We start from the raw sequence: 72089 nt of genomic DNA, 5'->3' as shown, positions 1-72089 counted from the left end.
CATAAAATGGTAACAACACAGAAGGAGGCTATTCGGTCCATTGAGCCCGTGCCGGCTCATTGTAAGAGCGATCCAGTTCGTTCCACTCACCCGCTCCTTCACGTGTGTTGCGCCTTGGAAACTTCCACACCCTGTCCTCTTTGGAAAAAAATCAATTCTCCCAACAGTAACACCGAAATGATGTCGGAAGCTAATTGCTGACTTTTCACGAAAAGCACTGAGATAGGAAAGATCGTGCGGAATTTGAAACTGAGGTCTCACGTATATCATTTAACGCAAAAGCTCTAAGCGAGAATCATACCCCGAGACCCACGAACCTCTGACATTGAAATCGTACACCAGTTAAAATGTGCGCTGCCTCCCACTGCCGATCGGCCATCCTTTCAGACCTCTTCTGTCCATCCAATCTCGTTTTCTATTCTGGTGCACAGCAATATCAAGTTGTACATTAACGACTTCCAGTGACCAATATTAGTCTCCCTTTACCAAATTGGTTTCGACTGTACGATTAGAATTATGAAGTAAGACGTTTCAGAATTAGGTGCTCTGAAACCACATTGCTTGGGAGGATACTGAGAGATGCAGATGAACAGCGGAACGTTGGAGTGTATGTCCACAGATCACAGAAGGTAGTAGAACAGGTAGATAAGGTGGTTGTGAAGTCACAAAGGATACTCTCCTTTATTTGCGAGGCATAGAATAAAAGAGCAGGGAGGTTATGGAAGAAATGTATGAAACAATAGTTCGGCCACAGCCAGAATACTGCGTACAGTTGTGGTCACGCATTACAGGATAGGTGTGATTGCACTAGAGAGGGTACAGAGGACATTCACGACAACGTTGCCAGAACTGGAGAATTTTAACGATGAGGATAGATTGGATAGGCTGGGGTTGTTTGCTTTGGAACTGATGAGGCTTTTGTGAGATTTAATTAAGGTGTATAAAATTATGACGGGCCGAGATAGAGTGGATAGCAAGAACCTATTTCCCTTAGCAGGGAGGTCAATAATCAGGGTACATAGATCTAAGATAATTGGTCGAAGGATTAGAGGGGAGCGGAAGATTTAATTCCCAGCCAGTGAGCGGTGGGGGTCGGGAATTCACTGCCTGAATGGGTGGGAGAGGAGGAAACCCTCATCGCATTGAAAAATAAAAACTTCAACATGCACGTGAAGATCCGTAACCTACAAGATTAGTGACCAAACGCTGGAAAGTGAGATGAGGCTCGGTACCGATTTTTCGGTAAGCACAGGCAAGATGTGCAGAATGGCTTCCTTCAGTGGCCTAACTTTCTATAATTCGATGATATGATTGCCGTCTGTCTCGGCATCGCGATAATATACACTCTACCATAAGTATACTTTAATCAAATTGGTGCTTTGTTTCACTGTGAGAGCGAAGAGACATAAGTGTGTAGACATTGGCTGCTGCAACTCGGTTGCACCTTTACTTTTCCTACCGTCTCAGTCCTCTTCTCCAGCCTTCTCTGCTGGTGTTGCAGGTTAGATCAGCCTTCGCCGTTCAAGGAAGCCTGAGAAGTCCATCAAGGGACACACAGAGAGACATGAGACAGAGACAGGGAAAGATAGAGATATGCATGCAAATCAAATAAAGAGTATAAATGTCAGGTTTTGCAAACTAGAAGAATTTAAGTTACAAATTGGGAGAGATTCCTTCTCGGGTCTTGAAATCTTAGAAGAGAAGATTGGACGCCCGATTAAAAGCACCGGCCACGTTGAAGCATCTGGGAGAGAGGTAAATGTGGTCAATTAATTCCATTTAATGTATTTGAGCATTGAAGAGATCTTTGAAGAGTAGCGCTTCGAGCAGAATTCAAACCGAGGCAGGAAAACCACATCGGAGTTTTGAGACCACCGCTTCAACCTCTCGGCCATCCCAGCTGTAAACGGCATGTTCGTTCAAACAGGATTCCATTCAGAAACATGCAATTTCTGTATAAGTCAGCATTGGTGGTTCAGGGGTAGAATTCTCGCCTGCCACGCGGGAGACCCGGGTTCGATTCCCGGCCAATGCACGATTATTTTGCATTCTGCACCAAGGAGGAACTTCGGAACAGGATTGTGGTTTTTGGTCCTTCCAGCCTGTTCCGCAACTCAATGAGATCATGGCTGAGTTGTGACCTAAGTCCCTGTCCCCGCCTTCGTCCCATAGTTCTCAATACGTTTGGTTAACAAAAATCTATAAATCACGGGTTTGAAATTAACAATTGAGCTTACATCAACTGCCGTTTGTGGAAGAGACTTCCACACTTCTACCTCCCTTTGCTTGTGGAAGTGTGTCCTAACTTCACTCCCGAAAGTCCTGACTCTAATGTTTAGGCGATGCCCCCAAGTCCAAGACACCCCAACGATCGGAAATAGTTTCTTTGTAACTACCCCATCAGTTCCTCTTAATATCTTGATAATTTCGATCATATCAGCCTTTAATCTACTAAATTGCAAGGAATACAACCATAGTTTGTGTAATCTCTCCTCGTAATTTAACGCTTAGAGTCCAGGTATCATTCTAGTAAATCTACACTGCACTCCCTCCAAGGACGGTATATCCTTCCTAAGGTGCGGTGCCCAGAACTGAACACAGCACTCCAGGTGTGGTCGAACCAGAGCTTTGAGTTGATGTAGCATAATGTCTATTCCCTTGTATTCTTATCCTCTAAATTTACAGGCCACCATTCCATTAGCCTTTTTGATTATTTCCTGTACCTGCCCATGACATGTTATTGATCTATGTACACGGACACCTAAGTTCCTGTGGAACTTCACAGTTTCGAATTATTCACCTTTTGTAAAGTATTCTGATCTATCATTGTGAAGTCCAAAGTGGATGACCTCACACTTGCCAAAATTGAAATCCATTTCCCACGATTTTGGCCATTCATTTATTATATTAATGTCTCTCTGGAATGTTATGCTTTCATCTGCACTGCTCACAACGCTGCCCATTTTGGAGCCATCCACAAACTTCGATATGTCGTTCTCGAACCCGTCATCTAATATTGATGAGACCGCCTGAACTGGGGGAATTCACATTCAGCATCAATCTCTTCATCATCCAGAGACATTTTATTTACTTTACATGTGTTGCGCCTTGGGAAACTCAGCACTCTGTCTTCTGGAGCTTAAACATGCTCTGCATGTCATTCAATCCTACCAACAGCAATTCTGAGAAGATGTCAGAAGCCAATTGGTGTATTTTCACTCAAAGTTTTGGAATAGCAAGGCTCATCCGGGATTTCAACGCGGAATTTCTCGGACTTTAATTAACTAAAGCCCCAAAGCGAGAATCATGCATTTGGATCAACCAGGCGCTGTTACTTGCTTTGTGCAGCCAGTGACAAGTTTCGTTGTCTTCCAAAGCCGATCGGCCATCCTTTCAGAACTCTTCTGTGCATCCAATCTCGTTTTCCATTCCGGTGTGCACTAATATCAAGCTGTACACTAACTATTTCCTGTCGCCAATATTAGTTTCCCTTTACTAAATTGGTTTCGTCTGTGCGACTTTTATTATCAAGCAAGACGTTTCAGAATTAGTTGCTCTGAAACTACATTGCTTTGGAGGACACTGAGAGGTATCGATGAAAAGAGGGATCTTGGAGTGCATGTCCACAGATTCCTGAAGGTAAGAGGACACGTAGTTAAAGTGGTTAAAAAGGCATACAGGATACTCTCCTTTATTAGCTGACGCATAGAATGTAAGAGCATGGAGGTTATGGTAGAAATTTATAAAACAATGGTTCAGCCTCAGCAAGAAAGCAACATATAGTTGTGGTCACCACATTACAGGAAAGATGTGATTGCACTAAAGATGGTACAGAGGTGATTTACGACACTGTTGCCAGAACATGATAATTTTAGCTATGAGATTAGATTGGATAGGATGAGGTTGTTTGCTTTGGAGATGAGGAGGCTGTTGGCAGATTTTATTGAGGTGTATAAAATTATGACGGGCCGAGATTGAGTGGATAGCAAGGACCTATTTCCCTTAGCAGGGAGGTCAATAATCAGGGTACATCGATCTAAGGTAATTGGTAGAAGGATGAGAGGGGAGAGGAAGATTTATTTCCCACCCAGTGGACGGTGGGGGTCGGGAAATTACTGCCCGAAAGGGTGGGAGATGCAGAAACCTTCATCGCATTGAAAAAATAAAAACTTCAATATGCATGTTAAGATCCGTTACTAAAAGTATTAGGTATCAAACGCTGGATAGTGTGATAAGGCTTGGTATCGATTTTTTCGGCCGGCACAAGCACGATGTGCAGAATGGTTTCCTTCTGTGGCCTAACTTTCTAGGATTCGATGATATGATTGCCGTCTGTCTCGGCATCGTGATAACATGCACTCTCCCATAAGTATACTTTAATCAAGTTGGTGCTTTGTTTCACCGTGAGAGCAGAGACATAAGTGTGTAATCATTTGCTACAGCAGCTGGGTTGCACCTTTATTTTCCTACCGTCTCAGTCCATTTTTTTTACCCTCCTCTGCTGATGTTGCAGGTTCGGTCAGCCTTCGCCGTTCAAGGAAGCCTGAGAAGTCCATCCGGGGTCACACAGAGAGACAAGAGACAGAGACAGGGAAAGATAGAGAGATGCATGCAAAGAAAATAAAGAGTATAAATGTCAGGTTTTGAAAACTAGCGGAATTTAAGTTACAGATTGGGAAATATTGCTTCTCGGTCTTGAAATCTTGGAAGAGAAGATTGGACGCCCAATCAAAAGTACCGGCCACGTTGAAGTATCTCTCATGCTGGGACAGAGGTAAATGCGGTCAATTAATTCCAATTTATGTATTTGAGCATTGAAGAGATCTTTGAACCGGAGCACTGCGAGCCGAATTCAAACCAAGGCAGGAAAACTCCATTGGGGTTTTGAGACAACAGCTTGAACCACTCGTCCATCGCAGCTGGAAACGGCATGTTCGTTCAGACAGGATTCCATTTAGAAACATGCAAATTCTATACAACCCAGCATTGGTGGTTCAGGGGTAGAATTCTCGCCTGCCACGCGGGAGACCCGGGTTCGATTCCCGGCCAATGCATGATCGTTTTGCATTCTGCACCAAGGAGGAACTTCGGAACAGGAGTTTGGTCTTTGATCCTTCCAGCCTGTTCCGTAACTCAATGAGTTGTGACCGAACTCCCTGCACCCGCTTTCCTCCCATATCTCGAAATACCTTTGGTTAACAAAAATCTATAAATCACGGGTTTGAAATTAACAATTGAGCTCGCATCAACTGCCGTTTGTGGAAGAGATTTCCACACTTCTACCTCCCTTTGCTTGTAGAAGTGTGTCCTAACTTCACTCCTGAAAGTCCTGACACCAATGTTCAGGCGATGCCCCCAAGTCCTCGAAACCCCAACGAGCGGAAATAGATTCTTTGTAACTACCCCATCAGTTCCTAATAATATCGTGATAATTTCGATCACATCAGCCTTTAATCTACTAAATTGCAGTGAATACAACCATAGTTTGTGTAATCTCTCCTCGTAATTTAACGCTTCGGGCCCAGGCATCATTCTAGTAAATCTACACTGCACTCCCTCCAAGGACAGAATATCCTTCCTAAGGTGCCGTGCCCAGAACTGAACACAGTACTCCAGGTGTGGTCCAACCAGAGCTTCTTGTAGCTGTAGAATAATGTCTATTCCCTTGTATTCTCGTCCTCTAAACATATAGGCCACCATTCCATTATCCTTTTTGATTATTTCCTGTACCGGTCCATGACATGTTATTGATCTATGTACAGGGAAAACCTAAGTTCCTATGGAACGCCACAGTTTCGAATTTTTCACCTTTTGTAAAGTATTCTGATCTATCTTTGTGAAGTCCAAAGTGGATGACCTCACACTTGCCAAAATTGAAATCCATTTGCCACGGTTTTGTCCATTCATTTATTATATTAATGTCTCTCTGGAATGTTATGCTTTCATCTACACTGCTTACATCGCTTCCCATTTTGGGTCCATCGGCAAACTTCGATATGTCGTTCTCTATCCCGTCATCCAATATCAATTAGACCGCCTGACCTTGGGGAAATTCACATTCAGCATCAATCTCTTCATCATCTTGAGAAATTTTATTTACTTTACATGTGTTGCCCAGGCATAGAATGTAAGAGCAGTGAGGTCGTTCTTGAAATGAATATAACACTAGTTAGGCCACAGCTGGAGTATTGCATACAGTTGTGGTCACCACATTACAGGAAAGATGCGACTGCACGAGAAATGGTACAGATGTGATTTACGACGATGTTTAGAGGACTGGAGAATTTTAGCTATGAGAATAGATTGGATAGGCTGAGGGTGTTTTCTCTGGAACCGAGGAGGCTGAGGGGAGATTTAATTGAGGTGTACAAAATTATGACGGGCCTGGATAGAGTGGAAAGGAAAGACCTGTTTCACTTAGCAGGGAGGTCAATAAAAAGGGCGCATAGATTTAGGGTAATTGGTCGAGGATTAGAGTGGAGCAGAGGGGATTTTTTTCCACCCAGCGTGTGGTGGGGGTCTGAAACTCACTGCCTGAGAGGGTGGGAGAAGCAGAAACCCTCATCGGATTTAAAAAGCACTTCAATATGCACTTCAAGAGCCATAACCGACAAGACTACGGACCAAACGCTGGTAAGTCGGGCGATGCTGGATACCTCTTTTCCGGCCGGTACAAACACGATCGGCGGAATGGCCTCCACTGGCGTAAATTTTTCAGAATGTCTGATTCTCTGATATGATTGCCGTCTGTCTCGGCATGGTGATAACATACACTCTACCATAAGAATACTTTAATCAAATTGGTGATTTGATTCACTGTGAGAGCGACGATACATAAATGTGTCGACATTGGCTGCAGCAGCTGGGTTACACCTTCACTTTTCCTACCGTCTCAGTCTTTCTTTAATCTTCTCTGCTGGTGTTGCAGGTTCGATCAGCCGTCGCCGTTCCATTTCACGCTCAGGCCTACCCGCACTCGGTACTGTCATGGCCTGAACACGTCTTTCGTGTTCTCACAGAAAATGCCACTTTTGCGAGTAGATTGTCTGGACTGGACTGCACTGAGCTGGGACACTGGGAGTATTCAATTAATGAAATCAGTACTTCAAACAGAAAAAAATCTTCACTCACTCATCCTGATACATTAGGGTCTCATTAGAAGCCTAAAAAGCCCATCAGGCAACAACACAAGAGACAGAGATAGGGAGAGAAAGAGAAATGCATGCAAAGAAAATAAAGGTTTTCAATAGAATCATACAATCATAAAATGGTTACAGAACAGAAGGAGGCTATTCGGCCCATCGAGCCCGTGCCGAGTCATTTCAAGAGCAATCCAGTTAGTCCCATTCCCCCGCTCCTTCCGGTCGCTCGATATTTTTATGCCTTCAAGTATTTATCGAATTCCTTTTTAAAAGCCACCATCCTTTCAGGCAGCGCATTCCAGATTATAACTACTCGCTGGGTAAAAAAGTGTTTCCTCATGTCGCCTTTGGTTCTTTTGCCAATCACCGTAAATCTGTGTCCTCTGGTTCTCGATCCTTCCGCCAATGGGAACAGGTTCTCTTTATTTACTTTATCTAAACCCTTCATGACTTTGAACACTTCTATCAAATCTCCTCTTAACGTTCTCTGCTCCAAGGAGAACAACCCCAGCACGGGGTAAATGCGATCAATCAGCTTCAATTCATTAATTTGAGCATTAAACAGCTCTTTCAACGTTACTGTGACATTATGGTAGCGTGGCCTCGCGGTCTAAAGTGTTCCATCAAATTTCTATGGAGGCGTGGGTTTGAATCCCACTGATGCTAGAATTTCTGGCAATGTTTATTTTGATCTGTTCACAGAAAACCCGATTGTCGTGCGATGGAGCAGAGGATGTGAAAGAAGCTAAAAGTGAAATGCAGATATTATTTTCATCAAGGGGACAGGACACGTTTCCACAGGTAAGCGTCTCTCACCTTAAGATTCTTTCCAGCAGAGTGGGACAGTTGATCAGAGTGACCGGGCTCCAGCGGCGCAATCAGTCAGTGCGTCGTCCTTGTATGACTGTACAGGGTCGGGAAATGGCGAGGTTGTTAGTTGAGCCTCACCTCAATAAACGAATCTTTTTCCTTTTGAACATTTCGAACGGAGCAAAAGGAATAATTGAGGTGTTCCAAAATGCATCAATTATTTGTATCGCCACGTGGTTCCTCTTGTTGCAATAGCAGATGTGATATTTAGTGTTATCAGTTTACAGGCGGTAGACTGCGGAATTGGAGCCACGCACTATGATTTTGATCCATCTGTAAATTATGGGATTTAGCTTGAGCTTTAAACCAGCGCGTTAGACCGCTCAGCCACGATAATTTCCATCTTGCGATCTTCAGGAGCTACTTCTACAGCATAGAATTACTGCAAGCAAGAATTCTACCCCTGAAGCACCAATGCTTGCACGGCAGCCGGATGCATTTGTCCAGTTGGAAACCTGTCTGATGGAACATGCAGTCTGATAGAACCGGAAGTCCAGCAGATTGACTTTTGCGGTGAGCAGATGATGAGCCTCCTTCTTGAGAGTGTTTCGCCAATCCAACTCAGAGTGGATTAAGCATTATAAATTCGGGTGGGACTGGAGCCACTTGTATAAGAGGAAGAGTAGGGGGCTGTTTCCCTTCCTTGAAGGGCATTAATGATCCTGTTGAGGTTTTGATGCAAAATTTCACTTCCCAGCGCCGAAATCACGGAACCCTGAGCTAAAATTCAACGATGGTGAGATTTGGACACACAACTTTTGCAGTGATTAGAAGAAGTCCCACGTGGTACCCATGGCGCCACAACTCGGCTATCGATTAGGTTATTTCACGTTACCCATATGCTGCTTTGGAACTTTTGCTGCGGTGCAGTAAGTGGTTCAAAAGCTCAGTGGAGATTCAAAGCAGCTCCTGAGAAAGCGACACAGCGACGGTTTGTGCAATGCATCGTCCTCTCTCTCTCTCCCATTTGCTCACTCTCGCTTTCTATCTTGAGCTCTCACTCTCCCCGTTTATCTCATGAGGGCTGGAATACCAAGGGGTAGAAGTTATGTTAAAGCTGCACAGAGCTCTGGCAAGACCCCATCTGGAGGACAGCATTCAATTCTGGGCACCCCACCTCAGGAAGGATGTATGAACCTGGATGTTCGAGGGGCTGAATGGCCTACTCATGTTCCTATGTTCCAATAAATGAAAGAATAATTCAAGTATGGAGACCCGAATGTATCAGGATGAGTGAGTGAAGAATGTTTTCTGTTTGAAGTACTGATTTCATTCATTGAATACTCCCAGTGTCCCAGCTCAGTGCAGTCCAGTCCAGACGAGCTGCTCGCAAAAGTGGCATTTTCTGTGAGAACACGAAAGACGTGTTCAGGCCATGACAGTACCGAGTGCGGATAGGCCTGCGCGTGAAATGGAATATTGAGGTGAAATACTCCCACAAGCAGCGGGTGTCTCTGTTTCCATTTCCAAAATACACGCACGCACGGGCCGAATCGATGCAGCTCCTGGGAAATCTGTGAGGCGAGGCAGGGCTGCCGTGGATCATTTGAAGCAACTGGTACACACAAGATTCAGCCCGTTTCACGTGGAATCTCCTGTTTCTGAATCTTCTTTCCTTCCTGCTTCCTCTGCACCTCCAGCTGCCAGTTGAATTAGATGCTTGATGCAAACACAGCGAATACATTAAACCCATCTTGACCTGGTCAGCAGGGAGAGGGAAAGGATGGTGCTGGCCATTGAGAAGGGATGGATTTTGCACATACCGGGAAAAATAGACGCAAAGGTCTCATCTCCCTGCTTCTTTGCTTTGCGGAATATCTTAGCATTCAGAGATGATCTCACTGCCCCCCAGGCCCATGATCCCCACTCGCACTCTCCTTCCAATCTCAAACACTTTGCATAGGTTTGAAATCGTATATGTTTTCACACTGGGATTTAATTTGCAGAAAGCGATGCTGTGATAACCCGGGGCTATTGAGGAGATGCAGTGCAAGAAGATACATAAAAGGCTAATGATAATAATGACTGTTCTCACACTGTGAGCTACAGTTAAAGGCTGACAACATTTAAAGTCTCATGCAGCAGGTCTGGGCCCAAATCTTTCACGTGGCATCTCCTTCTGCTTCTGTCACGCCGTTTCCTCCACGGAGAGTTCATTTGGAATTCCTGTGCGGCTGCATTGCGCATTTTCCAGAACTGCTTCGAGCGCAATTCGCTCCAGTCCATCAATTGCAGATATTTGTTTGATTAAGGGGAGAGGACACCTTTTCACAGGCAAGGGCTGTTCATCCTATTGTTTTTCTGCCAGATTAGGGCAGATGATCAAAGTAACCGGATTGGGTGAACTATCCGTACAGGTGCCTGGTGGGCTCGTGGTTATGATTCGGCGCTTACACTAATATAATCAATTACATGAAACCAAATAAACTCTACGAACAGAGGAATATTTCTGTAAACACCATTAACCAACCTATAACATTTTGTTGCAGACTGAAAGAAACCCTAACATGGTTACCGAATGACACTCACTAGTTTAATAATGATTTGTTTTGTATTTGAAACGCTTTTCCGACTGCATTTTACGAGACTGTTTGGAAATGTTCAGTGTGTATGAGACCAGGAGTTTGGTGCAGCCGTTGTTAAATTGAACAGGAACAGCGAATTGTCGACCTATCAACACAGGAGAAGAAACTCGCCCCTGGAGGTACATCTGGAGCAAGTTCCAATATAATGAAAAAATTCTGCCCGGGATCGAATCGGGGGCTTTTTGCGTGTGAGGAAAACTTAATAATCGCGATAATACAGAAGCCGCAACACGGTAAGTATTTTTAAAAATGCTCAGTGTTTATCACACCAGTAACCTGGTGCAACCGCTGATCAATTTCACAGGACCGGTGCTTTGTATCAAACAGAAGTTAGCAGCAAAAAGTGTTATTAATGGTAATAGTGGGACTGAGAAATGCTTAAACAACCGGCACTCTGTAAAACAGAACTCCAATTATCGGTTGAAATAAAATCCTGAACTGACAGAGCGGAGGGCAATTAAAGATTGAATTATATCGCAATTCACTGAATCCAAACAACGTTTAAAGAAGTGAATCTCTCAGGAGTAGGATTCCTGCGCTTTTGGTGAGGAAGTGTGGTTGGCTGCTGCTTTCGTCCCCTGCACTCCCAGAAGCGCGGTGGTGGTCAGTACCGATCGCCATCCATATGGATTTCGGATCCACAAGTTTCCTGTGGAGCTGGTGGCAGAACTGCAGCATCTGACTTCAGATCCGAAGACTAAGTGTTTGAATTACGTTGGGTCGCAGCATTTCACTGCGGCTCAGGGCTCTGCGACTGATTTTATGTCGGGACAGTGTTTGAGGGATTGGCTGTTCAGCATTTGCGCAGTAAAGCAAAATTACATTTCATACATCAATGTTTTTTTTCTGTTACTTTCTGTTTAGACCCTTTCCAGTTTTATATGGAAACAGATATCAGTATTTAAGGGATGTGCTGAGCAATGTTTGTGGAATCAGTGTAATTAAATTTGATACCTCAATGTTGTTTTTTCTGTAACTTTCTATTTACACCTTCTCCAGTTTTACATAGAAACAGGTATCAATGTTTGGAGGGTGTGGTGTGCAAAGTTTGTGTTATCAGCATAATTCAGTGTAATACAATGAATGGCTTTTTCTGTTACTTTCTATTTAGACCCTCTCCAGTTTTATATAGAAACAGGTCTCAATTTTTAAGGGCTGTGGTGTGCAATGTTTATGGAATCAGCGTAATTAAATTTGCTTATTTAGTCTATTCCGTCTCCAGCCCAAACTCTTGTCGTTAGATTTGTAACTTCACCGAGTTCAAACTGGGATAAATCTACCGTCCAGCCACTCGGCAATCATAAATTTTAATTGAACTTTACTCTGGCCCAGAGTCACCCGCTGTAATCCAGTCTTTCTCGGGCACATTAACATCATAACCACTGGTTTAAAAGAGAAAACTGCCGTCCGTTTCACTGGAAGTGCAAGAGACAACTTTGTAGACACCGGCTCGTTGGACCTTCTCATTTCAACTCATCTCATTTTCAGCAAACCAGAACGTTACTGAAATAGAGCATGGTGAATAACAGCTCGAAAAATCAATGTTGTCTATCATTGGGTGACTGAGTCTTCCAACATACAGACATACAGACATTTCGGGGCAAGGGGAGTTTGAAGTTCAGAAATAACACAGCACAGATTTTCACTCGTGCAAGCTGCACACCCTTTATTTTGGAAAAGTAAACTGATGGTAAGACCGCTGTTACATTGATCACTACAAGCTGAAGCTTTCGCTCGGTGAATTAATGGTTCAGTGCGCAAGACGTCGTGTTTCTATAGCGCAATTGGTTCCTGTTAATTAATAATGGTTGGTGGTTCAATTCCACTCACAGAGGGTGACTGTTACCTTAACATTCATTGTCTCGCATTGCCGGGTTTCTAAAGTGCTGCTGTCAGCTGAGCACGGCTGATATTCCAACATTTCGCCTGCGGTGGGAGAGCAAGCACACGAACAATAAATAAACAACCGAGATTGGCTTCAAGGTAATCAGAATTCTTCGTGACAGACCAGATCCGAAGAGAATGCTCACGGTTTGCCGGAAAGCTGTCTCGCTGTGACGTGGATATTTCTGCAGTGAGCGAGAGGCAAACTGTTTCCCATTTTTCCGTGATGAATGTCACTCCCCTTACTTTGGAAAAGTAAAATGGTATTCACATTCCGACAGGTTTCAGTTGATTTGTGAGGGATCATTAAAGGATCCTGCAGCGCTGCCTCCGTTAACAACAGCAGTTCTGAGCCGCATCTCAGAAGCAGCAACAATCCCATCAGTTTTTTGCTGTTCCCCAGCTCCCGGAGTGAGCGAGACCGTGACAGCAGCACCATTCAGGCCGCCAGTCCGGCTCTGCCCTCTCCAATCACCGGCTGCCGATGGAAAGCAGCGAATGCAGTCTCAGACCGAGCATTATTGCCCTTCCCTGGGAAACTGGATACCACGGCCCGACCAAACTTCCCCATACACCGAGCACAGGCAGAGGAAACTCCGGGGAGTTATACACTGATCACTCGGCCTTCCAGCAGGATTTAGCGAGAATCAGAGAGAGTGAAACTGCCATTGGGCCTCACTGAGAAAATCGGGGTCAGTAAATTAGAGATTCTGGAGTCAGGATGAGCCAGCGGTTGAGGTCGCTGTATTCAGATCGCAGTTTCCCTGGTGTTGTGGTTTTGAATCCTCAATCTTCACAATCAGTCCTTTGCTTGTCCGAAATTCTTTCTTGTGCCTTAGGCTGGAGGTGTTTTTTTTTTTTGCACAGTTGATTTGCTACTTCCAGAAAACCAACCCGACATCCGTCCCCGGCAGGTTTGTTTTTACTTGTTGTAAGAATGTGTAGTGTTTGGGGTCAGTAGAACACGGCCCGTGGAATCAGTCCATTGTGGCATTGACCAGTTGTTCCAATTCCTTTGCCACGAGACTCATCTGGCGAAATGGAAATCCAGATGTGGCTCATTGCAATTGCGATTATTAAATAAAAATGAGTCATGGACACGGCCTTTAGGCCTATGGTCTCAATACTCATATTCGCATGTGGACTTTCAACTTTTTGTGTGTTGTTGATAAAATGGTGAAAAGCAGAGTGCGAATGTTTTTGATCGTTGTGAGTCCTTTACTTCCTCGGTGACTGAATGGTGGGAGATGTTTGTTATGAAACAGACACATATGAAGTACATCTCACTGTATATTGTGCGCGTGCAAGATGTTTTCTGCTAAAATTCGTTCATGTGACTTAAACAATGCCACCATAGCCACACCTGCGGCAAGTCAGCAATTTCTCTTGGACAACACTGACATAGAGCATGGCCGAGTGCACTGAGTCCGGACATTGATGCTTCAGGACTGTCAGGGTGGGATTCGATTTTCGTCTCTAACAAAATTTCCATAGCAACGGAAAGAATGGCGGCTGCTGTTGCATAAACATCACAGTCAAACAAACACACACTCTTTGTATCTACTCACTTGAGGTTGTACAAGAGTGGGGGGCACTAGTTAATGTACTTTAGCTGAGGCGGCACTAGTTGGGGTTGTATGATAGAGTGGAGCAGCCGTTGCCCTTCTGTATTACTAAGGTGGGAATCCAGACTACTTGTATCACAAGCACGGAACATTTTTTACCAAGTCCTAAAATACCGCCTGTAAGGAAAACACAGCAAACTCATTTAAGTTTAGACTGTCACTTGTTAACCAAGGTGGAAAGCCAACAAAGTGGAGCATTGTTCAGGGATGTTCTGCTCATAATAGGCTGGAAAAAGCCAATCCGGCAAATTATTACCCCATCAGTCTGCACTCAATCATCAGCAAAGTGATGGAAGGTGTCGTCGACAGTGCTATCAAGCGGCACTTACTCACCAATAACCTGCTCACCGGTGCTCAGTTTGGGTTTCGCCAGGACCACTCGGCGACAGACCTCATTGCAGCCTTGGTCCAAACCTGGACAAAAGAGCTAAATTCCGGAGGTGAGGTGAGAGTAACTGCCCTTGACATCAAGGCACCCTTTGACCGATGTGTCTTCAAGGAGCCCGAGGAAATTTGAAGTCAACGGGAATCAGGGGGAAAACTCTCCAGTGGCTGGAATCTTACCTGGCGCCAAGTAAGATGGGAGTGGTTGTTGGAGGCAAATCATCTCCGCCCCAGGACATCACTGCAGGAGTTCCTCAGGGCGGTGTCCGACGCCCAACCATCGTCAGCTGCTTTATCAATAGCCTTTCCTCCATCATAAGGTCAGAAATGGGGATGTTCGCTGATGATTGCACAGTGTACATTTCCATTCGCAATCCCTCTACCAATGAAGCAGTACGTGCCCGCGTGCAGCAAAACCAGGACAACATTCAGCCTTGGGCTGATGAGTGGCAAGTAACATTCAAGTGCCAGGCAATGACCAACTCTAACAAGAGAAAACCTAACCAACTCCCCTTGACATTCAACGGCATTACCATCGCCGAATTCCCCGCCATCAACAGCCTGGGGGTCACCATTGACCAGAAACTTAACTGGACCAGCTACATAAATACTGTGGCGACAAGAGCAGGTCAGAGGATGGGTATTGTGCGGCGAGTGACTCATCTCCTGACTCCCCAAAGTCTTTCTACTATCTACAATGTACAAGTCAGGAGTGTGACGGAATACCCTTCACTTGCCTGGATGTGTGCAGCTCCAGCTTCAATCAAGAAGCTCGACATCATCCAGGACAAAGCAGCCCGCTTGATTGGCACCCCATCCACCACCCTAAACATTCACCCCCTTCACCACCAGCGCACCGTGGCTGCAGTGTGTACCATCTACAGGATGCACTGCAGCAATTCGCCAAGGCTTCATCGACAACACCACCCAAATCCGCGACCTCTATCACCTAGAAAGTCAAGGGCATATGGCACATCGGAACAATATCACCTGCACGTTCCCCTCCAAGTCACACACAATCCTGCCTAGGAAATATATCGCCGTACCTTCATTGTCGCTGGATCAAAATCCTGGAACTCCTTTCCTAACAGCACTGTGGGAGAACCTTCACCGCACGGACTTTAGCGGTTCAAGGAGCTGGATCACCACCACCTTCTCAAGCACAATTAGGGATGGCCAATAAATGCTGGCCTTGCCAGCGACGCTCAAATCTCATAGAATCGTAGAATGTTTACAGCACGGAAGGAGGCCATTCGGCTCCACGCAATCGTAATCCAGCTAGTCTCACTTTCCCGCCCTTTCCCTGTAGCCCTGCATTTTTTTCCTTTCAAGCAATTATCCAGTTGCCTTTGAATCTGCCTTCACCACCCCCTCGGGCAGTGCATTCCAGATCCTAACCATTCGCTATTTAAAAACGTTTTTCCTCATGTCACCTTTGGTTCTTTTGCCAATCGCCTGAAATCTATGTCCTCTGGTTCTCGACCCTTCTACCATTGGGAACAGTTTCTCTCTATCTATTCTGTCTGGACCCATCATGATTTTGAATTCCTCTATCAAATCTCCCCGCAACCTTCTCTGTTCCAACGAGAACAACCCCAGCTTCTCCAGTCTGTCCAAGTAACGACATTCCCTCATCCCTGCAATCATTCTAGTATATCTCCCCTGCACCCTCTGTAAGGCCTTCACATCTTTCCTGAACTGCGGTGCACAGAACCGGACACAATACCATAGTTGTGGCCGAAACAGTGTTTTATAAAGGTTCATACTTTTTTACTCGATGCCTCTATTTATGAAGTCCAGGATCCCGGATACCTTTTCAACCGCATTCTCAACCTGCTCTGAAGCCTTCAACGATTTGTGCACATAAACCACCAGATCTCTCTGGGCCTATACCCATTTTGGAGTTGCGCCCTTTAGTTTATATTGCCTCTCCTGGTTCTTCCTACCGAAATGTATCATGTCGCATTTTTTGTGTTAAATTTCATCTGCCACTTGTCCGCCCATGACACAGGCCAATATATAACCTCTTGAAGTCTGTCACCATCCTTCACACTGTTCACTACCCTTCCAAGTGTTGTGTCATCTGCAAATTTTGAAATTGTGCCCTGTACACCCAAGTCCAAGTCATTAATATAAATCAAAAAAAGCAGTTGTCCCAGCATTGACACCTGGGGAACACCATTGTACACCTCCCTCCAGTCCAAAAAACAACCAATCACCACTACTCTCTGCTTCCTGTCCCTTAGCTAATTCTGCATCCATGTTTCTACTGCCCCCTTTAATCCATGGACCTCAATCTTACTGATAAGCCTACCGTGCGGCAATTTATCAAACACCTTTTGAAAGTCCATATGCACCGCATCAACTGCGTTGCCTTCATCTACCCTCTCTGTTAACTCAACAAAAAAATCTATCATGTTAGTTAAACACTATTTGCCTTTAACAAACCCATGCCGGCTTTCCCGAATCAATCCACAGTCGTCCAAGTGTCTGTTAATTCTGTCCCGGATTATCGTTTCTAAAAGTTCCCCCACCATTGAGGTTAAACTGACTGGCATATAGATGCTGGCTTTATCCTTACAAACTTTTTTGAACAAGAATGTAACGTTTGCAATTCTCCAATCCTCTAGCACCACCCCCGTATCTGTGGATGTTTGTAAGATTATGGTCAGTACCTCCTGCTATTTCCACCCTTACTTCCCTCAGCAGCCTACGATGCATCCCATCCGGACCGGGTGACTTATCCACTTTAAGTACAGCTAGCCTTCCGAGTACCTCTTCTTTATCAATGTTTAGCCCATTCAGTATCTCAACTGTATTTAACTTTACTGAAACTCTGGCAGCATCTTCTTCCTTGGTGAAGACGTATACAAAGTATTTATATCGGATCTCGGCCATCTCCTCTGCCTCCATGAATAGCTCTCCTTTATGGTCCTTTTTCAGAGTACGGCTCCTACTGCCCGTTTAATGTTTACATGCCAGTTTATGTTGGCCGCCAGTTTATTCTCACACTCTCTCTTTGCCCCTCATTTCCTTTTTCACTTCCCTTCTGAACTTTCTATATTCAGCCTGGTGAATGAATGAATGAAAAACATGTTGGGTTTCCGTCAGTCTGAAACAGAAAGTTATTGGTTGATATAATGGCGATTTGAACAACTATTCGTCTTTTTATTGAGTTTGATGAGTTTTGCAAAATTGATACAACAAACTATTTTGTAAAATTTAATCCCCTGAATGGGACCCGGCCCCGTCTCCCAGCACTGAGAACATTTGAAGACGGCAACTATCTTCCGAGCATTTCGTATAACCGTTTGCACAGCAGAGTTTCCGTAGTGTAGTGGTTATCACGTTCGCCTCACACGCGAAAGGTCCCCGGTTCGAAACCGGGCGGAAACATTTTCAAAACGGAATCCACTAAAAATCAATAAATATGAAAAAACACAAGAATTCACTCTGTGGTGAAATATGAATAAAATACAGATCCGGAAAATTTTCCTTTCTCTGTCCCGAAAATACGGATACCGAAAATGTCTCTCCCTCACTCCAGTTTCCTGCCCTGACTGTGCAGAAATCCCCTCTCAAAGCGACTCTTTGCAACTGGTTTTCGTTGATTTGTGAGAGATCATTGAAGGACCCTGAAGAGCTGCCTCGGTTAATAACTATAGTTCTAAACAGCATGGCAGCCGCGGCAACAAACACATCCGTTTTTCGATGTTCGATATTCCCCAGTTCCCGGATTGAGTGAGGCCACGACAGCAACGACATTCAGGCCGCCTGTCCGGCCCCGCTCCCTCCAATCACAGGTTGCTGGCGGAAGGCCGCAAATGCCGCCTCAGACAGCGCAATACTGCCCATCCCTGGGAAACAATTTCCCACCGAAGCTTTGACAACACATCGCAGGCATCATCTGTCCCGCAAACATAGATACTTGCCAGCTGTTTCAACGTTCATTGTCTGAATAAGGATTTGAATTCTGCACACTCAACTCACTGGCCACTTTAACGAAGTCCAGTAGTCTACCGACTGAGCTACCCAGGCTCATCATTAAAAAGCGATCCATTATACAGATTTATGGTAGGACTCTGAATTATCCTTCGTAGACGTCGAACTGAGGTGAAGATCCCTTTTATAAATTTTTCAGTAACGTGTTGAGGAGAATCCTTGTTCCTGTTGAACATGATGCAAGAAACATGGGCAGTGAACTCGTGAGTTTACAATTCTTCTTGTTTTTGCCAAATGTCTTGTCATTCGTTAGCACCAATTAAAATAACACTTTACCCAGTGGCTCAAAAGCTAAACTTGTCCCACACGGGAGCTGGAAACGGCCTCTCGACATCTGTAAGCTGAATAATTTCACCCGTTACACAGTGACACCAGGCAGCAGATTTCCCTTCCAAATTTTCCCCACACTAAACTTCCACCCGATGAATATCTGCTAAACGAAAAAAAGAATTGTGTGTTTGGTTCTTTAGATTTCAAGATCTCGGACCGGGCCCTTTGGCACATCAACTGCCGCTTATAGCCCCCCTCTCCCACTATAAACAAGCAAACTGGCACCTGCTATTGCAAGACGGTAGGCCAGAGGAACCCAAGGGCCCACATGGGAACACTAAGAAGTAGATGCGTTATGGAACAGACCAGTTGTACCTTGAACTCCGGTCAAAATGTTCGGAGTAAAATGTTCGTCTGTTCTCGGTGAGGCTGAAACTCACAACCTGGGCATTTCTGAAGCTGATAAAAGTGCCGCACGCTGACCGCTTGCGCAACAAGAGCTTCGAGATCTTTCTCCGATTTCTCCAAGAAGCCTCCAATCAAGATGCGCTTCGATAAATATCCGCAATGACCTTTAAAAGCCCTGGAATCTGAAACAAAACCCCAGAAGATAAGAACTTTTAATTATATTTTTATTAACTTAGGGACAATTTTTGATGGTACTTTAAGGAGGATTTGGGGAAAGTGTGAGACGAAACTGAGAAACGCTCCCTGGGCTGTCGTTGATTGAAGCGATGGGCGTTATTTCATTTGAAAACCGAGGCTCGGAACTTTCTGATGGAGCAGTGTGACAGAAGATTGTGGTTCGTGACAGTTGCCGGTGAGATCGAGAGGAGAGGGAGAAAAGTCAATGTCACAGCTGTGACAGCTCAAGTGCTCTGCTTATCCGTAATATTTAAAAAGTAATGTACAATACGGGGCAAACCGATTTGGTATCGGTTATCAAAAATACTAAAAGACACGGGGTCAAACGTGGATTCGTAAAGAGGGAACGGATTTAACCGCCAGAGCGAAATAATTCCACATGAATCTGAAGCGTCTTGGGGAAAACGGCAGTGCGAACTGTTATGTTCGTGTCATGACTTGAAAGACCCTCCAATTACCGACAGTATCTTTGAACGAGTTGTGTCAGCAAAACCGCGATTGAAGCCGCTTTGCATTTGTCAAACGTGTAGGGGACGATATTGGGATTGATAAAGGTCGATTTCAATTATTTGAAATATCACTGTACGTCATGACCCAAAAATCGACTGTAAAATCGAGTTTTTCCTGTAAGTCGTGAATTGAAGGGAAAGGCGCACCAATCAGATCAGGGAAACGAAGAGCAGAATACGTGAATGAAACTTGCACGATTGAAAATCTCTGTTTGTCGGAAGACTCAGTCCTCAGTGGTAGAGAGGATTGGTGTTTCGAGCAGTTATTCACCAGCCTCAATTTCAGTAATTTCCCGTTTCCTGACAATGAGATGAGTCGAAATGAGCAGGTCCAACGAGCCGGTCTGTAACACAGTCTCAGTGCAGCTCATGACCCAGTCACTGGGCTCTATTATAGCCGCTCCTGTCAGCAACACACAAAGAGAAATTGTAAATCTGAAACAGAAAGTGATAATGTATAAAACTTTGTATCAACCACCAGGTTTTCCATCTTTTCGGCTTTTAAAACAATCTGTTTCACAGTTTGTCAAACCCGAAACAGCCTCTGGGATTTGCTGATTGGAATTTCAATGGGAATTGGGACCGTCACTAATTATCGGAACAAATATACCCGCTGAGGTTTCGGGGTTGTTCCTGGTTTATTTATATCAGTGAGTGACCGATTTTAAACTCGCTGAGGGTCTGAACATAAGGTAAAAGCCTGGGATAGACAAGAGATTCTTCAATGTATCAAGTTAAATTACACTGATTCCACCAACACTGGACATCACATCCCTTAAACATTGTTACATGTTACTGTATAAAATTGGTGAGGGTGGAAATGGGAAATAACTGAAAAAACCTTCATTGTATCAAAGTTATTATTATTATTATTAGACAAACAATGTACAGCCTATACCTTCAAAAAGACTCAATGTAAAACCAGTCGCCAGTTCCAGAGCCGCTGTGCCGGTTGTGTGATTTGCATCCGATTCTGACTGACTTAGTATCAGACGCGCTCCCGTCCACAGTAAACGGATGGGGCCGGATCCATAAGAGAAAAATGAGGACCGACCTCCGCATAACCTGTCTTCATAATTTAACCATTTTAGCCCCGGTATCATTCTGGTGAATCTGCGCTGCACTCCCTCCAAGGCCAATATATCCTTCCTGAGATGTGGTGCCCAGAACTGAATGCAATACTTTAAATGGGGTCTCAGCAGAGATTTCTATCTTTAACATACTTCCCCCCTTTGAATACCAGCTTCCTTGAAATAAAGGCCAACATCCCATGAGACATTTAAATTAATTTTTCTCCCATTCCACTGGCTTTGAGCGATTTCTGTACTTGGACCCCTAAATTTATCTGCTCCTCCACAGTTCCTAGCTTCTCACCATTTAGAAAATACTCTGACCTGTCTTGCTTCAGTCCAAAGTAGATAAACTCACACTTCTCCATATTGAAAGTTTGAACAGACTGGAACTCTTCTGTATAGAAAAGAGAAGGCTGAGGGGTGACCTGATATCGGACTTTAAGATCATGCAAGGGTTTGATAGGTTAGACGTCGATAAGGTGTTTGCATTTGTGGAGGTGGGGACTCCAAATCATTGAGGCAATGAATATAAGGTAGTCACTATTTAATTCAATATGGCATTCAAGAGGAACACATTCACCCAGAGAGTGGCTAGAATGTGCAATTCGCTCCCACAAGGAGTCGTTTAGGCGAATAGCATGGATTCGTTTACAGCGAAGCTAGAGAAACAAATGGAGGAGAAAGGAATCTAAGGGTTTGCTCATAGGGTTAGATTAAATGGGGTTGGCGGAGGCGTGTTTGCAGCATAAACACCGGCATTGTCTAGCTGGGCCGAATTGCCTGTTTCCGTGATGTACATTCTATGTAATTCTATGTTGCTCCATCTGCCACAGTTTTGCCAACTCTCTTAATTTATCAATTTCCCTTGGCAACTTTATGCTTCCATCTACACGACTCACTGTGACACCTATGTTGTTGTCAGCGACACACGTGGATACACGGCTCTCTATTCCTTTGTCTATGTCATTTATTTGCCGGGTCTCTGTCTCCCACCTTCTAACCAACTCCCTGCCCATTTCATGAGGTTGCCTCAAATTCTACGCACTGTCATTGTCGTTAACAGTCTCTTATATGGTACCTTATCGAATACCTCTGGAAGTCAATATCATTTAACAACCATGGATACTCCATTATCTACCACGTTCGTTACATCTTCATAAAGTTCAACTAGTTTTGTTAGACTTGACTTACCCTTTACAAATCCATGCTGGCTCTCTCTGATCAATTCATGTTTATCCAAGTGCTCAATCTTTCTTTCCCTAACAACGGATACTGGCAACTTCCCCACAACGGATGTCAGACTAATGGGTCTATAATTTCCAACATCATCTCTGCTACCCATCCCAAATAATGGAGTGACATTGAAATTGTTTCCATCAAAGGAACAATTCCTGAATCAAGAGAGTTTGAACGATCATGACTAAAGCATCTACAATGTCCTCACCTCGTCCTCTCAGTCCCCTGGGATGGTCACCATCAGGTCCTGGAGATTTGTCTATCTTTAATCTAATTATTTTCTCCATTGTCATTATTTTACTTATACTGAATCCCCTTGATTTATTTATAGTTTTCCTCATATCTTTGATATGTTAGCCTCATTTATTTCTGTGAAGAACGAAGCTAAGTAAGTATTTAGCAACTCTACATTTCATGATTTTCAATTACAATATCACCTCCATCTGTCTTTAAGCGGCCCACATTTCTCTAAGCCTCCCTTCTTTCACTTAATATACTGGCAAAAATCTTGACTGTTGTCCTCATTTTCCCAAACAGGTTTTTCTCCTTTTCCCTGTTTGGACCTCTTACGGTTTTTTTATTTTCAGCACCAAAATAAACAATACTTTGCTGTAAAGTTCGTCTCAATAGTTCTTCACTTTCAGACCGAGAATTGTCTAAACCGGGAATTTATTTAATGTAACAAACATAAGTACACGGAATCTTCCCTGTATCAACGCACTGATGGACACACAAAGAGAGATGCAGGCAGCATCGGGATGCACAGGTGAACGGACAAGCGAAACAGACAAAGATGAAACGGTCTGAACCCCAAACAGACAGTAACGTATCGCTGATAGATATTAGTGAGAGGAGGTAGGGCTAAGTTATCATGGCTGGGCGCTGTGGCTTAGTTGGTTAAAGCATCTGTCTTGTAAACAGAAGATCCTGGGTTCAACTCCCAGCAGTGCCTTATCCAACTAATTATTTTTACCTGATTTGTGGAATTCAGTGACAAAATGACACTTTGGAATTGGTATTTGTTCAGGTGTGAGGAGGAAACGGATATCAGATTGACTCTTCTGAAGCGCCCTTTCATTGTGCAGTCAGACCTCTCATAGAATGTGTCTGTAACGGGTTAACTTGAAGACACGTTCTTGTTTCTGGGCTCGTTGGGGTCAGGGTACAATTCACGATATGAGTTTCAACCCGGAAGTCGTCCAAATTTGGACCGAGACTTGTGATCTTGACCTGCGCTGAAAATCTTTGCAAAGAGGAAAATGAAGTCCCCAAATCACTCCACCTGAATCTCCAGACCCCGAGGAAATATATCCCAGGCTGTTAACAGAAGCAAGGAAAGAAATAACAGAGGCTCTGACCATAATTTTCCAATCCTCCCTGGTTACAGGTGATATGCCGAAGGATTGGAGGACTGCTAAAGTTGTATTGTTGTCCAAAAAGGGAGAATAGGATAGATCAAGTAATTACAGGCCAGTCAGCCAAACCTTCGTCAGGCTGAAGGTATTCTATTAAATCTACTCTGCACTTCCTCCACGGCCAATACACGGAGGAGAGGACTCTTGACTGACAAGCCTCAGCTCTATCAGGAGAGGGAGACTGACCCACGCTCTCTCTTGCTTCTGGGATGTGCCACTTTTGAAAAAAAAAGGTGAATTTCTCTATATCTTTAAACGCTCTGACTCACTGCACATGATTTAAAGTGTATTGTGGGACGCTGTGAGTGTCTCTGTACCTGTATACTCTCTGACTCACTGCACGGATATTTAATGTGTACTGTAGGACAGTATGTGAGTATCTCTGGCTCTCTGCACGGGTATTGAAAGTGTATTGTAGGATGGTGTGTGTGTCTTCATGCCTTTATACTCTCTGTCTCTCTGCACAGCATTGACAGTGTATTGTAGGATGGTGTGTGTGTCTTCATGCCTTTATACTCTCTGTCTCTCTGCACAGCATTGACAGTGTATTGTAGGATGGTGTGAATGGGATGAGGGTCTGTGGGGCGAAGTGCAGCCGATTGGGAGCAGCGCCCGTTTGCGGGGTGAGAATTGCACGCTTGATTTTCTCGCTCCCTTCTATCTTTCTTTCTCTCTTTCTTTCTTTCACCTCCCTCTCTCCCATTCCTCTTCTTTCTTTCTTTTTCTTTCTGCCCCAGCACATTTGTCTGTATCCTGTTTTTGTTCTCACATGTGTCTCTGTTGGATGATCCGAAATTCAGACCCGCCGCTTCTTCCAGCTTTTCCTTACTTCCACAATCATGGTCTATTTCATTGAGACTTTACTGCGGCCTTGCCCACTCAAACATTCACTTTCACATTCTTACGCCTTTAAGTTTGCTCTCCATCGACTGCTGTTTCTCGGGGGCACATGTCCCGTTCGCATCAATGTTCATTTGTGACTTGAAACCAGTCGATACATTTTGATCTGCCTGTCTGCTCCAGAGACAAGCTCGAAGAAAGCAGGGCTGGCATTCGGAAGTACAGCGCATACTTTTCCGTGAAATTTCCATGGGGTATCTTGTGATACGGGGGATGTTAACTGAAGAACGGGGTTTTGTTTTCATGGACGTTGGTGCTTTTCCCCGAGCAGTTGATGTGCGGGAGAGACGGGCGGCGATACATAGCTGCGAATGACGGCTGAAAGGTGCACTTTTGGCAATTTTGGCGATGCAGTCAGGTCGGAAATGTTCCGCTTGATCTTAATAGGTCTGTGGAAATGTCCGATTGAAAAGGAATGAGGAGAAATGAAAAGAGCGGCAATGGTGAAAAGGTGTCGATTACAGGAGATTGACCGTGAGCGAAAGGTCCTTTGAAAGCTCGGCGAAGATGGGAATTTTGTTCGGAAACGGCAGACTTTAAGCGCGTGAGGAAAGTGAAGTGTGAGCTGCGTCCTTGGGTCAAATTGGGTGTTTTCAGGAAAACAGCCATTGTGGAATCACAAAAATGAAAATAGAAAATGCTGAGCAGGTCAGGCAGCACCTGTGGCGAAAGAACCAGAGGAAACGTTTCAGCTCCATGACCTGAATCATCAGATCTGAATGGTTCAACATTTGCGTGAGTAATTGCGCTGTCTCAGATGCTGGCTTCCATCTCTGAATTATGTGGGTTCGAATCTCACTGCTGCTAGAATTTGTGCACCCTTTCATTTTGGCCGCCTCACCAAAAACCCTTCTTTAATAAGAAGTGCTTTTCCGCGTTGCTGGTTTAAACCTGTTTGCACAATTCAGCAAAGTCTGGATTGCCACCCAACTGTTTCTTAGACGGAGGTGTTGGGAGTGTAAGGGGTGATCTCGGCGAAGTATCAATCAATGTGCACAATGGCGCCCTGGTGAACCGAGTACCTCTTATAGTCAGTATAATATAAAAGATATGTACCATAATTATGAATTTCTTCTTTGCATCACACTAGGATTTATTATCAGGGAATGTACATGAGCAGGTCGATTTACGTCACGCTCCGGTCGCTTCGCATCGCCTCCCACAAATAGAATAGAATCAAAGAAAGGTCACAGCACGAAAAGAGGCCATTCGGCACATCGAGTCCGTGCCGGCTCTCTGCAAGTGCAATCCAGACAGACCCACTCCCCCACCCTTTCCCTGTGGCCCTGTATTCTCTTTCGTTTCAAATACTTATTCAGTTCCTTATTGAAGACCATGATTGAATCTGCCTCCACCACCCCCTCGGGCGGTGTATTCCAGATCCTAAACACTCGCTGTGTAGAAAAGTTTTTCCTCATGTCACCTTTGGTTCTTTTGCCAAACACCTTAAATCTATGTTCTCTGCTCCTTGAACCTTCCGCCAATGGGAACAGTTTCTCTCTATCCACTCTGTCCAGATCCTTCATGATTTTGAATACCTCCATCAAATCTCCTCGTAACCGTCTCTGTTCCAAGCAGAACAACCCCAGCTTCTCCAATCTATCCATGAAACTTATACCCCTCATCCCTAGAATCTTTGCAGTAAATCTCTTCTGTGGGGATTTGGTATTAACATCGCCGAACCCCCACCATCAACATACTAGTGGTTATCATTAACCAGAAACATAACTGGACCAGCCACATACATACTGTGGTTACAAGAGCAGGTCAGATGCTGGATATTCTGAGCCAAGTCACTCACCTTCTAATTCCCTAATGCCGTTCAAACATCTACAAGGGGTACAAGTTGAGTGAGTTGGAATACTCATGTGATAGCCATCGACCTGAAACGTTAACTCTGTTTCCATGTCTTAAGATCCTGCCTGACCTGCTGAGGATAAACACATTTCCAGTTTTCACTTCAGGTTGGCAACATAGCCAGTATTTTCATTTTGAATAAAGGAGCTTTCGTTTATTTCAGCATGCGACGAGGTGGCCGAGAGGTTAAGGCGATGGACTGCTAATCCATTGTGCTCTGCACGCGTGGGTTCGAATCCCATTCTCGTCGTTATTTTGTTTAAGTTTTGTTTCTCTCATTCAGTCCACCCAGAAGATCTGGTCGAAATCCCATCCTTCTCGAAACGGCAGACCGTGGGTGTTGCATTGTTTGCTGAAATCAGCTCCAGTTCCTTCCAGGAAGGTGTTGAGATTGTATGGTCGCGAAGTATCAGATTGTACATTGGTGTCATTGTTAAAAGAGTAAATCTTATGGTCAACGTAAGAGAAACTTATGGACCATAATGAAGATTTATGACCGGATCATTCCGTGTCTGTTTCCGTTAAAAAGGGACCTACTGTTAGTCCCGGATTATTCCGTATCTGTGTCTGTTTAAAAGGGGTGTGCTGTCAGTCCCGGGTCATTCTGCGTGCGTTTTACCCGATTTTCTTGATACCTTTTTCCTTCTGAACTGAAATGACGATGCTCTCTCGAGAATAAGGTTCACCGCCTGCTTCGGGCAACTGGTAGGAAAAATAACAAAAACTGATGAGACCAAGTTCATTCTGCTGGGCTTCCATTCCAATCTCCGCACTCTATCCCCCATTCAGTCCCACCCCCGCCTGGACATTATAATCTGCGGTATTCATAAGGGAATGGAGAAGCCGAATATCACGGTTATAATTTCCTTGGTTGCTCAACACTGAATAGCTTCAATTGCAATGATTCAGAAGGTAATCATAGAATCATAGAATCTAACAGCACAGAAGGAGCCCATTCGGCCGTCGTGCCAGTGTCGGCTTTTTCGAAGATCTGTCCAAATTAGACCCACACCCCAGATTTTTCCCAATAATCATGCAAATTAGTCCTCTTCAATTATGTCCAATTGCCTTTTGAATGATCCCATGGAATCGGCTTCCACCATCCTTTCAGGAAGTGCGTTCCTGATCTTAACAACCCTCTGTGTGAAAAAAATTCTTCTCAATTCCCCTCTAGTTCTTTTGCCAATTATTTTCAATCTGTGATCTCTGGTTACCGACCCACTTACCAGAGGAAACAGTTTCTCCCTACTTGCTCTTTCAAAACCCCTCATTATTTTGAATATCTCTATTAGGTCTCCCGTTAACCATCTCTGTTGTAAGGAGAATAATCCCAGCTTCTCCAATCTCTCCACAGAACTGAAGTCCCTCATCACTGGTGTCATCCAGGTCAACCTGCTCTGAATCCTCTTCAATGCCTTTTCATCCTAAAGTGTGGTGCCCAGATCTGTTCAATATACTTCAGCTGAGGCCTAACCACTGATTTGTAAGGATTAGTATGATTTCCTTTTTTTTTGTATTCAATGCCCCTGTTCACAAAGCCAAGTATCCCATACGCTTGTTTTATGAATATGAACCCGCAGGCCCCTCTGCTCTTGGAACCCCCCCATAAATTGTTCCATTTAGATTATACTACCTCTCCATGTTCTTCTTCCAAAAGTGCATCACTTCACACTGATCGGCGTTAAATCTGTCACGTGACCGCCCATTTCACCAGTCTGTCCATCTCATCCTGAATTCTGCTATTATCTTGCTCACGATTTACTACGTTGCCAAGTTTTGTATCATCCGGAAACTTCGAAATTGTACTCCCCTTTCCCACATCCAAGTCATTTAAATGTAACAAGAAAAGCAATAATCCTAATACCGACCCCTGGGGGATTCCACTGCATTTTTCTCCCCAGTCAGAAAAAACATCCATTCACCACTAATCTCTGCCTCCCATCCCTGAGCCAATTACTTGCCCACGTTAACACCGGCCCTTTAATCCCACGTGCTTCTAGTTTTCGAATAAGTCTGTTATGTGTTAATTTCTAAAATGTGTCCTGAAAATAACTGTAACCCCGTAATTTTATTGTTAAACAATGAGAATACAGATATTAAGACCGAACGATAGATCGGGTTCATTCCCATTACCCGAAGGTGTCGGGACCCGAGGAGGTGAAAACCCATCTGGGTTTATATTTCCCGAAAACGGAGACTGAAAATAGCAAAACCCATCCCATCGAAATCCAACAATTGGACGAAGAACCGACAGCCTTTTCCCATCCCTGGTTTCCAGACCTGGCCGTTGAAGGAAGCCTGATAAGTCCATTAGGGAGCAACAGCGAAAGTGAAGAAACGCAGACAGAGATAGAGAGATACATGCAAAGAAAAATAGTCTAAATTTCCAATTCTGTGATTGAGCAGAATTTAAGCTGCAGCTTAAAGGAAATTCGTCTCATGTCGTAAGATGCACATAGGGCTGGATTATAGCTTTATTTCTGAGAGAAGTAAACATTGCTTGGAAACTAGAGCTGTTATTTATTTGAGCATTTCACAGTGGCGGTGTGAAGTGATTTCGAATCTCAGTCAATTTCAAGACCATGCTTGACCCACTCGTTTGGTCACCCACAGGTAGCACGCGGTTGTAGACTGCGCAGGCTTATCACAGGAACTCTGCCAGACTGCATGTTCCAGACTTTTATCCAACGCTACACGTGCAAACTGCAGCCATGCGTGCATTGGTGGTTCAGTGTAGAACCCTCGCCTGCCGGTGGGAAACCAGGGGTTTGGTTGCAGTCCAATGCAGCATCCTTTACCTTTTTTATCTGTACCCATGAGATCGCCTGAATTGGGATAAATTCATGTGCCGGGTTCAATCTGTACAACTTCTTGAAAGATTATCTTCATTTCATCCACGTGTCTTTCGTGAACAAACCCTCTGCATTCTGTCCTCTGGTGCTCAAACATGCTCTGCTGGAGATAAGTCAAACCTGCCTTCTGCACCGCTGAAAGGAAATGAGAAGCCAATTGGTGATCTTTGACTAAAAATGGGGACACAACGGGGCTCATCCGGGATTTGAATCAGTGAAACGCCTTGAGCGAGAATCAGACCCAAAGACCAACTCGCAACAGAGACGTGCAACCACTGTACAATTTCGCTGCGACGCAGCCGATCCGCCATCCTTTCAGAACACCATGTCCATACAATCCCGCTTTCTTGTACGATATACGATGTAGAACAATGTCAGGTTCTGCACTAATTATATCATTTCAACAATATCAAATTTGTTTTGAATGTACGACTTGTATTATCAAGTAACACTTTACAGAATGAATTGCTCTGAAACGACATTGTCGTCTGTCTCGGCACCGTCACAGTTTACACTCCACCATAAGTACACTTTACTCAAATTGCTGCTTTCATTCACTATGAGAGCGAAGATCCATGAATGTGGAGACATTAGCTACGAATTTATCAGCTGGGTTGCACCTTTACTTTTCCTACTGTCTCCGTCTTTTTTTTCTTTCACATTCTCTGATATTATTGCAGGTGAGATCAGCTCTCGCCGTTCAAGGAAGCCTGAGAAGTCCATCGGGGACAATACAGAGAGACAAGAGTCAGAGACAGGGAGAGATAGAGAGATGCAGGCAAAGAAAATAAAGAGTAGAAATGTCAGGTTTTGCAAACTAGCAGAATTCAAGTTCCTGATTGGGAGAGATTCCTTCTCGGGTCTTGAAATCTTGCAAGAGAAGATCTGACACTAATTAAAAGCACCGGCCACGCTGTCGAATCTCTCATTCTGGGAGAGAGATAAATGCGGTCAATTAACTCCAATTAATCTATTTCAGCACTGAAGTGATCTTTAAACAGTAGCTCTGCGAGCAGAATTCAAACCTGCGCAGGAAAACCTCAATTGAATTTTGAGTCCAACGCTTTAAACACTCGGCCACCGCAGCTGTAAACGGCATGTTCGTTCAGATCGGATTCTAAATGGACACTTGCCGCTATTCAGAACGCGCGCATTGGTTGTGCAGGGCTCGAATTCTCACCTCTTCTGCGGGAGACTTTGGTTCGATTTCCGGCCAATGCAGAATCATTCTCACCAATGAGGAGCTGAGGAATATAAGTATGCCATTTCTCCCCTCGAGCCTGCTCCGCAATTCAAACAGATCATGGCTGATATATGACCGAACTCCATATAATCGCTTTAGCCCCGGATCGCTTAATAACTTCAGTTAACAAAAATCGATCAATCTCAGGTATAAAATTAACAATTGAGCTCGCATCAACTGCCGTTTGCGGAAGAGAGTTCCAAACTTCGACCTCCCTTTGCTTGCAGAGGTGTTTCCCAACTTCATTCCTGAAAGTCCTGACCCGAATGTTTAGGCGATGTTCCCGAGTCCGAGACATCCCAACCGGCGGAAATAGATTTTCTCTATCTACTCCGTCAGTTCCCCTTAATATTTTGAAAAGTTCGATCAAATCAGCTCTTAATCTACTAAATTCGAGGTAAACCCGAGTTTATGTAATCTCTCCGCGTAATTTAACCCTTGGAGTTGAGGGAACATTCCAGTGAACCGAAGCTGCACTCGCTCCACAGCCGATATATCCTTCCGAAGGTGCGTTGCCCAGAACTGAATACAGTACTTCAGGTGTGGTCTAAGCAGGGCTTTGTATAGCTGTATCATAATGCCTAGCCCCTTGTATTCTCGTCCTCTAGATATAAAGACCAACATTCCATTAACATTTTTGATTATTTTTTGTACCTGTCAATGACATTTTAATGATGTATGTAGATGGACACATCAGTCTTTTTGGACCTCCACTGTTTCGAGCTTTTCACCATTTACAAAGTATTCTGATCTATCCGTTTTGGTCCAAAGTGGATGACCTCACACTTGACTAAATTGATATCGATTTGCCACAATTTTACCCATTCATTTATTATATTAATACCTCTCTGTAATTTTATGTTTCCATCTGCACTGCTGAAAATGCTGCCCATCTTGGTGTCATCGGCAAACTTGGATATGTGGCTTTCTATCCCGTCATCTAATATCCGCCTGAATTGGAAAAAAATCCAAATTTAGCTTCAAACTCCTCATCATCTTGAGACATTTTATTTCCTTCACGTGTGTTGCGCCGACGAAACTTCGGCATTGAGTCCACTGGAGCTCAAACATACTCTGGATTTCATTCAGTTCAACCAACAGCAACACTGAAAATATGTCAGAAGCCAATTGTTGACATTTCACTAAAAGGAGGGCCCTAAGCGAGAATCATACCCCTAGACCAACGAGCCGCTATCATTTCAGATATGCAGCCAGTGTAAAAGTTCGTTGCCTCCCACAGCCGATCGGCCATCCTTTCAGACCACGTCTGTGCATCCAATCTCGTTTTCTGCTCCGGTATCCATCAATATCAAGTTGCACACTAAATATTTCCAATCACCAATATTAGTCTCCCTTTACCAAATTGGTTTCGAGTGTACGACTTGAGTTGTCAAGTGAGACGTTTCAGAATTATTTGCTCTTAAACTACATTGCTTGGGAGGATACTGAGAGGTGTGTCGATTTGCGGCACGCTCTGTTCCCTTTGCATCGCCTCATGCACATTGAGTTGAATCATGGAAAGGCTACAGCACGGAAAGAGGCCATTCGGCCCATCGAGTCCGTGCTCGCTCTCTGCAAGAGCAATCCAGCTAGAAACACTCCCCCGCCTTTCCCCGAAGCCCTGCATTTTTTTTCCTTTCAAGTACTTGTCCAGTTCCCTTTTGAAGGCCATGATTGAATCTGCCTCCATCACACCCTCGGGCAGTGCATTCCAGATCCGAACCTCTTGCTGTGTGAAAATGTTTTTCCTCATGTCACCTTTGGTTATTTTGCCAATCACCTGAAACCGATGTCCTCTGGTTCTTGACCCTTCCGCCAATGGGAACAGTTTCTCTCCATCTTCTATGTCGAGATCCTTCATGATTTTGAATACCTCTATCAAATCTCCACAGAACCGTCTCTTTTCCGAGGAGAACAACCTCAGATTCTCCAGTCTATCCACGTAACTAAAATCCCTCATCCCTGCAATTATGCTGGTAATTTTTTTCTGCACCCCCTCCAAGGCCTTCACATCTTTCCTGAAGTGCGGTGTCCCGAACCGGACACAATACTTCAGTTGTGTTCGAACCAGTGTGTAATAATGTTTCATCCTGACTTCTATACTTTTGCACTCTATACATCTATTTATAAAGCCCAGGACCCCGAATGCTTTTTAACAGCTTTCTCAACCTGCCCTGCCACATTCAACTATTTGTACACATGAACCTCTCTTTGTTCCTGTACTGCTTTTACATTTGTGCCCTGGAGTTTATATTGCCTCTCCTCGTTCTTCCAACCGAAATGTATCACTTCGCATTTTTCTGCGTTAAATTTCATCTGCCACGTCTCCGCCCATGCCACCAGCCTGTCTATGTCATTTGAAGTCTATCACTGTCCTTAACACTGTTTACTACCCTTCCAAGGTTTGTTTCATCTGCAAATTTTGAAATTGTGCCCTGTGCACTAAAGTCCAAGTCATTGATATATATCAAGAAAAGCAGTGGTCCGAGCACTGATCCCTGGGGAACACCACTGTACAACTCTCTCCAGTTCGAAAAAGAACCGTTCCCCAGTAATCTCTGTTTCCTGTCCCTTTCTTGATGATAAGCCTACCATGCAGCACTTTATCAAAGACCTTTTGAAAGTCCATATACACCCCATCAACTGAATTGCATTCATCTATCCTCTCTGTTGCCTCATCAAAAACTCTTACAGGTGAGTTAACCACGATTTGTATTTAACAAATCCGTGCTGGCTTTCCCTAATCAATTCACCCTCGACCAAGTGACTGTTAATTCTGTCCCGGATTATCGTTTCTAAAAGTTTCCCCACCACTGAGGTTAAACTGACTGGCCTATATTTGCTGGGTTGATCCGTGCACCCATTTCTGAACAAGGGTGCAACCTTTGCAATTCTCCAGTCCTCTGGCACCACCCACATATCTAAGGATGTTGATAGATTATGACCAGTACCTCTGCAATTTCCACCCTTACTTCCCTCAGCAACCTAGCATGTATCCCATCCGGAATAGGTGATTTACCTACTTTAAGTACAGCCAGCCGTTCAAGTGCCTCTTCTTTATCAATTTTTAGACCATCCAGTATCTCAACTATAAGTTCCTTTGCTGAGACACTGGCAGCATCTTCTTCCTTGGTAAAGACAGATGCAAAGTACTCATTTGGTACCTCGGCCATCCCCTCTGCCTCCATGAGTAGATCTCCTTGATCGGGCCGAATCCGCCTCTCGCCTCCGCTTACTACCCGTTTACTGTTTACATGCCTGCAGAAGACTTTTGGATTCCCTTTTATGTTGGCCGTCAGTCCATAGTCATATTTCTCTTTGCCTCTCATTTCCTTTTTCTCTTCCCCTCTGAACTCCCTAATTTCGGCCTGGTGAATGAGAGCATAAAAAAGTTAGCATTTCATTCAGCCCGAAACAGAAAGTTACTGGTTGATTAATGGCGATTTGAACAAGCATTCGTCTTTTTTACAGAGTTTAATGAGTGTTGCGAAATTAATATAGTGAACTAGAATTCCTGATGGGGAACCGCTTCAGACAACACATTACTGCCCACACTGGGAAAAAGGATACTTCCGAAACTTTGACAACACATAGCAGGTCCCGCTGCAAAGTCACAGCTTGCCAGCTCTTCCGAAATTTGGAGCCTGGACAGGGAGTTAAACGCTGGACCTTCAGCTAACCCAGGCTCGATACTACATAAGCTCCCATCGTGCATATTCATGGGAGGCCTCTGAATCATCCCTGCAGCCGGCGAGCAAGGGTGAGGTCCGTTTTATAAAATTCTCAGCAACGTGTTGAGGAGAATCCTTGTTCCCGTTGAACATGATGTAAGAAACATGGACAGTGAACTCGTGAGTTTACAATTCTTCTTGTTTGTGCCAAATGTCTTGACATTCGTTAGCACCAATTGAAATAACACTTTACCCAGCGGCACAAAAGCTGAACTTGTCCCACACGGGAGCTGGAAAATGCCTCTCGACCTTTCAGCGTATTAACATCTGTGAGCTGAATAATTTCTCCCTTTACACAGTGACAGCAGGCAGCATATTTCCCTTCAAAATTTTGCCAACACGAAACTTCCAACCGATGAATATCGGCTTAACGAAAAGAAGAATTGTTTGTTTGGTTCTTTAGATTTAAAGATCTCGTACCGGCCCCTTTGCCATATGAGCTGCCGCTAAAAGTCCCCTCTCCCCCTATGAACAAGTAAACTGGCACCTGCTATTGCAAGACGGCAGGCCGGAGGAACCCAAGAGCTCCCATGGGAACACTAAGAAGTAGATGCGTTATTGAACATACCAGTTGCACCTTGAACTCCAGTCAAAATGTACGGAGTAAAAGGTTTGATTGTTTTAGAAGACGCTCGAACTCACAACCTGTTCATTTCTGGAGCCCATACTGCTATAAATAAGTAACGCATGCTCAATAATTGTGCAACACGAGAGCAGCGAACAACCGACAGCATCAGCGCTCCTGCCAAACAGCTTCATTTTCGGTCTCTCAATTATCACTTCGAGATCTTTCTCAAACAGAAGCCTCCAATCAAGATGCGCTTCATTAAATAACAATTCTTAAATCAAGAGAGTTTTGATCGATCATGACGAAAGCATGTACAATTTCCTCACTTGTTCCTTTCAATCCCCTGGGATGGTAAACTTCAGGTCGTGGAGATTTGTCTATATTTAGCCTAATTATTTTCTCCATTGCCATTATTTTACTAAAACGAAACCCCTTGATTTATTAACAGTTTTCCTAGTGTCTCTGCTTTTAGCCTCATTCATTTTTGTGACGACCGATGCAAAGTAAAAATTTAGCAACTCTGCCATTTCCTGATTTTCAATTACAATATCACCTCCATCTGTCTTCAAGCGGCCCACATTACTCCAAGCCTCCCTTCGTTCTCTTAATATATTCGGAAAAACCTTGAGAGTTGTCCTCATTTTCCCTCACAAGTTTTTCTCCTTTTCCCTTTTTGCTCCTCTTACGCTTTTTTTTTAGTTTCAGCACCACAATAAACAACACTCCGCTGTAAAGTTCGGCTCAATAGTTCTCCAATGTCAGAGCGAGAATTGTCTGATCCCCGAATTTATTTAATGTAACAAATACAATCACACATAATCATCCGTGTAACAGCGCACTGATGGATACATAGAGATAAACACAGCGAGAAATCCAGTCAGTGTCGGAATGCACAGGTGAACGGACAAGCGAAACAGACAAAGATAAAACGGCCTGAACCCCCAACAGTTAAGTGTCGCTGATAGATATTAATGAGAGGAGGTGGAGATAAAGTGTCATCAATTGGCGCTGTGGCTTAGCTGGTTAAAGCGTCTGTCTAGTAAACAGAAGATCCTGGGTTCAACTCCCAGCAGTGCCTTGTGCAGCTGGTTATTTTACCTAATTTGTGGGATTGAGCGACAAAATAACACTGTGGTGTTTGTTCAGGAGGAAACGGACAACCGAATGACTGTTCAAAAACGCCCTTTCATTGGACAGACAGACCTCTCATGGAATGTGTTTGAAACACGTTAATTGAAAGACACCTTCTTGTTTCTGGGCTCGTTGGGGTCGTGGTTTAATTCACGATTTGTGGTTCAAACCCGGAAGTGGTCCTAATTTGGACCTGGACTTGTGATCTTGACCTGCGGTGCAAACGTTTGCAAAGAGGGAAAGGAAGTCCCCAAATCACTCCACCTGAATCGCCAGGCCCGGATGAAATACATCCCAGGCTGTTAACAGAAGCAAGGAAGGAAATAGCGGAGGCTCTGACCATCATTTTCCAATCCTCCCTGGCTGCAGGTGTGATGCCGGAGGATTGGAGGACTGCTGAAGTTGTACCGTTGTTTAAAAAGGGAGAAAGGAATAGATCAGCCTAACCTCGGTATTGAGCACAATTCTGGGGGAAAGTATTAATCTTCATTTAGAAAGGGACGGATTAATGAAGGGCAGTCAGCATGGATTTGTTAAGGGAAGGTCGTTTGAATTGAATTTTTTTGGAGGTATCAAGGAAGGTGGATGAGGGTAGTGCGTTTTTTGTAGTCTACATAGATTTTCGCGAGGCTTTTGACAAAGTCCTACATGGCAGATTGGTCAAAAGTGTAAAAGTCCATTGGATCCAAGGGAAATTGGCAAGTTGACCCAAAATTGACTGAGTGGCAGGAAGCAATGGTCGATGGGTGTTTTTGTGACTGCAAGGCTGTCTCGAGTGGGGTTCCGCAGGGATCCGTACTAGGTCGCTGCTTTTCGTAGCACAGATCATTGATTTGGATTTAAATGTACGGGGTATTATTAACAATTTTGCAGAAGATGCAAAAATTGGTCGTGTGGTTGATGGTGAGGAGGGAAGCTGTAGACTGCAGGAAGATATCAGTGGAATGGACAGGTGGATAGAATAGTGGCAAATGCAATTCAATCTGGAGAATGAGGTAATGCATTTAGGGAGGGCAAACAAGGCAAGGGAATACACAATAAATATTGAAACTAATTTGCCATTTACACGCCCATTTTGCAAGTTTACTGACGTCTTCCTGTATTTTTCGCATTTTTCCTTTGCATTAACTACAGCTCCCAATTATGTGCTGTCTGTCAATTTTGAAATTGTATTTCCGATTCCTATGACTAAATCATTTTTGTAAATTGTGAACAACAATGGTCCCATCACCGATAAATTGTGAACAACAGTGGTCCCAGCACCGATAAATTTTGAACAACAGTTGTCCCAGCACCGATAAATTGTGAACAACAGTGGTCCCAGCACTGACAAAATTGTGAACAACAGTGGTCCCATTACCGATAAATTGTGAACAACAGTTGTCCCAGCACCGATAAATTGTGAACAACAGTGGACCCAGCACCGATAAACTGTGAACAACAGTGGACCCAGCACCGACAAATTGTGAACAACAGTGGTCCCAGCACTGATAAATTGATAACAACAGTGGTCCCAGCACTGATAAATTGAGAACAACAGTGGTCCCAGCACTGATAAATTGAGAACAACAGTGGTCCCAGCACTAATTCCTTGACTTGGAATCGAACTCATGAGGTGGTCGGTTGAGTCGGTTGAGAGGAGATTTGATGGAAGTGATCAAAATCATGAAGGGTTTAGAAAAAGTAAATAAAGAGAACCTGTTCCCATTGGCTGAAGGGTTGAGAACCAGAGGACACAGATTTAAGGTGATTGGCAAAAAAAAACAAAGGCGAAATGAGTAAAACTTTTTTACGCAGCGAGTGGTTATAATCTGGAAGGTGCTGCCTGAAACGGTGGAAGCAGAATCAATCGTGGCTTTCAAAAAGGAATTGGATAACTACTTGGAGGGAAAAATTTGCAGGGCCACGTGGAAAGAGCGGGGGAATGAGGCTAACTGGATTCCTCTTACAAAGAGATAGCACGGTCTGGATGGGCCGAATTGACTTCCTTCTGTGCTGTAACCATTCCATGATTCGATGATTGGATGGACAGAGCGGTCCAATAGGATAGGCGATCGGTTGTGGGGAGCAGGGAAACTTTCGACTGGTTGCACGGCTGTGTTGCTGACGGCTCGTTGGTCAAGCATTATGGTTTTTACCTTGGGCGTTTCACTGATTGATATGTGAGAGGTCCGCGGTTCAAAATCCCGGACGTGCCCTCCTGTTTCACTATTTTCAGTGGAGATTCATTCATTTGTTTTCCACATCTTTTCAGCGTTGCAGAATACAGGATTGACTTAATTCTCGTGCATGTTTGACGTTTCGTGGCTCGAATGCAGAGGGTTTGTCGACGCAACACCACATCGGGAAAGGAAAATGTCTCAACGTGGTGTGCAGATTGAAGCTGAATGTGAATGTATCCCTTTTCAGGCGATCTCATAGGTGCAGAAAGAAAATGCTCCTTAATCGGCCGGGAATCAATCCCCGTCTCCTCGGATGGCAGGTGAGAATTCTACCAGTGAAACAGCAACGTCCGGACGGTAGCGGCTGCATGTGTCCAGTTGGAAACCTGTCTGAAAGAACATATAGTCTCACAAATCTCCTGTGAGTACCCTGTGCATTCTGATTTAAAGCCGTGCATCAAAGGCGCTCGCAGCTGCGGTAGTCGAGTGGTTCAGACGTTAGATCTGAAACCCAACGGGGTATTCCGGCAGAAGTTGGAATCGTGCTATCGGCGCTATTGTGTAAAGTTTTGTTCAATGCTCAAATAAATATGATCTGGAGATAACGGGCTGCAATTCCTACCCTCAAAGAGATACTCCACCGCGGCAGATCATTTTAACTGGGAGCCCAGTGGTCACTTGCAAAATATCAAGATATGTGAAGGGAACTTCACAATATTCCACAACTGTCCAAAACTGGGCACCGCACTTTATAAAGGATGTGAAGGCCTCAGACAGGGTGCAGAAACATTAACTGGAATGGTTCCAGGGATGAGGTCTTCAGTTACTTGGGTCGACTGGAGAAGCTGAAGTTGTTCCCTTAGAGCAGAGAAGGTTGAGTGGAGATTTGATAGAAGTGTTCAAAATCATGACGGGTTTAGATAAAGTAAATAAAGAGAAACTGCTCCCGTTGGCGGAAGGGTCGAGAACCAGAGGACGCAGATTTACGGTGGTTGACAAAAGAACCAAAGGCGATATGAGGAATTTTTTTTTAAACTAGCGAGTAGATATAATCGGGAATGCATCGGCTGAAAGGGTGGTGGAAGCAAAATTAATCGTGGTTTCTAAAAGGAATTGGATAAGTATTTGAAGGGAAAGTATTTGCAGGTATACGTGGAAAGAACGGGGGAATGGGACGATCTGGATTGCACTGAAAGAGAGCCGGCACAGGCTCGATGGGCCGAATGGCCTCCATCTGTGCAGTGACGCTTCTATGATTCCCAATCTCCATCTTAAATTCTGCTAACTTGATGTTAGGTTTTTTCTGTACTTTTATCTCTCTATCTCTCTCTGTCTTTGTCTCTCTGTGTTTCCCCCTGATGGACTTCTCAGGCAGCCTTGAACGGCCATAGCTGATCGAACCTGCGACACCAGCAGAGAAGGGTCAAGATAGAATGACTGAGACGGTAGGAAAAGTAAAAATCTAACCCAGATGATGAATTCGCAGCGAATGTCTACACATTAATGTCTCTTCGTCCTCACAGTGTAAACATCAGTAATTTTATTCCACTATAAAAAGAAAGAAAGTCTTGTATTTATAAAGCGCTTTTCACGACCTCAAGACGTCCCAAAGTGCTTTACAACCAATGAAGTATTTTTGAAGTGTAGTCACTGTTGGACTTGTGGGAGAGTGGATAATCTGCGGATGCCGAGGGAGACAACAATGTAACTTTAGAGCAATTAATTCTGCAAAGTCTCACTTGGCATTACAAGTCGCACATTGAAAACGAATGTGGAAAGGAGAGCCTAATATTGTTGATATGAAATAGTTAGTGTACAACTTCACATTGCTGCACATCAGAAGAGAAAAAGTGATCGGATGGATTGTCAGATGGCCGATCGGCTGTGGGTGGCACCGAATTCTGCACTGGTTGCACCCTTTTGGTAGCAGTAGCTGTCAGATCATTTCATAGCTGCGATGGCCGAGTGGTTAAGGCGTTGGACTCGAAATCCAATGGGGTTTTCCTACGCAGGTTCGAATCCTGCTCGTAGCGCTATTTCTTAAAGATTTGTTCAATGCTCAAATAAATATGAACTGGAGTTGACGGACCGTGTTCCCTCCCTCAGAGAGATGCTCCAGCGCGGCAAACTCTTCGATTTCGGAGCCCAATGGTCACTTGCAAAGTTGCACGGCACGTGAAAGAATCTCTCCCAAGCTCCATCTTAAATTCTGCTCGTTCGCAGAGCTTGATATTTATACTATTTGTTTCTACACTTTAATCTCTCCCTGTCTCTGTCTCTTGACTCTCTGAGTTTTCCCCTGATGGACTTCTCAGGCTTTCTTGAACGGCCAAGGATGATCGAACCTGCAACACCAGCAGAGAAGGGTAAAGATGGAAAGACTGAGACGGGGGGAGAAGCAAAGGTGCAACCCAGCTGATGAATTTTTAGCTAATATACACACATTTATGTCTTTTCGCCCTTACAGTGAAAACATCAGCAATTTGAGTACAGTGCACTTATAGTAGAGTGTTTAAATGCGGATGTCGAGACAGACACCAATCGATCCGTTGCCATGGTGATGACCGAATCGAAACACTGGGCCACAAGGAAACGCTGAGAATTCTTTGCTGCGAACAGGCAGACCAACGCGGCCTTTCCTACTTGCCCCTTCGTAATTCAGGTAATTTTCCTGCCAGACAAGCTGCTCGCACAAAATGGCATTTTCTGTTCAAACCACTATCGCGACAGAAGGTGATGTTCAGGCAATGACAGCACCAAGTGCAAGTAGGCATGTACATGAAATGGAAAGTGAGGTAAAATACTCCCTCAAGCTGCTGATGGACATGTTTCCATTTCCAAAATTCACGAACCTGAATGCAGCTCCTGGGAAAACTGCAAGGCCACGCAGGTCCATCATGAATCATTTGAAGCAACTGGCAGTTTAAAGTGGCATCTCCTCCTGCTTCTGTCGGGGGTGAAGGAGAGACACCGTCGTTATGTACGTACAGTTTGATTTTGTACAGAACTGTACAGAGAAGGAGCACATATACTGGGGCTGTGAGATATTCTATATTATTCATATTTAACCACAAGAATATCCGCAGTCAGAAGCTGAAAAGAAGGGAGAGATAAGAGGCCTGAAAATAAACACAGAGCTGAATGAATCACGGAAGAGTGAAAGAAAAGTAAATCTTACCAGTTCTGCTGTGTTCCGTGCGCAATCTTGGGCGCTCCCCGATGGACTGATGGTGAGAATTTAATGCTCCCACCAACGAATGAGTTCGATTCCAAGTCAGCGAATTAACTTTAGCAAAAGTTATTAAATTAATTACATGAAACTAATTAAACCCTGTTGGTAGATGAATGACTGTTTTATTCACCATTAATCAAACGATAACTTTCGATTTCATACTGAAGGAGATGTTGACGTGGTTACCGAGAGACAGTCAAAACTTTAATCAGATTTTTATGCTTTGCAGGTGATCAATTTTCATCATTTTATAGACTGTATCTTAAGGGTATGATTAAAAGCTCAGTGCAGCTGTTGTTAAATTTAAAATGAATAGGAAATTGTCGCCTTTTATTACAAGAACGCCCGAACCGGTTCTACGATCAAGATGAAAGTAACGCAACGAGGAACATCTGATACAAAAATCCCCACCGTTTTGCTTTTCCAACATAAAGGGTGTGACATTTATTTTCTGAACATAGAAACAGTCTGGTCTCGCTCACGACAGAAATCTCCATGTCACAGCGAAACAGCTCTCCTGCAGCTGATGCGGCCTCCCTTCGGGCCTTTCGGGGGCTTGTCTGCCAAGGAGAATTGTAATTTTCTTGCTTCCAAAACATACATTGAAACCCTGGAACTTTGAGGCGATGAATCCTGAGGAAAAATCAAATAAGAGCTCGAACCATCAAACTTCCGTGCTAACCGACAGCACCAACTGGACAGGCGAAGAGGTCACCTGCTAAACCAATAATTAATTGGGCTAAACTTTGAGTTTGCAGCGACCAATATAACAACTGTCTGCAGTCAGTCCAAAATGAATGGTTGAAGCTTGTATGAGTGAAAATCCAACAAGCCGGTCTTCACTCTTAAACCAGCAACTCTGAAGAAAAACATGCCGGAGAAATACTCGCTTTTAGTGCGGTGACACTGGGCCAGAGTAAAGCTCAGTTAATATGATTGGTGAGTGGCTGGAGGGTGGATTTCGAACTCCTGACCGATTGCACTGTGCATTTTCCAGATCTGCTTGGAGCACCAATCCCTTCAATTCATCACTTACAATTCGATTCTCGGTTACATTTCGCTGACGCTTGGTGAAATTTTACAAATTGGAAGCGATCAGTGTCAAAGCTAAACACGTCACCGACATGCTCGCAGATACAAAGCGGCCACACTCTGCTTCAGCAAGATGAAAGCCGAGAGCGATTTCACGGTCAAATATAATGGCTAACAAAACTTATTCAAAGAAAGTGCAGGTCGTTGAGTTGCCTTTAAATTCCTGATTGTTCGCATTGAACTTCTTCCCATTGCGTTTGAGAGCCACGTGGGGCGATTTGGGGACTTCATTTCATTTTATGCAGAAGTTTCAAATGCAGTTCAAGATCAAAAGTCCTGCGACCACTGTTGTTCACAATTTACCGGTGCTGGGACCACTGTTGTTCGCAATTTATCGGTGTTGGGACCACTGTTGTTTACAATTTATCGGTGTTGGGACCACTGTTGTTTACAATTTACCAGTGCTGCGACCACTGTTGTTCACAATTTATCGGTTCTGGGATCACTGTTGTTCACAATTTACCAGTGCTGGGACCACTGTTGTTCACAATTTACCAGTGCTGGGACCACTGTTGGTCACAATTTGTCGGTGCTGGGACCACTGTTGTTCACAATTTATCGGTGCTGGGACCACTGTTGTTCACAATTTGTCGGTGCTGGGATCACTGTTGTTCACAATTTATCGGTGCTGCGGCCATTGTTGTTCACAATTTATCGGTGCTGGGAATACTGTTGTTCACAATTTATCAGTGCTGGGTTTGAGAATGCATACGGGGCGCCCTTTTAATAAAAATGCATATGGGGTAAGCTTTTAGTGGTTTATAGTGAGATACCTCCATAGCGAAGTAGCAGTGTGGTGAACCAATGGTTAATATAAGTAGCCCATTTTGCTAGCTAGAATTAGAAACAATGAGCTTCTTCTTTGACCACCTGTTTACGTTATTAATTTTCTTTATGTATTAGCCTGCCTTGTGTTAATCAAGCAAAGAGATATGATAAAGTTGAATTCTAGTATAAGGAGTTGTCATGCAGCTGCATTAATGAATGGATCTCCCTTTGCAGGCAAGGTCAAAAAACATCCCAAGCCAGAGATAAGGTAGCCTCCCTTTTCCTTGGCATACGCATGAACAAGTATTACCTGTGAGTGATCGGTCATTATGTCAGTTAGCATGGCTTGCCAAGACTCAGCTTATGATTGGTTTTAACCCCTTGCTACTCATGTCCCTCCCCACTCTGAAAATGTATAATTGTGTGGATCTGCCTATGTAATTTTGCCTGCTCTGTGAGATTGACCAGACTCTGTCAAGAGTTGAAATCAATTCTATAGATAAGGTCAGCTGCAGCTAATAAATTGTGTTAAACTTTCAAGTGTTATTCTCATCAGTTATTGCTGAACCAGAATAAGGGTAAAGAAATCCGGTATCGTCAGGTTCACGGTTGTTCACAATTTATCGGTGCTGGGTTCACAGTTGTTCACAATTTATCGGTGCTCGGACCACTGTTGTTCTCAATTTGTCGGTGCTGGGTCCACTGTTGTTCACAGTTTATCGGTGCTGGGACAACTGTTGTTCACAATTTATCGGTGCTGGGACCACTGTTGTTCACAATTTATCGGTGCTGGCGCCACTGTTGTTCACAATTTATCGGTGCTGGGTCCACTGTTGTTCACAGTTTATCGGCGCTGGGGCCACTGTTGTTCACAATTTATCGGTGCTGGGACCACTGTTGTTCACAATTTATCGGCGCTGGGGCCACTGTTGTTCACAATTTATCGGTGATGGGACCACTGTTGTTCACAATTTACATTAATGATTTAGTCATAGGAATCGGAAATACAATTTCAAAATTGACAGACAGCACATAACTGGGAGCTGTAGTTAATGCAAAGGAAAAATGCGAAAAATACAGGAAGACGTCAGTAAACTTGCAAAATGGGCGTGTAAATGGCCTATTAGTTTCAATATTTATTGTGTATTCCCTTGCCTTGTTTGCCCTCCCTAAATGCATTACCTCATTCTCCAGATTGAATTGCATTTGCCACTATTCTATCCACCTGTCCATTCCACTGATATCTTCCTGCAGTCCACAGCTTCCCTCCTCACCATCAACCACACGACCAATTTTTGCATCTTCTGCAAAATTGTTAATAATACCCCGTACATTTAAATCCAAATCAATGATCTCTGCTACGAAAAGCAGCGACCTAGTACGGATCCCTGCGGAACCCCACTCGAGACAGCCTTGCAGTCACAAAAACATCCGTCGACCATTGCTTCCCGCCACTCAGTCAATTTTGGATCAACTTGACAATTTCCCTTGGATCCAATGGGCTTTTACACTTTTGACCAATCTGCCATGTAGGACTTTGTCAAAAGCCTCGCGAAAATCTATGTAGACTACAAAAAACGCACTACCCTCATCCACCTTCCTTGATACCTCCAAAAAAATTCAATTCAAACGACCTTCCCTTAACATATCCATGCTGACTGCCCTTCATTAATCCGTCCCTTTCTAAATGAAGATTAATACTTTCCCCCAGAATTGTGCTCAATACCGAGGTTAGGCTGACTGGCCTGCAATAATTCGATCTATTCCTTTCTCCCTTTCTAAACAACGGTACAACTTCAGCAGTCCTCCAATCCTCCGGCATCACACCTGTAACCAGGGAGGATTGGAAAATGATGGTCAGAGCCTCCGCTATTTCCTTCCTTGCTTCTGTTAACAGCCTGGGATGTATTTCATCCGGGCCTGGCGATTCAGGTGGAGTGATTTGGGGACTTCCTTTCCCTCTTTGCAAACGTTTGCACCGCAGGTCAAGATCACAAGTCTTGGTCCAAATTTGGACTACTTCCGGGTTTGAACCTCAAATCGCGAAATATACCCCGACCCCAACGAGCCCAGAAACAAGATCGTGTCTTTAAATTAACGTGTTCCAGACACATTCTATGAGAGGTCTGTCTGTCCAATGAAAGGGCGTTTTTGAACAGTCATTCGGTTATCCGTTTCCTCCTGAACAAACACCACATTGTTATTTTGTCGCTCAATTCCACAAATTCGGTAAAATAACGAGCTGCACAAGGCACTGCTGGGAGTTGAACCCAGGATCTTCTGTTTACTAAACAGACACTTTAACCAACTAAGCCACAGACCAATTGATGACATTTTATCTCCACCTCCTCTCATTAATATCTATCAGCGACACTTCACTGTTGGGGGTTCAGGCCGCTTCATCTTTGTCTGTTTCGCTTGTCCGTTCACCTGTGCATTCCGACACTGACTGGATTTCTCGCTGTGTTTATCTTTGTGCATCCATCAGTGCGTTGATTCACGGATGATTATGTGTGATTGTATTTGTTACATTAAATAAATTCGGGGATCAGACAATTCTCGCTCTGACATTGGAGAACTATTGAGCCGAACTTTACAGCGAAGTGTTGTTTATTGTAGTGCTGAAACTAAACAAAAGCGTAAGAGGAGCAAAAAGGGAAAAGGAGAAAAACTTGTGAGGGAAAATGAGGACAACTCTCAAGGTTTTTCCAAATATATTAAGAGAACGAAAGGAGGCTGAGAGTAATGTGGGCCGCTTGAAGACAGATGGAGGTGATATTGTAATTGAAAATCAGGAAATGGCAGAGTTGCTAAATTTTTACTTTGCATCGGTCGTCTCAGAAATGGATGAGGCTAACATACCAGAGACACGAGGAAAACTGTTAATAAATCAAGGGGTTTCGTTTTAGTAAAATAATGGCAATGGAGAAAATAATTCGGCTGAAGATAGACAAATCTCCACGACCTGATGTTTACCATCCCAGGGGATTGAAAGGAACAAGTGAGGAAATTGGACATGCTTTAGTCATGATCGATCAAAACTCTCTTGATTTAAGAATTGTTATTTAATGAAGCGCATCTTGATTGGAGGCTTCTGTTAGAGAAAGATCTCGAAGTGATAATTGAGAGACCGAAAATGAAGCTGTTTGGCAGGAGCGCTGATGCTGTCGGTTGTTCGCTGCTCTCGTGTTGCACAATTATTGAGCGCGCGTTACTTATTTACAGCAGTATGGACTCCAGAAATGACCAGGGTGTGAGTTCGAGCGTCTTCTAAAACAATCAAACCTTTTACTCCGAACATTTTGACTGGAGTTCAAGGTACAACTGGTATGTTCAATAACGCATCTACTTCTTAGTGTTCCCATGGGAGCTCTTGGGTTCCTCCGGCCTGCCGTCTTGCAATAGCAGGTGCCAGTTTACTTGTTCATAGGGGGAGAGGGGGCTTTTAGCGGCAGCTCATATGGCAAAGGGGCCGGTAAGGGATCTTTACATCTAAAGAACCAAACAAACAATTCTTCTTTTCGTTAAGCCGATATTCATCGGTTGGAAGTTTCGTGTTGGCAAAATTTGGAAGGGAAATATTCTGCCTGGTGTCACTGTGCAACGGGTGAAATTATTCAGCTTATAGATGTTAATACGCTGAAAGATCGAGAGGCCTTTTCCAACTCCCGTGTGGGACAAGTTCAGCATTTGAGCCGCTGGGTAAAGTGTTATTTTAATTGGTGCAAACGAATGACAAGACATTTGGCACAAACAAGAAGAATTGTAAACTCACGAGTTCACTGTCCATGTTTCTTACATCATGTTCAACAGGAACAAGGATTCTCCTCAACACGTTGCTGAGAATTTTATCAAACGGACCTCACCTTTGCTCGCCGGCTGCAGGGATGATTCAGAGGCCTCCCATGAATATGTACGCTGGGAGCTTATGCAGTATCGAGCCTGAGTAGCTCAGTCGGTGGAGTATCAGACTTTCAAAGTGGGTAGTGAGCTGAAGGTACAGCGTTTAACTCCCTGTCCAGGCTCCAAATTTCGGAACAGCTGGCAAGCTGTGTCTTTGTAGCGGGACCTGCGATGTGTTGTCAACGTTTCGGTAGTATCTTGTTTCCCAGGGATGGGCAGTAATGCGCTGTCTGAGGCGGTTCCCGATCAGGAATTCAACTTTACTGTATTAGTTCACTGTATTAATTTCGCAAAACTCATTCAACTCTGTAAAAAAGACGAATACTTGTTCAAATCGCCATTGATCAAGCAGTAACTTTCTGTTTCCGGCTGAAAGAAATGGTAACTTTTTTATGCGTTAATTCACCAGGCCGAATTTAGGGCGTTCAGAGAGGAAGTGAAAAAGGAAATGAGAGGCAAAGAGAAATATGACTATAGACTGACGGCCAACATAAAAGGGAATCCAAAAGACTTCGACAGGCATGTAAACAGTAAACGGGTAGTAAGGGGAGGGGTGAGGCCGATTAGGCACGATAAAGGAGATCTACTCATGGAGGCAGAGGCGATGGCCGAGGTAACAAATTAGTATTTTGCATGTATCTTTACCAAGAAGACAGAGTCTCAGCAAAGGAAGTTATCGTTAAGATACTGGATGGTCTAAAAATTCATAAAGAAGAGGCACTTGAACGGCTGGCTGTACTTAAAGTAGATAAGCCATCACGTCCGGATGGGATGCATGCTCGGTTGCTGAGGGAAGTAAGGGTGGAAATTGCGGAGGTACTGGCCATAATCTACCAACATCCTTAGATATGTGGGTGGTGCCAGAGGACTGGAGAATTGCAAAGGTTACACCCTTGTTCAAAAAAGGGTGTACGATTAAACCCAGCAACTATCGGTCAGTCAGTTTAACCTCAGTGGTGGGGAAACTTTTAGAAACGATATCCCGGGACAGAATTAACAGCCACTTGGACGAGGGTGGATTGATTAGGGAAAGGCAGCACGGATTTGTTAAAGGCAAATCGTGGTTAACTGACCTGTTAGAGTTTTTTGATGAGGTAACAGAGAGGATAGATAACGGCAATTTAGTTGATGTGGTGTATAAGGACTTTCAAAAGGTGTTTGCTAAAGTGCCGCATGGTAGGCTTCTCATCAAGATTGCGGCCCATGGAATAAAACGGGGCAGAAACAACATAAATGCAGAATTGACGAACAGCAGGAATCAGATTACTGGTGAACTGTTGTTTTTCGAACTGGCGAGAGGTGTACAGTGGCGTTCCCCAGGGTTCAGTGCTGGGACCACTGCTTTTCTTGATATATATTAATGACTTGGACTTGAGTGCACAGAGCACAATTTCAAAATTTGCAGATGAAACAAAACTTGGAAGGGCAGTAAACAGTGATAAGGATAGTAATAGACTTCAAAGGATATAGACAGGCTGGTGGCATGGGCGGAGACGGGGCAGATGAAATTTAACGCAAAAAAAATGCGAAGTGATACATGTCGGTCGGAAAAACGAGGAGAGGCAAAATAAACTCCAGGGCACAAATGTAAAAGCGGTAGAGGAACAAAGAGGAGTTTATGTGTACAAATCGTTGAATGTGGCAGGGCAGGTTGAGAAAGCGGTTAAAAAGCATACGGGATCCTGTGCTTTAGAAATAGATGTATAGAGTACAAAAGTACAAAAGTATAGAAGTCAGGATGAAACTTTATAACACACTGGTTCGAACACAACTGAAATTTTGTGTGGGGTTCGGGACACCGCACTTCAGGAAAGATGTGAAGGCCTTCGAGGGGGTGCAGAAAAAAAATACTATAATAATTCCAGGGATAAGGGACTTTACTTACGTGGATAGACCGGAGAATCTGAGGTTGTTCTCCTTGGAACAGAGACGGTTTTGTCGAGATTTGATAGAGGTATTCAAAATCATGAAGGATCAAGACATGGAAGATGGAGAGAAACTGTTCCCATTGGCGGAAGGGTCAAGAACCAGAGGACATGGATTTAAAGTGATTGGCAAAATAACCAAAGGTGACATGAGGAAAAACTTTTTTACACAGCGAGAGGTTCGGATCTCGAATGCACTGCCCGAGGGTATAATGGAGGCAGATTCAATCATGGCCTTCAAAGGGGAGCTGGATCAGTACTTGAAAGGAAAAAAAAATGCAGGGCTTCGGGGAAAGGTGGGGGAGTGGTTCTAGCTGGATTGCTCTTGCAGAGATCTCGCACGGACTCGATGGCGCGAATGGCCTCTTTCCGTGCTATCAGCTTTCTATGATTCAATTCTATGTGTTGGTTGCAATGCAAAGGGAACAGAGCGTGCCATAAATCGGCACGACTCTGAGTATCCTCACAAGCAATGCATTTTAAGAGCAACTAATTCTGAAACGTCTTACTTGATAACTCAAGTCGTGCACTCGAAAGCAATTTGGTAAAGGGAGACTAATATTGGTGAATGGAAATAGTTGGTGTACAACTTGATATTGCTGTGCACCCGAACAGAAAACGAGATTGAATGGATCGAAGAGGTCTGAAAGGATGGTCGATCGGCTGTGAGAAGCAACCAACTTTTACACTGGCTGCACAATTAACGTAACAGCGGCTCGTTGGTCTAGGGGTATGATTCTCGCTTAGGGAGTTTCATTGAGTGATATGCGAGAGGTCCCGGGTTCAAATCCCGGACGAGCCCTCATGTGTTTTTCCTTTTAGTGAAAAGTCACCAATTGTCTTCTCACATCTTTTCAGTTCTGCTGTTGGTGGAACTGAATTATATCCAGAGGATGTTTGAGCTCCAGTGGACTGAATGCCGAAGTTTCGTCGACGCAACACACATGAAGCAAATAAAATGTCTCAAGATGATGAGGAGATTGAAACTGAATTTGGATTTTTCCCAATTCAGGCGGACATTAGATGACTGGATAGAAAGCCACATATCCAAGTTTGCCGATGACACCAAGATGGGCAGCATTGTAAGCAGTGCAGATGAAAGCATAAAATTACAGAGAGGCATTAATATAATAAATGAATGTGCAAAATTGTGGCAAATCGATATGAATTTCGTCAAGTGTGAGGTCATCCACTTTGGACCGAAAAGGATAAATCAGCGCACTTTCTAAATGGTGAAAAGCTCGAAACAGTGGAGGTCCAAAAAGACTTTGGGGCCCATGTACATAGATCATTAAAATGTCATGGACAGGTCAAAAAAATAATCAAAAAGGTTAATGGAATGTTGGTCTTTATATCCAGAGGACTAGAATACAAGGGGATAGGCATTATGAAACAGCTATACAAAGCTCTGGTTGGACCACACCTGGAGTATTGCCTTCAGTTCTGGGCAACGCACCTTAGGAAGGATATATTGGCTATGAAGGGAGTGCAGCGTCGATTTACCAGAATGTTGCCTGGACTCCACAGTTTAAATTACGCGGAGAGATTACATAAACTCGGGTTTGCCTCGAATTGAGCAGATTAAGTGCTGATTTGATCGAAAATTTCAAAATATTAAGGGGAACTGATGGGGTAAATAGAAAAAAAAAAATTTCCGCCCGTTAGCGTGTCTCGGACTCGGGGAAGCAGCCTAAACATTAGGGTCAGGACTTTCAGGAGTGAAGTTGGGAAACACCTCTTCAAGCAAAGGGAGCGAGAAGTTTGGAACTCTCTTCCGCAAACGGCAGTTGATGCGAGCTCAATTGTTAATTGTAAAACTGAAATTGATAGATTTTTGTTAACCAAAGGCATTAAGGGACATGGGGCTAAGGCGATAATATGCAGGTAGGTTACATATCAACCAGGATCTCACTGAATTGCGCATAAGGCTCGAGGGGCGAAATAGTATACTTTTGCTCTTCAGTTCCTCATTGTTACAGAATGATCCTGCATTGTATCGGGAATCGAACCAAGGTCTCCAGCGTAACAAGTAAGAATTCGACCCCAAGCACCATCAATGCGCGCGTTTGTAACAGCAGCATGTGTCCATTTGGAATCCGATCTGAATGAACATGCCGTTCACAGCTGCGGTGGCCGAGTGTTTAAAGCGTTGGACTCAAAATTCAATTGAGGTTTTCCAGCCCAGGTTTGAATTCTGCTCGCAGAGCTACTGTTTAAAGATCCCTTCAGTGCTGAAATAGATTAATTGGAGTTAATTGTCCGCATTTATCTCCCTCCAAGAATGAGAGATTCTCCAGCGTGGCGGGTGCTTTTAATTAGTGTCGGATCTTCTCTTGCAAGATTTCAAGACCAGAGAAGGAATCTCTCCCAGTCTGTAACTTAAATTCTGGTAGTTTGCAAAACCTGACATTTATACTCTTTATTTTCTTTGCATGCATCTCTCTTTCTCTCCCTGTCTCTGTCTCTTGTCTCTCTGTATTGTCCCCGATGGACTTCTCAGGCTTCCTTGATCGGCGATGGCTGATCTGACCGGCAACACCAGCAGAGAAGGGTAAAGAAAAAAAAAAGACTGAGACAGTAGGAAAAGGAAAGGTACAACCCAGCTGATAAATTCATAGCTAATGTATCCACATTCATGGCTCTTCGCTCTCATAGTGAATGAAAGCAGCAATTTGAGTAAAGTATACTTATGGTAGAGTGTAAACTATGACGATGCCGAGACAGACGACAATGTCGTTTCAGAGCAATTCATTCTGTAAAGTGTTGCTTGATAATAAAAGTCGTACACTCAAAACAAATTTGATAAAGAGAGACTAATATTGTTGATTTGAAATAATTAGTGTAGAACCTGAAATTACTCCACACGGTATATCGGACAAGAAAGCGAGTTTGGATGGCCATGGTGTTCTGAAAGGATGGCGGATCGGCTGCGTGGCAGCGAAATTTTACAGTGGCTGCACGGCTCTGTTGCCAGTTGATCTTTGGATCTGATTCTCGCTCAGGGAGTTTTACTGGCTCAAATCCCGGATGACCCCTGATGTGTCCCCGTTTTTGCTCAAAAATCACCAATTGGCTTCTCAGCGATGCAAAAGGCAGGTTTGACTTATCTCCAGCCGAGCATGTTTGAACACCAGAGGACAGAATGCAGAGGGTATGTCCACGAAAGACACGTGGACGAAATGAAGATAATCATGAATTTATCCCAATTCAGGCGATTTCATGGGTACAGATGCAAAAGGTAAAGGAAGCTGCATTGGCTTGGAACCAAACCCCTGGATTCGCCGTCGGCAGGCGAGGGTTCGACCCTGAACCACCAATGCAAACACGGCTGCAGGCTGCACGTGTAGCGTTGGATATAAGTCTGGAACATGCAGTCTGGCAGAGTTCATGTGATGAGCCTGCGCAGTCTCCAACCGCGTGCGACCTGTGGGTGACCAAACGAGTGGGTCAAGCATGGTCTTGAAATTCACTGAGATTCGAAATCACTTCACACCGCCACTGTAAAATGGTTAAATCAATAAGAGCTGTAGTTACCAGGCAGTGTTTACTTCTCTCAGAAATAAAGTTATAATCCAGCCCTATGTTCACCTCTAAGATTTCACGACATGCGAAGAATTTCCTTTAAGCTGAAGCTTAAATTCTGCTCAATCACACAATTGGAGATTTATACTATTTTTCGTTTCATGTATCTCTCTGTCTCTGCGTTTCTTCACTTTCGGTGTTGCTCCCTAATGGACTTATCAAGCTTCCTTCAACGGCCAGGTCTGGAAACCCCGGATGGGAAAAGGCTTGTCGGATCTTCGTCCAATTGTTGGATTTCGACGGAATGAGTTTTGCTATTTTCCGTCTCCGTTTGCGGAAAATATAAACCGAGATGGGATTTCCCCTCCTCGGGTCCCATCACCTTCGGGTAATGGGAATGAACCCGATCGATCACTCGGTCTTAATATCTGTATTCTCATTGTTTAACAATAAAATTACTGGGTTACAGTTATTTTCAGGACACATTTTAGAAATTAATACATAACAGACATATTCGAAAACTAGAAGCACGTGGGATTAAAGGGTCGGTGGTAACGTGGGCAAGTAATAGGCTGAGGGATAGGGGGCAGAGGTTAGTGGTGAACGGATGTTTTTCTGACTGGGGAGAAATATGCAGTGGAATCCCCCAGGGGTCGGCATCAGGACTATTGCTTTTCATGTTATATTTAAATGACTTGGATGTGGGAATAGGGAGTACAATTTCAAAGTTTGCGGATGATACAAAACTTGGTAACGGAGTAAATAGTGACGAAGATAATAGCAGACTTCAGGAGGACACAGATGGACTGGTGAAACGGTCAGTCACGTGACAGATTTAACGCCTATCAGTGTGAAGTGATGCACTTTTGGATGAAGAACATGGAGAGGCAGTATAATCTAAATGGAACAATTTATGGGGGTTCCAAGAGCAGAGGGACCTGGGATTTCATATTCATAAAACAGGGCAAGTTGATAATGCGGTTAAGAAAGTGTATGGGATACTTGGCTTTGTAAATAGGGGCATTGAATACAAAAAAGGAAATCATACCAATCCTTACAAATCAGTGGTTCGGCCTCAGCTGAAGTATTTTGTACAGGTCTGGGCACTGCACTTTAGGATAAAAAGGCATTGAAGAGGATTCAAAGCAGGTTGACCTGGATGATACCAGTGATGAGGGACTTCGGTAAAATGGAGAGATTGGAGAAGCTGGGATTGTTCTCCTTACAGCAGAGATGGTTAACGGGAGACCTAATAGAGATATTCAAAATAGTGAGGGGTTTTGAAAGAGCAAGTAGGGAGAAAGTGTTTCCGTCTGGCAAGTGGGTCGGTCACCAGAGATCACAGATTTAAAATAATTGGGAAAAGAACGAGAGGGGAATTGAGGAGAATTGTTTTCACACAGAAGGTTGATAAGATCTGGAACGCACTTCCTGAAAGGGTGGTGGAAGCAGATTCCATGGGATCATTCAAAAGGCAATTGGACATAATTGAAGAGGACTAATTTGCAGCATTATTGGGAACAATCTGGGGTGTGGGTCTAATTTGGAAAGGTCTTCGAAAAAGCCGACACTGGCACGACGGCCGAATGGCCTCCTTCTGTGCTGTAAGACTCTATGATTCGATGATTACCTTCTGAATCATTGTAATTGATGCTATTCAGCTTTGAACAACCAAGAAAATTATAACCGTGATATTCGGCTTCTCCATTCCCTTATGAATATCGCAGCTTATAATGTCCAGGCGGGGGTGGGTCTGAATGGGGGATAGAGTGCGGAGATTGGAATGGAAGTCCAGCGGAATGAACTTGGCCTCATCAGTTTTTGTTACTTTTCCAACCAGTTGCCCGAAGCAGGCGGTGAACCTTCTTCTCGAGAGAGGATCGTCATTTCAGTTCAGAAGGAAAAAGGTATCAAGAAAATCGGGTAAAACGCACACAGAATGATCCGGGGCTTATAGCACATCCCTTTTTAACAGACACAGACACTGAATGATCCGGACATAAATCATCATGATGGTACATACGTTTCTCTTAGGTTGAACATAAGATTTACTCTTTTTACAATGACACCACTGTACAATCTGATACTTCGCGACCTTACAATCTCAACACCTTCCTGGAAGGAACTGTTGCTGATTTCAGCAAATAATGCAAAACCCTCTGTCTGCCGTTTCGAGAAGGATGGGACTTTGACCAGACGTTCTGTGTGGATTGAAGGAGAGAAACAAAACTTAAACACAATAACGACGAGGATGGGACTCAAACCCACGCGTGCACAGCACAATGGATTAACAGTCCATCGCCTTAACCTCTCGGTCACCTCGTCGCACGCAAAAATATGCGAAAGCCCCTTTATTCAAAATTAAAATACTGGCTACGTTGCCAACCTGAAATCAAAACTGTAAATGTGTATATCCTCAGCAGGTGAGGCAGAATCTTTAAACATCGAAACAGAGTTAACGTTTCAGGTCGATGGCCATCACATGATTATTCCAACTCACTCAACTTGCGCCTTATAGATGGTTGAACGGCTTTTGGAAATTAGAAGGTGATTCACTCGCCGCATAATATCCAGCCTCTGAACTGCTTTTGTAACCATAGTATTCATGTGGCTGGTCCAGTTAAGTTTCTGGTTAATGGTAACCAATAGTATGTTAATGGTGGGGGATTCGGTGATGTTAATACCGAATCCCCACAGAAGAGATTTCCTGTAAAGATTCCAGGGATGAGGGGCATAAGTTTCATGGATAGATTGGAGAAGCTGGGGTTGTTCTGCTTGGAACAGAGACGGTTACGAGGAGATTTAATAGAGGTATTCAAAATTATGAAGGATCTGGACAGAGTAGAAAGAGATAAACTGTTCCTATTGGTGGAAGGTTCAAGGACCAGATAACATAGATTTAAGGTGTTTGGCAAAAGAAACAAAGGTGGCATGAGGAAAAACTTTTCTACACAGCGAGTGTTTAGGGTCTGGAATACACCGCCCGAGGGGGTGGTGGGGGCAGATTCAATAATTGTCTTCAATAAGGAACTGGATAAGTATTTGAAACGAAAGAAAATACAGGGCAACAGGGAAAGGGTGGGGGAGTGGGTCTGTCTGGATTGCACTTGCAGAGAGCCGGCACGGACTCAATCTGCCGAATGGCCTCTTTTCGTGCTGTGACCTTTCTTTGATTCTATTCTATTTGTCGGAGGCGATGCAAAGCGACCGGAGCGTGACGTAAATCGACCTGATCATGTACATTCTCTGATAATAAATCTTAGTGTGATGCAAAGAAGAAATTCATAATTGTGGTGCATATCTTTTATATTATACTGACTATAAGAGGTACTCGGTTCACCAGGGCGCCATTGTGCACATTGGTTGAAACTTCACGTCGATCACCCCTTACACTCCCAACACCTCCGTGTAAGATACAGTTGGGTGGCAATCCAGACTTTGCTGAATTGTTCAAACACGTGTAAACCAGCAATGCGGAAAAGCACTTCTTACCAATGAAGGGTTTTTGGTGAGGCGGCCAAAATGAAAAGCTCTACAAATTTTGGCAGCAGTGCGATTCGCACCTACATAATTCAGAAATGGAAGTCAGCATCTTAGACAACAAAGCTACTCACACACGGCAAACCATTCAGTTCGGATGACAAAAGTCATCAAGCTGAAACATTACCTCTGGTTCTTTCGCCACAGGTGCTGCCTGACCTGCTCAGCGTTTTCAGCATTTTCTGTTTTCATTCTTGTGATTTCACAATGGCCGTTTTCCTGAAAACACCCAATTTGACCCAAGGACAAAGCTCCAACTTCACTTTCCCCACGCGCTTAAAGTCTGCGGTTTCGGAACAAAATCCCCTCCGCGACGAACATTCAAAGGACCTTTCGCTCACGGCCAACCTCCTGTAATCGACACTTTTTCACCATTGCCACTCTTTTCATTTCTCCTCATTCCTTTACAATCGGACATTTCCACAGACCTATTACGATCAAGCGGAACATTTCCGACTTTCCTGCACCGCCCAGATTGCTAAAAGTGCACCTTTCATACGTCTTTCGCAGCTATGTCGCGCCGCCCGTCTCCACCGCAAATCAACTGCTCGGGGAAAAGCGCGAACGACCATGGAAACAAAACCCAGTTGTTCAGTTAACATGCCCCGTGTCACAAGATACCCCATGGAAATTTCACGGAAAAGTATGCGCTGTCCTTCCGAATGCCAGCCCTGCTTTCTTTGAGGTTGTCTCTGGAGCAGATCGAAATGTATCGACTGGTTTCAAGGCACAAATGAACATTGATGCGAACGGGACATGTGCCCCCGAGAAACAGCGGTCGATGCAGTGCAAACTTAAAGGTGTAAGAATGTGAAAGTGAGTGTTAGAGTAGGCAAGGCCGCAGGAAAGTCTCAATGAAATCGACCATGATTGTGGAAGGAAGAAAAAGCTGGAGGCAGCGGCGGGTCTGAATGTTGGATCATCCAACAGAGACACGTGAGAGAACAAAAACAGGATACAGACAAAGGTGCTGGGGCAGAAAGAAAAAGCACGAAATAAGAGGAATGAAATGAGAGTGAAAGCAAGAATGGGAGAGAGGGAGGTGAAAGGAAGAAAGAGAGAAAGAAAGATAGAAGGGAGAGACAAAATCAAGCGTGCAATACTCAGCCCGCAAATGGGCGCTGCTCCCAATCGGCTACACTTCGCCCCACAGACCCTCATCCCATTCATACCGTCCTACAATACACTGTCAATGCTGTGCAGTGAAACAGAGAGTTTAAAGGTAGAAAGACACTCACACCGTCCTACAATACACTGTCAATGGTGTGCAGTGAAACAGAGAGTTTAAAGGGATAATGACACTCACACCGTCCTGCAATACACTGTCAATGCTGTTCAGTGAAACAGAGAGTTTAAAGGTATAATGACAATCACAGCGTCCTACAATCCACTGTCAATGCTGTTCAGTGAAACAGAGAGTTTAAAGGTATCAAGACACTCACACCGTCCTACAATACACTTTCAATGCTGTGCAGAGAGACAGAGAGTTTAAAGGTACAGAGATACTCACTTTTTTTTTCAAAAGTAGCACATCCCAGGAATAAGAGAGAGCGTGGGTTTGCTCTCCTGGTGTATCTGAGGCTTGTCAGTCAAGAGTCCCCTCCTCCCAGTATTGGCTGTGGAGGAAGTACAGTGTAGATTTAATGGAATACCTTCAGCCTGACCGAGGTTATTCTGACTGGCCAGTAATTACTCGATCGATCTCTTTCTCCCTTTTAAACAAGGGTACATCTTTAGCAGTCCTCCAATCCTTCGGCATCACACCTGTAACCAGGGAGGATTGGAAAACGATGATCAGAGCCTCCGCTATTTCCTTCCTTGCTTCTATTAACAGCCTGGGATATATGTCGTCAGGGCCCGGGGATTCAGGTGGAGTGATTTGGGAACTTTCATTTTCCAGTTTGCAAATGTTTGCACCGCTGGTCAAGATCACAAGTCTCGGTCAGAATTAGGACTACTTCCGGGTTTAAACTTCAAATCGTGAATTATACCCCGACCCCAACGAGACCAGAAACAAGAAGGTGTTACAGACACATTCTATGAGAGGTCTGTCTGAATGATGAAAGTGCGGTTTTGAGCAGTCATCTTGATATCTGTTCCCGCCTGAAACCTGAACAAATCCAAACACCACAGTGTTATTTTGTCGCTTCATTCCACAAATTAGGTGAAAATAATAAGTTGCATAGGGCACTGCTGGGAGTTGAACTCAGGATCCCCTGTTTACTAGACAGATGCTTTAACCAGCTAAGCCACAGCGCCAATTGGTGACAACTTATTCACACCTCCTCTCAATAACATCTATCAGCGACACGTTGTTGTCTGTTCGGGGTTCAGACCGTTTGATTTTGTCGATTTTGCTTGTCCGTTTCCCTGTGAATCCCGATACTTCCTGCATTTTTTCGCTGTGTTTATCTTTGTGCATCTATCAGTGCATTGATACACCGATGATTATGTGTGCTTGTGTTTGTTACATTAAATAAATTAGGGGATCAGACAATTCTCTCTCTGACAGTAAAGAACTAATGAGCCGAACTTTATTGCAAAGTATTATTTCTTGCGGTGCTGAAACTAAAAACCGGAAGAGGAACAATCAGGGAAAAGGAGAAAAACCTGTGAGGGAAAATGAGGACAACAATCAAGATTTTTACCAGTACATGAAGAGAAAGAAGGGTGACTAAGAGTAATGTGGGCCCTTTAAAGACAGATGGAGGTTATATTGTAATTGAATATCAGGAAATAGCAGAATTGCTAAATATTTACTTCACAGAAAAGGATGAGGATAACATACCAGAGACACGAGGACAACTGTAAATAAATCATGGGGATTCAGTACAAGTAAAATAATGGCAATGGAGAAAATAATTAGATTAAAGATAGACAAATCTCCAGGACCTGATCGTTACCACCCGAGGGGACTAAGAGGAATAGGCGAGGAAATTATACATGCTTTAGTCATGATCGTTCAAAATATCTTGATTCAGGAATTGGTCCTTTGATTGAAACATTGTCAATGTCACTCCATTATTTAGGATGGGTAGCAGAGATGAAGTTGGAAATTATAGACCCATTAGTCTGACGTCCGTGGTGGGGACGTTACCAGTATTCGTTATTAAGGAAGGAATGCCTGAGCACTTGGATAAATATGAAGTAATCAGAGAGAACCAGCATGGATTTATCAAGTCAAGTCCAACAAAGCGAGTTGAACTTTTTGAAGATATATCTAACGTGGTAGATAATGGAGTGTCTATGGATGTTATATAATATTGAATTCCAGAAGGATTCGATAAGGTACCACAGAAGATACTGTGAACATAAATGGGAGCGCGTAGAATTTAAAGCAACCTATCGAAACGGGTTGGGAGTTGGTTAGAAGGTGGGAGGAAGAGACCCGGTGTATAAATCACGTAGACGACGGAATAGACTGCCGCATATTCTGGCGATTTGGAGGAGGGGACCGAGTGTAACGTATCAAAGTTTGCGGATGATACAAAGATGGGAGGGAAAGTAGAGAGTGAGGAGGACATAAAAAACCTACAAGGGGATATCAACAGGCTGGGTGAGTGGGCGGAGATTTGGCAGATGCAATGCAATATTGGAAAATGTGAGGTTATGCACTTTGGCAGAAAAAATCAGAAAGCAAGTTATTATCTTAATGGCGAGAAACTGGAAAGTACTGCAGGACAAAGAGATCTGGGAGTCCTCGTGCAAGAAAGTCAAAAAGTTAGTATGCAGGTGCAGCAGGTGATCAAGAAGGCCAACGGAATGTTGGCTTTTATTGCTAGGGGGATTGAATATAAAAACAGGTAGGTATTGCTGCAGTTATATAAGGTATTGGTGAGACCGCACCTGGAATACTGCATACATTTTTGGTGTCCATACTTAAGAAAATACATACTTGCTCTCGAGGCGGTACAAATAAGGTTCACTCGGTTAATCCCGGGGATGTGGGGGTGGACATATGAGGAGAGGTTGAGTAGATTGGGACTCTACTCATTGGAGTTCAGAAGAATGAGAGGCGATCTTATTGAAACATATAAGATTGTGAAGGGGCTTGATCGGGTGGATGCGGTAAGGATGTTCCCAAGGATGGGTGAAACTAGAACTAGGTGGCATAATCTTAGAATAAGGGGCTGCTCTTTCAAAACTGAGAGGAGGAGAAACTTCTTCACTCAGAGGGTAGCAGGTCTGTGGAATTTGCTGCCCCAGAAAGCTGTGGAAGCTACATCATTAAATAAATTTTAAAAAGAAATAGACAGTTTCATAGAAGTAAAGGGAATTAGGGGTTACGGTGAGCGGGCAGGAAATTGGACATGAATTTCGATGTGAGGTTAGGATCAGATCAGCCATGATCTTATTGAATGGCGGAGCAGGCTGGAGGGGCCGATTGGCCTACTCCTGCTCCTATTTCTTATGTTCTTATGTTCTTATATCCACGTTTGTCGCTGACACCAAGTTAGGTGTCACAGTGAATATTGTAAATGGAAGCATAGGGAAACTGAAAGATTAAGTGAGTTGGCAAAATTGTGGCAGATGGAGCTACATAGAATTACAAAGAATGTACAACACGGAAACTGGCAATTCGGCCCAACTAGATTATGCCGGTGTTTATGCTGCAGACAAGCCTCCGCCAACCCCTCCTCATCTAACCGTATGTGCAGACCCTTATATTCCTTTCTCCTCCATGTGTTTATCGAGCTTCGCCGTCAACGAATCCATGCTATTCGCCGAAACTACTCCTTGTGGGAGCGAATTGCACATTCTAACCACTCTCTGGTTGAATGTGTTCCTCTTGAATGCCATATTGAATTAAATAGTGACTACCTTATAATCATGGCCCCAATGATTTGGAGTCCCCGCATTCACAAGTGCAAACACCTTATCTACGTCTAACCTATCAAACCCTTGCATAATCTTAAAGTCCGATATCAGGTCACCCCTCAGCCTTCTCTTTTCTATATAGAAGAGCCCCAGTCTGTTCAAACTTTCAAAATGGGCAAGTGTGAGCTCATCTACTTTGGACTGAAGTAAGATAGATCAGAGTATTTTCTAAATGGTGAGAATCTAGGAACTGTGGAGGAGCAGAGAGATTTAGGGGTCCAAGTACAGAAATCGCTAAAAGCCAGTGGAATGTTAGAAAAATGAATTTAAATGTCTCATGGCATGTTGGCCTTTATTTCATGCAAACCGGGATTCAAAGGGGGGAAGTATGTTACAGATAGAAATCCCTGCTGAGACCCCATTTAAAGTATTGCATTCAGTTCTGGGCACCACCTCTCAGGAAGGAAATATTGGCCTTGCAGAGGGTGCAGCGCAGATTCACCAGAATGATACCGGGGCTAAAATGGTTAAATTATGAGGACAGGTTATGCGGAGGTCGGTCCTCATTTTTCTCTTATGAATCCGGCCCCATCCGTTTACTGTTGACGTGAGCGCGTCTGATACTAAGTCAGTCAGAATCGGATGCAAATCACATCACGGTCACAGCGGGTCTGGGACTGACGACTGGTTTTACATTGAGTTTTTTTAAGGGATAGGCTGTACATTGTTTGTATAATAATAATAATAAGTTTGATACAATTAAGGTTTTTTTCGGTTATTTCCCATTTCCACCCTCACCAGTTTTATATAGTAACAGGTAACAATGTTTAAGGGATGTGATGTACAGTGTTGGTGGAATCAGTGTAATTTAACTTGATACATTGAAGAATCTCTTGTCTTATCCCAGGCTCTTACCTTATGTTTCGACCCTCACCTAGTTTAAAATCGGTCACTCACTGATATAAATAAACCAATAACAACCCCGAAACCTCAGCGGGTATATTTGTTCCGATAATTAGTGACGGTCGCAATTTCCATTGAAATTACAATCGGCAAATCCCAGAGGCTGTTTCGGGTTTGACAAACTGTGAAACAGATTGTTTTAAAAGCCGAAAAAAGGGAAAACCTGGTGGTAGATATAAAGTTTTATACATTATCTCTTTCTGTTTCAGATTGACAATTTCTCTTTGTGTGTTGCTGACAGGAGCGGCTATAATGGAGCCCAGTGACTGGGTAAGGAGCTGCACTGAGACATTGGCCTGTGTTGCAGACTGGCTCGTTGGACCTGCTCATTTCGACTCATCTCATTGTCAGCAACGGGAAATTACTGAAATTGAGGCTGGTGAATAACTGCTCGAAATACCAATCCTCTCCACCACTGGGGACTGAATCTTCCGACAAACAGGGATTTTCAATCGTGCAAGTTTCATTCACCTATTCTGCTCTTCGTTTCCCTGATCTGATTGGTGCGCCTTTCCCTTCAATTCAGGACTGATAGGAAAAACTCGATTTTACAGTCGATTTTCGGGTCATGACGTATAGTGATATTTCAAATAATTGAAATCGAACTTTATCAATCCCAATATCGTCCCCTACACGTTTGACAAATGCAAAGCGGCTTCAATCACGGTTTTGCTGACACAACTCGTTCAAAGTTACTGTCGGTAATTGGTGGGTCTTTCAAGTCATGACACGAACGTAACGGTTCGCACTGCCGTTTTCCCCAAGACACTTCAGATTCATGTGGAATGATTTCGCTTTGGGGGTTAAAACCATTCCCTCTTCACAAATCCGCGTTTGACCCCGTGTCTTTTAATATTTTTGATAAGCGATACCAATTCGGTTTGCCCCGTAGTGTACATTACTTTTTAAATATTACAGATAAGCGGAGCACTTGAGCTATCACAGCTGTGACTTTGACTTTTCTCCCTCTCCTCTCGATCTCACCGGCAACTGTCACGAACCACAATCTTCTGTCACACTTCTCCATCAGAAAGTTCCGAGCCTCGGTTTTCAAATGAAATAACGCCCATCTCTTCAATCAACGACAGCCCAGAGAGAGTTTCCCAGTTTCGTCTCACACTTTCCCCAAATCCTCCTTAAAGTACCATCAAAAATTGTCCCTAAGTTAATAATAATATAATTAAAAGTTCTAATCTTCTGGGGTTTTGTTTCAGATTCCACAGCTTTTAAAGTTCACTGCGGATATTTATCGAAGTGCATCTTGATTGGAGGCTTCTTGGAGAAATCGGAGAAAGATCACGAAGCTCTTGTAGCGCAAGCGGTCAGCGTGCGGCACTTTTATCAGCTTCAGAAATGCCCAGGTTGTGAGTTTCAGCCTCACCGAGAACAGTCGAACATTTTACTCCGAACATTTTGACCGGAGTTCAAGGTACAACTGGTATGTTCCGTCACGCATCTGCTTCTTAGTGTTCCCATGTGGGCACTTGGGTTCCTCTGGCCTACCGTCTTACAACAGTAGGTGCGAGTTTACTTCTTTACAGGGGGAGAGGGGGCGATTAGCGTCAGCTGATATGGCAAAGGCGCCGGTGCGAAATCTTTAAATCTGAAGAACAAACACACAATTCTTCTTTTCGTTGAGCGGATATTCATCGGGTGGAAGTTTCGTGTTGGGAAAATTTGGAAGGGAAATCTGCTGCCTGGTGTCACTGTGGAACGGGTGAAATTATTCAGCTTACAGATGTTAATACATGAAAGGTCGAGAGGCCTTGTCCAGCTCCCGTGTGGGGCAAGTTTAGCTTTTGAGCCACTGGATAAAGGGTTATTTTAATTGCTGCTAACGAATGAGAAGACATTTGGCACAAACAAGAAGAATTGTAAACTCACGAGTTCACTGTCCATGTTTCTTACATCATGTTCAACAGAAACAAGGATTCTCCTCACCACGTTACTGAGAATTTTATAAAAGGGATCTTCAACTCAGTTCGACGTTCACGAAGGATAATTCAGAGTCCTACCATAAATTTGTACAATGGATCTTTTTCCTATATTGAGCCTGGGTCGCTCAGTCGGTAGACTCTGAGATTTCTATAAGCGGCTCGTGATTTGAGTGTGCAGAAATCAAATCCTTGTTCAGGCAATAAAGTTTGAAACAGCTGGCAAGTATCTATGTTTGCGGGACAAATGATGCCTGCGATGTGTTGTCAAAGCTTTGGTGGTATATTGTTTCCCAGGGATCGGCAGTATTGCGCTGTCTGAGGCGGTATTTGCGGCCTTCCGCCAGCAACCTGTGATTGGAGGGAGCGGGGCCGGACAGGCGGCCTGAATGTCGTTGCTGTCGTGGTCTCACTCAATCCGGGAGCTGGGGAACATCGAACTTCGAAAAACGGATGTGTTTGTTGCCGCGGTTGCCATGCTGTTTAGAACTATAGTTATTAACCGAGGCAGCTCTTCAGGGTCCTTTAAAAATCTCTCACAAATCAACAAAAAACAGTCGCAATGAGTAGCTTTGAGAGGAGATTTCTGCACAGGCAGGGCAGGAAACTGAAGTCATAGAATCATAGAATCATAGAAGTTACAACATGGAAACAGGCCCTTCGGCCCAACATGTCCATGTCGCCCAGTTTATACCACTAAGCTAGTCCCAATTGCCTGCACTTGGCCCATATCCCTCTATACCCATCTTACCCATGTAACTGTCCAAATGCTTTTTAAAAGACAAAATTGTACCCGCCTCTACTACTGCCTCTGGCAGCTCGTTCCAGACACTCACCCCTCTTTGAGTGAAAAAATTGCCCCTCTGGACCCTTTTGTATCTCTCCCCTCTCACCTTAAATCTATGCCCCCTCGTTATAGACTCCCTACCTTTGGGAAAAGATTTTGACTATCGACCTTATCTATGCCCCTCATTATTTTATAGACTTCTATAAGATCACCCCTTAACCTCCTACTCTCCAGGGAAAAAAGTCCCAGTCTGTCTAACCTCTCCCTGTAAGTCAAACCATCAAGTCCCGGTAGCATCCTAGTAAATCTTTTCTGCACTCTTTCTAGTTTAATAATATCCTTTCTATAATAGGGTGACCAGAACTGTACACAATACTCCAAGTGTGGCCTCACCAATGCCCTGTACAACTTCAACAAGACATTCCAACTCCTGCATTCAATTTTCTGACCAATGAAACAAAGCATGCCGAATGCCTTCTTCACCACCCTATCCACCTGTGACTCCACATTCAAGGAGCTATGAATCTGTACTCCTAGATCTCTTCGTTCTATAACTCTCCCCAACGCCCTACCATTAACGGAGTAGGTCCTGGCCCGATTCGATCTACCAAAATGCATCACCTCACATTTATCTAAATTAAACTCCGTCTGCCATTCATCGGACCACTGGCCCAATTGATCAAGATCCCGTTGCAATCCTAGATAACCTTCTTCACTGTCCACAATGCCACCAATCTTGGTGTCATCTGCAAACTTACTAACCATGCCTCCTAAATTCTCATCCAAATCATTAATATAAATAACAAATAACAGCGGACACAGCACCGATCCCTGAGGCACACCGCTGGACACAGGCATCCAGTTTGAAAAACAACCCTCTACAACCACCCTCTGTCTTCTGTCGTCAAGCCAATTTTGTATCCAATTGGCTACCTCACCTTGGATCCCATGAGATTTAACCTTATGTAACAACCTACCATGCGGTACCTTGTCAAATGCTTTGCTGAAGTCCATGTAGACCACGTCTACTGCACAGCCCTCATCTATCTTCTTGGTTACCCCTTCAAAAAACTCCATCAAATTCGTGAGACATGATTTTCCTCTCACAAAACCATGCTGACTGTTCCTAATGAGTCCCTGCCTCTCCAAATGCCTGTAGATCCTGTCCCTCAGAATACCCTCTAACAACTGACCCACTACAGATGTCAGGCTCACTGGTCTGTAGTTCCCAGGCTTTTCCCTGCCGCCCTTCTTAAACAAAGGCACAACATTTGCTACCCTACAATCTTCAGGCACCTCACCTGTAGCGGTGGATGATTCAAATATCTCTGCCAGGGGACCCGCAATTTCCTCGCTAACCTCCCATAACGTCCTGGGATACATTTCATCAGGTCCCGGAGATTTATCTACCTTGATGCGCGTTAAGACTTCCAGCACCTCCCTCTCTGTAATATGTACACTCCTCAAGACATCACTATTTATTTCCCCAAGTTCCCTAACATCCATGCCTTTCTCAACCGTAAATACCGATGTGAAATATTCATTCAGGATCTCACCCATTTCTTGTGGTTCCACACATAGATGACCTTGTTGATCCTTAAGAGACCCTACTCTCTCCCTAGTTACCCTTTTGCCCTTTATGTATTTGTAGAAGCTCTTTGGATTCACCTTTGCCTGATCTGCCAAAGCAATCTCATATCCCCTTTTTGCCCTCCTGATTTCTCTTTTAACTCTACTCCGGCAATCTCTATACTCTTCAAGGGATCCACTTGATCCCAGCTGCCTATGCATGTCATATGCCTCCTTTTTCATTTTGACTAGTGCCTCAATCTCCCGAGTCATCCAAGGTTCCCTACTTCTACCAGCCTTGCCCTTCACTTTATAAGGAATGTGCTTACCCTGAACCCTGGTTAACACACTTTTGAATGCCTCCCACTTACCAGACGTCCCTTTGCCTGCCAACAGACTCTCCCAATCAACTTCTGAAAGTTCCTGTCTAATACCATCAAAATTGGCCTTTCCCCAATTTAGAATTTTAACTTTTGGGCCAGACCTATCCTTCTCCATAGCTATCTTAAAACTAATGGAATTATGATCACTTGTCCCCAAGTGATCCCTTACTAACACTTCTGTCACCTGCCCTTCCTTATTTCCCAAGCGGAGGTCAAGTTTTGCCGCCTCTCTCGTCGGGCCATCCACATACTGAATGAGAAATTCCTCCTGAATACACTCAACAAATTTCTCTCCACCCAAGCCCCTAATGCTATGGCTGTCCCAGTCAATGTTGGGAAAGTTAAAGTCCCCTACTATTACCACCCTATTTTTCTTGCAGCTATCTGTAATCTCCTTCCATATTTGCTCCTCAATTTCCCGTTGACTATTTGGGGGTCTGTAGTACAATCCTATCAAAGTGATCTCTCCCTTCTTATTTTTCAATTCTACCCATATAGACTCAGTGGGCGAACCCTCGGATATATCCCCTCTCACGACTCCCGTGATGTTCTCCCTAATCAAGAACGCAACTCCCCCTCCTCTCTTACCTCCTGCTCTATCTTTCCTATAGCATCTGTACCCTGGAACATTGAGCTGCCAGTCCTGCCCCTCCCTTATCCATGTTTCAGTAATAGCTATAACATCCCAGTCCCATGTACCCATCCATGCCCTGAGTTCATCTGCCTTGCCCATCAGACTTCTTGCATTGAAATAAATGCAGTTTAATCTAGACTTCCCTTGGTCTTTGCCCTGCTTTCTCAGACCATCTGTCCGGTCATGTTCTGTACACTGTCCCTTACTGCCTTTTGTTTCTGTCACCATTTTATTTCCCACTGACTTCCTGCATCGGTTCCTATCCCCCTGCCACATTAGTTTAAACCCTCCCCAACAGCACTGGCAAACACTCCCCCTAGGACATTGGTTCCAGTCCTGCCCAGATGCAGACCGTCCAATTTGTACTGGTCCCACCTCCCCCAGAACCGGTTCCAATGGCCCAGGAATTTGAATCCCTCCCTCTTGCACCATCTCTCAAGCCACGTATTCATCTTAGCTATCCTGTCATTCCTACTCTGACTTGCCCGTGGCACTGGTAGCAATCCTGAGATTACTACCTTTGAGGTCCTACCCTTTAGTTTAACTCCAAACTCCCTAAATTCAGCTTGTAGGACCTCATCCTGTTTTTTACCTATATCGTTGGTGCCTGCATGCACCACGACAACTGGCTGTTCACCCTCCCCCTCCAGAATGTCCTGCAGCCGCTCAGAGACATCCCTGACCCTTGCACCAGGGAGGCAACATACCATCCTGGAGTCTCGGTTGCGTCCGCAGAAACGCCTGTCTATTCCCCTTACAATCGAGTCCCCTATCACTATAGCTCTGCCACTCTTTTTCCTGCCCTCCTGTGCAGCAGAGCCAGCCACGGTGCCATGAACCTGGCCACTGCCACCTTCCCCTGGTGAGCCATCTCCCCCAACAGTATCCAAAACGGTATACCTGTTTTGGAGGGAGATGACCGCAGGGGACCCCTGCACTGCCTTCCTACTCTTCCTCTGTCTGTTGGTCACCCATTCACTATCTCCCTCAGTAATTTTTATCTGCGGTGTGACCAACTCACTGAACGTGCTATCCACGACTTTCTCAGCATCGCGGATGCTCCAAAGTGAGTCCATCCGCAGCTCCAGAGCCGTCAAGCGGTCAAACAATAGCTGCAGCTGGACACACTTCCCGCAGGTGAAGGAATCAGGGATACAGGAAGGAGCCCTGAATTCCCACATCCCACAAGAGGAACATGACACGGCGCTGGGATCTCCTGCCATGACTTAACCCTTAAATTAGCTTAAGAACAACTACAATGTCAAGAGAAAAAAAAAGGAAAGAAAAACTACTTACCACTCCCTTTAAGGAGTTTACTCCTTTAAATTGTTCTCAATTTAGAGAATGTTAACTACACTAGGGACCTTGATTCACTAAAAAATAAACGCTACTTCCTATAAGACCTGCAGACCTTCCCTTTCCTTTTACTTCAGTTCCTGAACCTACTCACCAATCAGGTGCCTCCCCTGTGTCGCGTCCCGATCTGATTCCTGACGTCACTTCGAACTCGGTCGCAGCTCGGCTCGGCTCCTCTCAGCGCTCTGAAATCCCGCCTTTTATCGGACGCTCCCTCCGCTCGGCTCGGCTCCTCTCAGCTGTTCTCAGCGCTCTGAAATCCCGCCTTTTATCGGACGCTCCCTCCGCTCGGCTCGGCTCCTCTCAGCTGTTCTCAGCGCTCTGAAATCCCGCCTTTTATCGGACGCTCCCTCCGCTCGGCTCGGCTCCTCTCAGCGCTCTGAAATCCCGCCTTTTATCGGACGCTCCCTCCGCTCGGCTCGGCTCGGCTCCTCTCAGCGCTCTGAAATCCCGCCTTTTATCGGACGCTCCCTCCGCTCGGCTCGGCTCGGCTCCTCTCAGCGCTCTGAAATCCCGCCTTTTATCGGACGCTCCCTCCGCTCGGCTCGGCTCGGCTCCTCTCAGCGCTCTGAAATCCCGCCTTTTATCGGACGCTCCCTCCGCTCCGCTCGGCTCCTCTCAGCGCTCTGAAATCCCGCCTTTTATCGGACGCTCCCTCCGCTCGGCTCGGCTCGGCTCCTCTCAGCTGTTCTCAGCGCTCTGAAATCCCGCCTTTTATCGGACGCTCCGTCCGCTCGGCTCGGCTCCTCTCAGCTGTTCTCAGCGCTCTGAAATCCCGCCTTTTATCGGACGCTCCCTCCGCTCGGCTCGGCTCCTCTCAGCGCTCTGAAATCCCGCCTTTTATCGGACGCTCCCTCCGCTCGGCTCGGCTCGGCTCCTCTCAGCTGTTCTCAGCGCTCTGAAATCCCGCCTTTTATCGGACGCTCCGTCCGCTCGGCTCGGCTCCTCTCAGCTGTTCTCAGCGCTCTGAAATCCCGCCTTTTATCGGACGCTCCCTCCGCTCGGCTCGGCTCCTCTCAGCGCTCTGAAATCCCGCCTTTTATCGGACGCTCCCTCCGCTCGGCTCGGCTCCTCTCAGCTGTTCTCATATATTGGAACTTGCTCCAGATGTACCTCCAGGGGCGAGTTTCTTCTCCTGTGTTGATAGGTCGACAATTGGCTGTTCCTGTTCAATTTAACAACGGCTGCACCAAACTCCTGGTCTCATACACACTGAACATTTCCAAACAGTCTCCTAAAATGCAGTCGGAAAAGCGTTTCAAATACAAAACAAATCATTATTAAACTAGTGAGTGTCATTCGGTAACCATGTTAGGGTTTCTTTCAGTCTGCAACAAAATGTTATAGGTTGGTTAATGGTGTTTACAGAAATATTCCTCTGTTCGTAGAGTTTATTTGGTTTCATGTAATTAATTATATCAGTGTAAGCGCCGAATCATAACCACGAGCCCACCAGGCACCTGTACGGACAGTTCACCCAATCCGGTTACTTTGAACATCTGCCCTAATCTGGCAGAACAAAACAATAGGATGAACAGCCCTTGCCTGTGAAAATGTGTCCTCTCCCCTTAATCAAAGTAATATCTGCAATTGATGGACTGGAGCGAATTGCGCTCGAAGCAGTTCTGGAAAATGCGCAATGCAGCCGCACAGGAATTCCAAATGAACTCTCCGTGGAGGAAACGGAGTGACAGAAGCCGAAGGAGATGCCACGTGAAAGATTTGGGCCCAGACCTGCTGCATGAGACTTTAAATGTTGTCAGCCTTTAACTGCAGCTCACAGTGTGAGAACAGTCATTATTATCATTAGCCTTTTATGTATCTTCTTGCACTGCATCTCTTCAATAGCCCCGGGTTATCACAGCATCGCTTGCTGCAAATTAAATCCCAGTGTGAAAACATATACGATTTCAAACCTAAGCAAAGTGTTTGAGATTGGAAGGAGAGTGCGAGTGGGGATCATGGGCCTGGGGGGCAGTGAGATCATCTCTGAATGCTAAGATATTCCGCAAAGCAAAGAAGCAGGGAGATGAGACCTTTGCGTCTATTTTTCCCGGTATGTGCAAAATCCATCCCTTCTCAATGGCCAGCACCATCCTTTCCCTCTCCCTGCTGACCAGGTCAAGATGGGTTTAATGTATTCGCTGTGTTTGCATCAAGCATCCAATTCAACTGGCAGCTGGAGGTGCAGAGGAAGCAGGAAGGAAAGAAGATTCAGAAACAGGAGATTCCACGTGAAACGGGCCGAATCTGGTGTGTGCCAGTTGCTTCAAATGATCCACGGCAGCCCTGCGTCGCCTCACAGATTTCCCAGGAGCTGCATCGATTCGGCCCGTGCGTGCGTGTATTTTGGAAATGGAAACAGAGACATCCGCTGCTTGTGGGAGTATTTCACCTCAATTTTCCATTTCACGCGCAGGCCTATCCGCACTCTGTACTGTCATGGCCTGAACACGTCTTTCGTGTTCTCACAGAAAATGCCACTTTTGCGAGCAGCTTGTCTGGACTGGACTGCACTGAGCTGGGACACTGGGAGCATTCAATGAATGAAATCAGCACTTCAAACAGAAAACATTCTTCACTCACTCATCCTCATACATTCGGGTCTCCATCCTTGAATTATTCTTTCATTTATTGGAACATAGGAACATGAGTAGGCCATTCAGCCCCTCGAACATCCAGGTTCATACATCCTTCCTGAGGTGGGGTGCCCAGAATTGAATGCTGTCCTCCAGATGGGGTCTTGCCAGAGCTCTGTGCAGCTTTAACATAACTTCCACCCCTTGGTATTCCAGCGCTCATGAGATAAACGGGGAGAGTGAGAGCTCAAGATGGAAAGCGAGAGTGAGCAAATGGGAGAGAGAGAGAGGACTATGCATTGCACAAACCGTCGCTGTGTCTCTTTCTCAGGAGCTGCTTTGAATCTCCACTGAGCTTTTGAACCACTTACTGCACCGCAGCAAAAGTTCCAAAGCAGCATATGGGTAACGTGAAATAACCTAATCGATAGCCGATTTGTGGCGCCATGGGTAGCACGTGGGACTTCTTCTAATCACTGCAAAAGTTGTGTGTCCAAATCTCACCATTGTTGAATTTTAGCTCAGGGTTCGGTGATTTCGGCGCTGGGAAGTGAAATTTTGCATCAAAACCTCAACAGGATCATTAATGCCCTTCAAGGAAGGGAAACAACCCCCTCCACTTCATCTTATACAAGTGGCTCCAGTCCCACCCGAATTTATAATGCTTAATCCACTCTGAGTTGGATTGGCGAAACACTCTCAAGAAGGAGGCTCATCATCTGCTCACCGCAAAAGTCAATCTGCTGGACTTCCGGTTCTATCAGACTGCATGTTCCATCAGACAGGTTTCCAACTGGACAAATGCATCCGGCTGCCGTGCAAGCATTGGTGCTTCAGGGGTAGAATTCTTGCTTGCAGTAATTCTATGCTGTAGAAGTAGCTCCTGAAGATCGCAAGATGGAAATTATCGTGGCTGAGCGGTCTAACGCGCTGGTTTAAAGCTCAAGCTAAATCCCATAATTTACAGATGGATCAAAATCATAGTGCGTGGCTCCAATTC

The 72089-nt window shown here is 44.4% G+C and overlaps 10 non-coding genes across 10 annotated transcripts; 8 read left to right on the top strand and 2 right to left on the bottom strand.

Moving 5' to 3' along the window:
* The first annotated feature begins 1964 nt into the window (after positions 1–1964).
* On the top strand, positions 1965–2035 carry trnag-gcc (transfer RNA glycine (anticodon GCC)). Its single transcript has one exon. It is a non-coding gene; the product is annotated as a tRNA-Gly (tRNA).
* Positions 2036–4983: 2948 nt separating this feature from the next.
* On the top strand, positions 4984–5054 carry trnag-gcc (transfer RNA glycine (anticodon GCC)). Its single transcript has one exon. It is a non-coding gene; the product is annotated as a tRNA-Gly (tRNA).
* Positions 5055–17813: 12759 nt separating this feature from the next.
* Positions 17814–17886, top strand: trnav-cac (transfer RNA valine (anticodon CAC)). Its single transcript has one exon. It is a non-coding gene; the product is annotated as a tRNA-Val (tRNA).
* Positions 17887–23103: 5217 nt separating this feature from the next.
* Positions 23104–23177, top strand: trnat-ugu (transfer RNA threonine (anticodon UGU)). The gene has a single exon. It is a non-coding gene; the product is annotated as a tRNA-Thr (tRNA).
* Positions 23178–26565: 3388 nt separating this feature from the next.
* Positions 26566–26647, top strand: trnas-gcu (transfer RNA serine (anticodon GCU)). The gene has a single exon. It is a non-coding gene; the product is annotated as a tRNA-Ser (tRNA).
* Positions 26648–35795: 9148 nt separating this feature from the next.
* Positions 35796–35869, top strand: trnat-agu (transfer RNA threonine (anticodon AGU)). Its single transcript has one exon. It is a non-coding gene; the product is annotated as a tRNA-Thr (tRNA).
* Positions 35870–40035: 4166 nt separating this feature from the next.
* Positions 40036–40117, top strand: trnas-cga (transfer RNA serine (anticodon CGA)). The gene has a single exon. It is a non-coding gene; the product is annotated as a tRNA-Ser (tRNA).
* A 9600-nt stretch (positions 40118–49717) lies between these two features.
* trnap-agg (transfer RNA proline (anticodon AGG)) lies at positions 49718–49806 on the top strand. The gene is given in 2 exon segments: positions 49718–49753; positions 49771–49806. It is a non-coding gene; the product is annotated as a tRNA-Pro (tRNA).
* A 4963-nt stretch (positions 49807–54769) lies between these two features.
* trnan-guu (transfer RNA asparagine (anticodon GUU)) lies at positions 54770–54851 on the bottom strand. Its single transcript has one exon. It is a non-coding gene; the product is annotated as a tRNA-Asn (tRNA).
* Positions 54852–58251: 3400 nt separating this feature from the next.
* trnat-agu (transfer RNA threonine (anticodon AGU)) lies at positions 58252–58325 on the bottom strand. Its single transcript has one exon. It is a non-coding gene; the product is annotated as a tRNA-Thr (tRNA).
* Between the last annotated feature and the right edge of the window lie 13764 nt (positions 58326–72089).

Source organism: Heptranchias perlo, chromosome 20 (genome assembly GCF_035084215.1).
Source record: "Heptranchias perlo isolate sHepPer1 chromosome 20, sHepPer1.hap1, whole genome shotgun sequence".
Lineage (NCBI taxonomy): Eukaryota > Metazoa > Chordata > Chondrichthyes > Hexanchiformes > Hexanchidae > Heptranchias > Heptranchias perlo.
This window is presented reverse-complemented; position numbering and strand designations above follow the sequence as displayed.